This window comes from Serinus canaria, chromosome 3 (genome assembly GCF_022539315.1).
Source record: "Serinus canaria isolate serCan28SL12 chromosome 3, serCan2020, whole genome shotgun sequence".
Lineage (NCBI taxonomy): Eukaryota > Metazoa > Chordata > Aves > Passeriformes > Fringillidae > Serinus > Serinus canaria.
This window is the reverse complement of record NC_066316.1, coordinates 89,735,999-89,805,414: the sequence shown is the minus strand read 5'-3', so window position 1 is coordinate 89,805,414 and position 69,416 is coordinate 89,735,999. Positions and strand designations below refer to the sequence as shown.

At 41.3% G+C, this 69,416-nt stretch overlaps 1 protein-coding gene across 2 annotated transcripts; it reads right to left on the bottom strand.

Annotated features, from left to right (window-relative positions):
- Positions 1-8,911: 8,911 nt before the first annotated feature.
- Positions 8,912-44,957, bottom strand: GCLC (glutamate-cysteine ligase catalytic subunit). 2 transcript variants are annotated; one of them, XM_009094617.3, is made up of 16 exons: positions 44,662-44,957; positions 31,221-31,333; positions 30,251-30,433; positions 27,580-27,693; positions 26,788-26,846; positions 26,560-26,696; positions 21,005-21,079; positions 20,015-20,131; positions 18,926-19,064; positions 18,284-18,396; positions 17,526-17,618; positions 16,701-16,805; positions 14,541-14,622; positions 14,339-14,442; positions 14,125-14,245; positions 8,912-10,603 (listed from the first exon to the last, which is right to left on the bottom strand). In XM_009094617.3, the coding sequence occupies exons 1-16, from the start codon at positions 44,809-44,811 to the stop codon at positions 10,398-10,400; spliced, it is 1,911 nt and encodes a 636-aa protein (XP_009092865.1). In that variant the 5' UTR covers positions 44,812-44,957; the 3' UTR covers positions 8,912-10,397. The 2 variants fall into 2 exon arrangements, with proteins under 2 accessions (XP_009092865.1, XP_050828402.1); XM_050972445.1 differs by lacking the exons at positions 18,284-18,396; positions 18,926-19,064.
- Positions 44,958-69,416: the final 24,459 nt, after the last annotated feature.

The window sequence follows — 69,416 nt, the reverse complement described above, 5'->3', positions numbered from 1 at the left end:
ACTCTACTCTACTCTACTCTACTCTACTCTACTCTACTCTACTCTACTCTACTCTACTCGTGACTGCTTGAATTCCAATCCAGCTTCCAACGCCTGCCTGATAGGCTGAGGTCTGTCCTGTCTACTATGCCTCCTTCCCAATTAACGCTGAATTTTGTAAGAACTTAATTTAATCAGATCAGAAAGCTAATGTTCTCTCTCTGGCAGATGTGGACAATTAGGGAAAGAACACAAGGAGCAGCTGGTACAAAATGATCTTTCCTTGACTTATTTACCCTATTCCAGCATCCCATGGTTTTGGATTTCCTTGGCAATGGTAACCAAAACATTGAATATTAAGCCAGATAATAACAATAATAGCAATGACAATGACAATGATGCCATTATCTATGTACTAGCCACATCTTTTCCATTAATTTGGCTGATCATTTGGAAAACCCTTCTATATTTTCACCTCTTGCAGTGATCAGTTCCACAATTTACTTAGATGATTCAATCATGTTTATCCCCCAGACACCTATTTTTAGGAGAACAATTTCTAAATTATTTTGTCTGCATCATTATGAAAGACCTTCTATTTTTCTGAAAATTCCCCTTTGGCCTTGGCCATCTCTTGCTCTGTTTTATGTGTTTTGAGATTAGGCAGGGAGAACACTCACACCATGCAATGTGTATTACTCAGAGGTTTACAAATATGCACTCTTTTGTTCTCTGTGGTAGCAAAGTCCAGTAAAAAGACTGGAGAATTTCCATCCTTTCCTTTCTCTCCACCAGAGACTCTTTAAAAACTATGCTAAGGAATTGGTTTAGGTACTCTCTGTGGAGACTGTGAATATGCAAACCCTCAGAGGCAGCAGCATATCTCTGTTGGGTCTGACTGAGACAGAGTTCACTTATCCCTCACTGTGCTGTGCTTGGCATCAGTAGCTGGAAGGGTGTTGATAGCACAACAGTGTTTTGGCTACTGCTGAGCAGCACTGTCCCTGTAACTTTCCTTCCCCTCCACCAAGAGGCTTCACCTGGAACCTGTGGCACAGGACCTCAGGAGAAACCCGAGGCCAACCATTAGGGTTTTGGAGCCGGAGTTATTGAGGATCAGAGGCCCACTATATTCCAGCTGAAAGAGAAATGTTAGCAGCCTATAAGGGGGTTTGAGCTGCCTCAGAAGTTGTTGGGACAGAAGCTTGTCACTTCTTGGCACCTTGATTGCCCGTCCTACGCTGGATGTTTAAAGGAAACATCCCCCAACACATCACATAACCAGTGCTACATGGAGTAAGTGGGTAGCATTGATTACACAACAAGCTCAAATGGGAAAACCCTATTTCCCAGGAATCCTAGAAGAGTTTAGGACTGGCCAGAAGCCAGAGATTTTGGAGCATTGCCTGAGAAAGTGACTCATGCCCAAGAAGCACTGCCATATAACTTCCACTTTCTGAGAAGTGCCCTAACCACAAGGGTCTCATAATAACTTTGAAGCTAAGCCCTTCTTGAAAAACAGAAAGTGACCACTAATGCACTTGGTGGATAGCCTGTTTCTTTCATTCCAGACTGAGTCCCTCAGTCTGGAATGGGACTGGAGCATTGCTGGTTTGGTCAGTGACTGGACCTGCACAGGTCTCTTGGTGCTCCCCTCTGTTTGGAGAGGTGTGTGCTGAGTTTCCTGTGCCTGGGAAACTTGGGAGGTCAAAAGTGGGAGGAGTCTGGAGGTCAGACCCTTGTAGAGGACAATAAATGAGCAAGTGTCTGATGCCTCAATCCATCTTGGAAAAAAATGTCACCATAAATGGACTTTTATCACTCCCGATTTACACAAAACATGGCTGTTAGTCTGCAAAAACCTAAGTTCATCTTAGGATCAGTGGCACAATCAATGTGCCACTTACCAAAAGCTTCACCTGTTGTCCCATGGCTGGCAGCCATCAGCATAGTGAGCATTTGTCATGTTGGACCCACCTGCTTTCCAGCCTCACCCTCTTTTCGGCACCAAGTCTTAACGTTTTGACTGAAGCCATTCCTGTTTTACCTCAGTGATGCTTCACTCTTTTTTGATTTCTATCTGCTACACAGAAAGAAGTAGGAGGATGGAACCTCCAGCTTTTCTTGGGAAGAAGGAATTGCTCAGCTTTCTTAGCCTAGAAAAGGGCTGCCAGCTGCATGTCCAAAATTGGTTCCATGGGAGCCAGACACCGAGCAGTTCGTGCCTGCCTTGCTGTCTGCCAAAGCTAATGAGGTAAGAATATTAAAGCATTCCTTGGCAATCACTTGATGGAAGGAGAGGCTCAAACTTAGAGAAGATTTTTAATAGGTTTTTTTTTAAAGATAAAATTCTGCAAACACAAAAAGGCCTTCCATCCTAAATTACATGCCAGATTTATCTTGCCTGGACCATCAGGTTTTACAGACACTACTAAATTCTCCCTGCTATCTACATCTCTGACTTTTTCCTGTTCTGCCCACTCTTAGGTTGCCTCCTGACTATCACTTCACTTTACTAGGTGGGTTGTTTTCAGCTTCTCACCACTCCTGTATGTCCTGCTGGTCTCCATTTCAGCTGTCTATTCTCCTGTCTCTGAATAAATGCAGATTTTCCTTTGCCTGTCTCCTTGCAGACAATTTACAACTCGCTCTTTACACCAGACCTGTCTTCTCCTGCCCTGTCTTCTGAAATCTGAGCTTTCAGATAAACTGAACTTGGACAAACTGGAGCTCCTTAGCACCTCCCTCTTTTCCTTTTTTTTTTTTTTTTTTTTTTGGTTTTTTTTTGGTTTTTTTTTTTTTGTTAACCACAGACAAAAAAAAAGCCACACACAAGCTTGTAACTTGTGCACTCTGTTCTCAAGTCTAGGCTGCATAAGCCTTGCAGTCTTCCTTCATGATATTAACTAATGAGGCATTTTAAAAGGACTATTGTGTGGCTCATGCCCATGGCTTCCCAGGTTTTTTGTGTCTCTTCCACCGCCTGGGTAGTGGAAGCAGGCATAGTCTCCCATTTTGCATCCCATGGGTGTGGGGCTGCTGACATGGAGCTGCAGAGGGGCAGGCAGGTTAAATCAGGAGGCAGAGCTTACACAGAAGCAAAAGAAGCAGTCAGTCAGACAAGAGACTCAATCAGGGAGATGTGCTGTCTGGGGAGAGGAGGGGGCAGGAAGGGTGTGGTCCTGAAGGAGAAGGTAAGGCTGGCAGAGAGGGAATGATGAAGCTAGCCTTTTCCCCTGGAAAACATCACTTGCAGTTTCTCTTGACTAGGTTTAGCTTTGCTTCTTGGAGCAGGCAGAGTTCCTGGGAACACTTGGACAGAGAAGCTGGGATATGCTGGGTATTTATGATTCAGATTTTTTCCTTCCTATCCCCACAGAAAACATCAGGCAAGTTTCAAAACTGGGAACTTGGTGTTACGTCAGTGCTTCCTGCCCCATTGAAAGAGTTTTTGAAAGTAGCTGCTAAATCACCAGTTCCTGTTGTAGGGTCTGTCATAGCTACTGATCTCCAACTGGAGGTATGCCATGAAGACACAGCACTAGTGTTCAGTGATGTCTGAAGTGTCTATAACGCCCTCTTGGAGGCACATGCCACCTGTGGTGTCCCAGGTGGCACAGAGTATTTTTTCATGACAGGTATTGGAGAATCTCCAATCTGGCTGATTTTCAGCCAGTGGGCTCCACCAGTAAAAGTTGTTTACAAGGAAGTAGCTAAGACAAACCAAGTTTATACACGCTCTGTATTTGTTGATGATAAAAGATAGGAAATGGGTGGGCAAGGCTGTCACTATGTCAACTCTCTCAAACTCTTGGCACAGCCAAGGAAAAGTTGTAAAGACAGTGCAGTTTGATGATAAAATTTATCATAATGCTTTACACAGTAATTGCAATTAGAACATCACACTCACCACCTCACATCATCCTGTGGGCACTCCTAGACCCGAACTTGTGCCTTTGGTTGCCATCTGTCAGCTGTCAGGTGTTGTAGCATGGCATTGCAACAGTAAATGCACTTGGCACCAAAGTTTTGACACACTACAAAACTCTGTTGGCTGCATCAGGACAAAAGGAGATAACCCCTCTTTCAGGATGGAAGCAGAGATGGAAACAGTTAACCATTTGGTGATGTCCTGACAGCTGGTCAGGACAAACGATCCCCTCTGGACAGCGTGGTCCTGGAGGAAGTGTTCCTCTTCCCAGAGAGCAGCTTGCTGTGGAGTAATCTTGAGAACTAATACAGAGCTTTGTACAAACAAATGAGTACAGAAGGCACTCAGTGAGAAACACAACAGCCTGCTGGGATTTTCCCTGGATACTCTTGTTGCACAGTTGTAATCTAAATTTCCTTTCTGTTCTGTGAATTTTGATTCTCTGAGGCAGGATGAGAAATGTTTTGTCCTAGCACTGTGTTGGGGCACAGGGCAAGCATCACATTTTATCAGTGCAGCCCAATTGGCACACCTCCCACAGGTTCTTGTGGGGGAGGGATGCAGCTGTTTTCCGAGATGCATATGAAAAGCAGAGCTCCAGAAGGGAGTGCCCACAAGGCCAAACATGCCATGTTTCTGGAAGCCAAAGTCACAGCTGGAGGGACTGAAGTGGGTACCTGACTACCTTCTCCCTTCCTAACCGTGTCACCCCTTTGAGTCCCTGTGGCCTGAGTGGGAATGGCCACATACTGGTGACACCCCATGTGTGGGAAGTGGAAAGCCAGAATGAATTTCCAGGAATATGTGTGCACTCCCTTCTGGAGCTCTGCTTTTCACATGCATCTCTAAAAACGGCTGCATCCCTCTCCCACAAGAAGCTGTGGGATGTATGCCAATTGGGCTGCAAGTAAAGGGAAGGGAAATGTAAATGGAAGTAAATGGAAGTAAAGGGAAAAAGACAAAAATCTGAGATATGTTGAAGGGAAAAAGACAAAAATCTGAAATATGTTGTTTTATGCCATTCTCTAAGGAGTCCTGGGTAGATTTTTTTTAAAGAGTGAGTGAAGTTTGTTGTCTAGAAATGATTATTTTAAGAGCAAGAGCAAACTGCATTTAAAAAGGGAATTCACCTCTTCACCTCACACAGTTGTTCAGGATGTGTCATGTCCGGAAGCACTGGAATGTTACATGTTTTTATTTGGACCATGGCACTTTTGCTCCTAGCAATTGTGTGGCTAAACCAAACGTTGGAAAGGGACACGCAGGTCGGGATTGCTCTTTAAACACACACAAAGGTCTGCCCTGCTTATAGGGCATCTGCAAAGCACATCTGCCTGGAGGGCTCCCAGCTGGGGTGTCCCCAGGCAGCCCCACCACTGACTTCATCTGCCATTTGCCCATTCCAAAAGGGAATGCAGCAGGGATGGAGAGGAATAACCACTGGTCTGCTGTGCGACCCCACCAAGAAGAGTTCATGGGTTAACCTGTGAGAAGCAACTTGGGAATAAATCCACAGAGGTTTGGACCTGGAATTCCGCTGTGGCTCTGGCTCCTTTTCCCCTTTATTTGGCTGAGTACAGCTGCTTTCTCTCCCAGCTCACTGCAGTGCCTCTTACCTTAGGAGGACACCTAGGGCTGGCTCTTGCCTTAGCAATGAGCTTTGTTCAGCCTCATCACCGTGCCTTGAGCACACCCCAGCGAGGACCCTGCCTGGTGTCTGCTCTCGATGCCAAGGTTATTTTATTTTGCTGGCAGTGGTCACGCTGCCAAAGCCCAGGGATCACATCGGAGTTTATATTGCATTGCTCTGGTTCACCCTGCCAGAATGAGAAGTTACAGGCAGAAGTGGTTTGTGCTCAGTGGTCCAGTTTGTGTCTGAGACAGAGTACAACAGCCCCATCTCCTGCTCTCCACAGCCTGGGGGGTCTGGAGAGCTGGCTACCAGCTTGGCCTGTCTCCACTAACATCCCATGCCATCCTCTGTCCTACTGCTCTTTAGAATCAGATGCCTGTAGCTGATGCCAGTGGGATGAATAACACACAGAAACACTGCAGAGTGGGATGAAAGGTAGGAAATGTGAATGATGCCAAGTCTTGCTTCCCCTCAGCAGAGAGGTATTTTTTTTGCTGGAAGGCTTTCCTGTTTTTCATTAGGCAGCTGTGTGACGGTCTCTGGGCAAGGAGTCCCAGTCCCTTGCAGTGCCAAGAAAAACACTCCAAGTTCTTGGCCTCTGAATGCCCATGTGGTGAGTAAGCTGGCAAGGATTAGATGTCCAGCTCTGCCTGTGCATGCACAGATGGGAACAGATGGGAAGGAATATAGTCCAAGCTAGAAAATGGTTGAAGGGAAAGAAGAAACGTAACTGAAAAATGCCGGAGAACTTGAGGTCGTCTTGGCACAGATGCTTCCCCAGCACAAATCAAAGAGTAGAGAGAAAAATGGAACCTCTCAGGATGGTAATACGCTTCTCTCCTTCATTCTTTCCTCTTCCCTGCCCCCAGTCACCTCTTCTGAACATAACCTGCCAGAGTAACACACAGCAAGCAACTCCTCACTGCCACACAGACTGGCTGTAGTCAAGGCACTGACAGTAAGGCACTCTTTAAGATCTTTCATTAAAATCTTACCATTACTTTGTACCATCAGAAAACAATCTGCTTACTTTTGATCTAATTGCATTTAATAGGAGCTTGGACATTCTCCAGAGTAAGAACAATTGTTGTTACTTAAATATTTTATAAACTAGCATTTTTCTGGCCAGAACACAAACTCTTAGAAGTCAATGAAGAGGAGCCATCATGTACCAACACTTTTTTTGTGCACAATGTGGCTCTGGGTATTATTTTAACTTTCCTTCACTGGGAAGTAAAGGAAAATTTACTTTTTACTTTCTCACAGCATGATTTTAGTTTTCTCTTTGTGTCATGTCACAGGGGTGTAATTTTGGAGTAACTTTGCGATACATAACTAAATTCAATGGCTAAATTAACATTGTTTTCAAAGTCTGAGAGAAGAATTTACAGCCATTTCTTGCTTAACATAAGCCATAGTATTTTGCCCAGTTGTTCAATTCATAAACCAGCATTTACAGTTACACTTTTCTTCAGGAAAGACATTGCTTTGTTCAAAGGGAGACACAATGCTGTTACACAAGCTGCAGAAACTTGCATTTACTGCTCCCACTGCTGTACAGAGGAAATCCTCATACTTGAGAGGGAATGGGCAGAAAGTGTCGTAGTCTGCAAAGCCTTCCTGACTTTAACTGTCTAGGAGAACCTTACCAGGAGATTACCATTTCTAAGGGAATCTTATTCCAGGGAACACTGTATTTGGTTTGCATGGCCCCATTTTGGTATCAGGCAGGCTATAGCTTATGTGAGAAGCTGCTAGAAGCTTCCCCCATGTGCAACAGTCAATGACAGAGGGCTCCAAGATGGACCTGCTGCTGGCCCAGGCTGAGCCCATCATCAACAGTGGCGGTACTTCTGGAATAGTATTTTTAAGAAAAAGGGAAAAACCCGCACATCAGCACTCAGCTGGAGTGAGAATATGTGTGAGAAACAACTCTGCAGACACTAAGGTCAGAGAAGGAGGAGGGGAAGGTGGTGCTCCAGGTGACAGAGGTGAGATTCCCTGCAGACCATGGTGAGGCAGCTGTGTCCCTGCAGCCCATGAAGGTCTATGGTGACGCAGAGATCCACCTGCAGCTCCTAGAAGAACCCCCAGCAAAGCAGATGAATGCCCAAAGGAGGCTGTGATTTTGTGGGAAATCCACAATGGCATGGACTCCTGGCAGGACCTGTGGCCCGTGGAGGGAGGAACGCAGGCTGGAGCAGGCTTGCACTACTGTGAGAAAGGCAAGCTGCTTGCAGAGCTCTGTGCACACACAAAAGAAGACACTTTAAGGATGTAGGTTATGACAAAAGCATGGGTATAATAATCCAGAAACAAAGACACTTGAACATAAATAGTCTGATGCCAGAGAAAACTGGAATCGGATTTCATAGCATCCAGACCTCTAGGGATCACAATGGCATCTCCTAGCTGAAAACAGAGTGGAAGGCATGAAGTGTGTTTCTAGGGCTGAACTGAGGCCAACACAATGATCACTGAAAGTGCCATGACTGATGCACAGTTAGTCTTTGGGGAAGGAATCAATCACAATTCATCTCAGGTGCCTGATTCTTCTTCCTCTCCCTTTGCTCACATGATTGATGGAAAGGTCATTATTTCCATGAAAGACTTTTGGTTTTGCAGAACCAAAAGTCCTGTATGCATAGCCCAAAGAAGTTTCTCATGCTCTCTGCAAAAGGCCAGCCAGGGCTTGAGGCTTGGACTAGGGTTTGCTTCTCTACCTCAGTGGGCACAGATAGAACAGAGCCACCTCTACGTTGTATTCAAAGATAGTGGCAAAGTTTGCCCCCTGTCCCTGCAGCAACTCTGGTTTGTGCTGACAGCCTTCAGCACACTATAAAGAACAGGCTGGATCACATACCTGAACTCTTCATCTAGTGAATGCACAATGCTTAGACACTGCAACCATGCATGTCTCAAAAAACAGAAGCAGCTCTGTTTGATCTCACTCATCCCTTCTGGAAACACGCACACAAGAAATCAGGAGGGAAACTTCCAGCCACAACTTTTAAGGCATCATGACAAAATGTTCTCTATCTTACAGGACACAGTTGGCCAGAAGGGTGATTCAATGTCAACTTAAAGGGAATAAGGACATGTATTGAAGCAGTAACAGCAGAAAAGCATTCCAACTATTTTTAAGGGTTTTCCAAGCATAGTGGCTCATGCTGTGCAACCAGACAGATGCTACTATTTTAACAACAGCAAGGACTTCTTTGCTGTAGGAGTGTCAGACCATTTGTTTGAGTCCTGAGAAGCTCCACTGTGAACAAAGTAAGTCTGGGTGAGTTGTACCTGCCAGGTATGCAACTCCTGCTTTTTTCAATCTAGAAGTGTGGGTTCAAGTCATGCAAGTGACCAACACATACTGCAAATTTTATTTTTATTTCCTTGTTACAGAAACTAAATTAGCATATGCCTACATCTTAATTAAAACAAATTCACCACTGCAGAGAAAGAGTATTCTTTTTATTCTCTAAAGCACACCTGTGAACACAGAATGAAGTGTAATTCAGTACATAAAAGCTTCTCGGTGCACCTTTCACTGCAGTTTCTCCATTAGTTCTTTTAAAAAAATCATTAGATCTTAGGGATTTTAATATGCTTCCATAAGCTTTGAATCTTCTACCCCTAATGCAATTCACTTTTAGAAATCAGTTAAGAAGCTAAATCAAAAAGGCCCCTTAAGTTTGCTTTATTTACAGATGAAATGGCTGAATTGAAATAGATTACAGTCACTCCCAGCACCAGCTTCCAATTCAAAGGATTAGTGCATTCCAAAATTTCTCTTTAAAATGTTTTCTAGAGGGATTAAATTTTCCATAACTACAGCTATGTAGGTAATCCCAGCCACCTACATAAATTACCTTATAGAAAATAAACATGCTGACAAAAATATTTATAAGTAACAAAATGACAAAATGAGAAACTCAACCTTCAGCAAGAATGGACAGAAGTTTTTGTGCTGCAGTCACTGTTGACTATGGGTACAGCAGCAGGGTGGGAGAAGAGCAGTCAAGCAGGCTGAAGTCCAGAGCAGGTGTCTCTGGTTCCTTTGTGAGGAGAGCTGTATGTCTAGCTCTCATTTCCTCCTCCCTTTTGACACATCTCCCATTACTACTTTTTTGTGAAATCATCAGATTTTCTGAACTGAGACAGCATGCAGCTTATTTCAGAGGGAAAGAAAATAACTGCATCTGCAGGCAAGCTGACTTGCATTATCTGAATAAAGCCAGATCTGTTCCTCTGAGTTTTAGAGTTTACAAGTGGATGAAGGTCTTGTGGCAACTGAGAAACTACTGTAAGATTAACAGCTCGGATGCACATATATTTGTCTGTTCTTACATACTTTCAAAACCCAGTGGAAGGAAGAAGTATCTGTGATTCAGGTAGATCCAGAAGCATTTTTTTTTCTTACACAATAAGGTAAATTACTTAGCACATTCCAGGTTAAAAAAAATTAAAGTAAACATTCAGTAACTGGAATGCATATAATATATAAGTACCATTACATTTACAAAGCTGTTCATGACAATTTTTCTTTCTATATTAAGCATAAAAAAGTTACAAGCTAATTCACAATGACCTTAGTTACAATGTTATTAAAATACATTGATGTTAATCATAAAAATATTTTACTATTTACATGTATATTGTATAAACCTTAACAATAAGAATATGCCTATTTTAGGATGCCTTAAATGAATATTTAGGCAGATTGGCCCATTTTATAGTGCAGTATCCCTGTTTTGGTCTTCACACCATGAAACTGTACCAGATTCACAGTATCTTTGCTAGTGCTTTGCTAAAAGGCTTAATCTTTTTATTATTTAAGAAGCATTCATTCATTCATTACAAAGAGTCAGTTTTATTTCCACTTTGTTTCTTATTAAATCCTACCCCAAGTAGTTCAGGACACTCTGCTTGGCCTTGAGCGATTTGGTTGCATCTCCACATAAGGCTGTAATTCATTTCATCAGTTATCACACTGTCTTGCTTGTAGTCCGGATGCTGTGCGATGAACTCCCTCATCCATCGAGCAACGGTCATTAATTCTCCTGTGGGCAAGAAGAAATTAAATTTCACAGTTTATACATCTAATTTAGCAGTGGAACACCTACAGTTCTGTGCACTATATACACAATTAATGAGTAGCCCCACGTTTTCACGAGAAACACATTCCTATACTTTTTGGTTTTCAAATATGGCTGAACTGCAGCCACAATTAAGCTGACTTTTCCCTGATGGTCTAAAAGCCACTCATCTGGTGCAATTTTCCAACTTTCAGATGTTCCAATGACACAATGCAGAGAGAAGTAGCAACTAGAACAGGTGCTACCAACAGATTGTACAGCAAAAGGTATTAAACACTTCATTTAACAAAGAATCTGGCTGAGATGAATCAGACACCTCTGCACTACCACATTTATATAAAATAAGTTTGTAGTTGATCCATCCAACTGAGCTGCTAGTTTTGAACAGTCAACCTGGGCTTATTATTCTTCCTCTGGCAGCTACTCTAGCAAAAAATAGGCTGGTTCCCAATTATAGCAACTTCTGGTTTGTACACAGCCCCTCTGCTTCACTCCACAGTTCTTGGGGTGGTCAGCAGGTACCTAAGGGTCCCCAGCACCTCTGTAAAAGGTCATTGAATGACACACACCACTTGCAGGAGACTGGTATCCCTATGAAGCTGCAGCTGAGGGCTGGCTGGCCACCAGCATCCAGGCTGCTGAATCTTGTTCCTGAATACAGCACATGCAAGCAAACCTTAACTGCTGCAAGTTTAAGGTAATTCTGACTGTTAAGACATTAAGATGGGCTGATGGGATGCTCAAAGAGCCTAGAAAAACTTTCATTTTCCAGACCAGAACATCAGCTTCACTGTGAGAGTGGAAAGAGTCAAGGCCTTCCACTACAGAAGTCTTTGGTTTAAGAATATTATAAAAAAGCAAGAGGAATCAAGTTAGAGAAAGCATGAAGGAACACACAAATAAAAAGAATCCAACACTATTAAAAAATATCCTAGCAGTGGTTTTGAATGGATGTACATGAAGACAAATCAGAAAAATTGCAGAAAGTACCGGAAAGAAAAGCAGAATGAGAAAGGTTACTAGAAATCAATATGTGCTTCAAAAAACAGAAGTAATGTCTTAAAGGAATGAGGCCAGAGTTTACACTTCTACCCAAGAGGGCAGGAAAAAAATTACCCAAGAGGCTTTATTTGTTGAAGGCACTAAAAACTCAAGATGAAAACTTTCTGACACCATCGAGAAGCAGGGAGCCTGCAAGAAAGTCAGTGGAGGCAGGAGCTGAGCAGAGTGCAGCTCAGGAAGAGACACGTTTGGAGCGCAAGCCGCGCAGGCCCGGTGCTGCAGCAGCGGGCAGTGTCCAGCACGGCAACACAGACACCTAGTGGCCAGGCAGCCCAGTGCTCCCCATCCTGGCCCTGCTGTACCCTGCACACCTTCACTGGGAGCACAGCCTGCAGCCCTCAGAAGCACTTATGGGAGTATGGCACCACTGACTGCCAAAAGGTGAGAGACACTTTCCAGGCAAGGAGGGGCAAAGGGAATTGTAAGTTCAGGAGCAACAATATACTGGAGAGGTCCACACAATTATTAATGCTGATGACAAATAAGTAGATAAACATGATCCTACAACAAAGGAACTAGAAGGTATTTCATGGAATAACTGTGAAGAGCATTTAAACATGAAAAACTAGAGAATTAATTTTTTCAAAAAACATATAATAGAACGGTGTAATTTCTTATTATATGACTTTAGGGGGAACAAAAGTGTAACTGCTTCAAGAAAGGTAAGGCAAAGATCATGGAAATCACATCTGTGAAGGCTCTGTGTCACTGCAGGCAGCCAGGAGAGCACACCAGGACAAGGACCACTTGATACTGCAGTACTGCTTGCATTAATAACTGGTGGTGGTCAGCAGCTGCTGGCTGCCTAGCACATCTATAGTCTCACTGAGTGGTGGCAGTCACACACCAGCTATACAGAGATCAGGAGGGTAGTACCTTGCTGTGCTGCAGGAGAGGAGGTGACTGAACCTCAGATGAATTATGCCAGGGCAAGGTTACAGCCACAGCAGCTAAAGTGTCGGTTGGCTTAATTCATGAGTGCTGCATTCACCATTTGAGAAATCTGAAAAATGGCCACTCTTTGTGGGTATGACTCACACTAAACAGGCTGTGGATAAGGAACATTTGATTTAAGATCAAGAGTAAACTGGAATAATCCAAAGCTCACAGCTGAGAAACATTGTGGCACAATAATACAATACCTAATGCTTTTTTATTCTGTGAATTCTAGTTCTTAAGAAGCTTCATTTAAAAGTCATTTCAGTTTGTAAGACCTGAACTATAAACCCTACACTCTTATCTACCTCACTCTCACAGCTTTTAGGTCTGTGTAAATACAGGAGCTGATTTTTGCTATCTGGTGCAAAGTTGCAGTCATTGGAAAGTTTTTCTTTGGTGGGGAACACCTGCAGTCGTCACTAGGCCTTAGGAAATGCCTGTTACAGTTCTGGATTCCTTGTTTTCTTAGGACCATTTCTCTGAAGGAAAAAGCCCCCAAACAACAGACAAGGGAATGTTTAAAAACATGTTACCATTCTGAAGAACTGCTAAAGCAGTGAATTACCAGATAAGACAAAATCCTGATTTCCACCTCAGTTTTGGAAAGGTCTTTACCTAGAAGCTTCTAGCAATTTCCAGAAATTAAAAAGGAATGCAGCACTTTAGTTTAAAACTTGGGATTGGGGGAAGAGGGGTAAGAAGAACAAAACGTTCTTGACTTATGAGGCTAAAATTAACCATCTAGCTAAATTTCCATCAATGCAGTTATACAGGGGATTTACACAGAAAAAGTTAAAAAGTTGGCGCCGACTGAGCTAAGCACACAGTTCTGAATTAAGTTTAGCCTGCATCTTTTACTCATTATACTGCATCATTTTAAGAAGAAACGTAAAACAGTGATTATAAACTGGTCTTGAAAACATTGCAACATGGGAAAGACTGTGAAAGAGCCTGCTCTGCTCTGCCTTGAAGGAGTTCTGCTACTTATAGGAGGTCTTTCTTATCAGTGAGCTAAAGTCTAGGTCCAATGGTCTAGCAGACTTGAGTTTACACTTATGAATGCTTTGGAGTCACACCAGTAATATCAGGCAAGCTATCAGATTCAGCCTCAAATACTCTTACAACACTCAAGTGACAGGGCAAAGTGGACTAGTGTATGTTTAAACTACTACAAAGTGGACAGACAATATAGTGGCAAAAGCAGCAGTAAATGGTGTTGAAAAGTAAAATCAAGGACTGGTTATATACTACCCTCTGAACCATGATTGTTACTCCATCAGTTACTCTGAATTTAAGTTCTAAAATGGATCACTAATCATGAAAGATTAAAAATAGATAGGACAAGATTTAGGCCAGAGAACACACTCCAGTCCTTTGCTCTAACGATTCAAAAGCTAATGAGACATCCACTGGTCCCATCAGTCTTATCCAACTGAAAGTAGAAATATGCCAAGAAAGTCAATGTCCAAAAATATCAAACATACCAGAGGCTCTCTTTTTTATTAGCTTCAGATAGTTTAGGATAGTGCATCTCGTATCCACATCCACCTCCATGTTTTCAAGATAGGAATTCAAAATTGGGATCAAACCAGGAAAGATTCCTTCCTGTGCAAGAGAAAAGAATCAGCAGAAAACACACTCAGTCTGGTTTCTGGGAGGGTAGAACAGAAATGTGTTCCAGGTAGAAGAGGCTACTACCTTCCCATTGATAATTGTGTCAATGCTCATTAAGGTGTACTCTTCTGCATCGCCGCATGTCCCATTCTGTGCAGAGCTACATCCATCCAAAACAGCATTTCCACCTTCGCGTGTGACAAAGGGAAAGGGAAAAAAATGGTTAAAGGGCAAGGCATGTGCTGAACATCCACAACAATGTTAGTCAGATTACTTGATGTGATACCTTTGCATATATCTTTTCTGAAGTAAAACATTCCCTGTCGTACAGCATCTCTTTTCTGGGCCACCTTCATATTTTCATCCACCTGGCAAAAAAAATATTGCAGGGATCTGTGACATTTTAGAAAAGTAAAATTCTACCAAACCGTCACATTTGTGTTCCATAAGTTGAAATATCTACTATATTTCTTACTATTTCATCACACAAGGTCAAGCTGTGAAGCTAAGTTTTATTTCATTCTTCAGTGTCCACGACAATAGATGACATTTTATGAAACTGGGTCTCCAGCAGAATAGGTAATGGTATCATGTTAGAACATATTACGCTAATTTCACTTTGGATGACAACACAGTAACAGTTACAATTAACAGGTTATATCCCTTCTGGCAGACTTCTTTGCATATTTAGATGCAATTTAAATATGTATGGCAGAATAAAATTTCAATTTCCCTAGCCCTAATTTGCTGCTTTTATTAACAAAATCATCACTATCTTTAGAAGAATAATCACTGTATTAAACAAATGTTCAAAAACAGCATTCAAGTAAGTTTGTGTGGGAATTGTATCTACTCCATCCCAAACATGTTAGATATTTAAACTTAGATTGCTAGCAAAAAGAGTTCTAAATTTCAGGCTTCTCAAAAGCCCCCAAACTGCAACGTTTGCTCTGCAAATGACATAAGCATTGCTCTGTCTTTCTGGATGGAAGATTTTGTCCAAGTTCTTTGGCTGGTGTGTTTTCAGGGAATTAATTAACATCATACAGCTTTTGGACATTAGCTTTACCATATTCTCCTCAGAAAAAGAGATATATTTTGCTGAATTCTTTGTCTGATATTTAACTAAAGGCTATGCAAAATCTTCACTTTCTTCTTACCTTCCAAACCTTTGTTTTCAATTCACATTATATTATGAAACCTATTTACACAACAGGTTGTTTTGAGAGTTTGAAAGAACTCCAGTCCCAGCTGACAGCGTTCAAACACATTCAATCAGACAGCCAAGATTAGTGTGAGATTAGCCCCATAACCCCCTATTATTTTACTTGAAAGAGGCAGGCTTACCAATGGTTGTGCAATTCTCTGTTGCATTACCTGCCAAATTGCTTGGCAAGCTCAAGCAATTTTAAGCCCCCTAGTCCTGCAATTCTGTTCAGGTTCTTTCAGCACCTGATCTCTTATTCACTCTTAACTGGTAGTTCAAATTTTTGTGCTTTTGAGATACTCTAAAAACAATGTAATTATGTAATCTAACTGCTAAATTGCTGCATTATTCATAGAGTCTGAACTCCCTGACATCTCTTTTTAGAAGTCATACCAAATCATACCATGTATATATGGTATGATTACTGTAAATTTATTACTTCAATATTTTTCTCCATTTTAATTAAAAAAACTCTATGAAAAGCCACAGGATACTATGGCTATGCTGGATTTCCCAGCATAGTGTCAAAAACCTTCTGCCCTACAAAATCTTTTTTGAAGCTACCTATAACATCACAGGAATATCCATCTAAATACATTTTTTCTTCAAGTGCCTCAGAAAAAGGACATACAAGGACAGTTTCACACAAAACAGTTCAGCAACTGTGAGGGCAGGATTAAGGAAAAAGTACATTTTGCATGGCTTGTCTGTCTAAAGCCACAGTTGTGACCAGAATCAGCAGTGTTTGTCTCAAATACTGCGTAGCACTAAGCATGCTGAACTCCTCCTTTCCCTCCCCAGGAGATACAAACAAAACACAGAATAAGAGCATGAGACACAGGCAACATTCATCTTAATGTAAGTCTAAAGTTTTTATTTTGAGTTTTGGGAAAGGGTATGTTTTCCCCATGCAAAATGGGGAAAACATACCCTTTCCCAGCCTCAAAACAGCCTTGTGACAATGGTATTTCTCAACATTTCTGCAGCAGTTCAATGCTAGGCATCACAGAAATTCCTACAGCATTTGTCTATGTTTAATTCCATGAGATAGCAGTAAAATATTTGTTTAATATTGTAGAGTTTAAATTAATTCAAAGTACTGGTAAAGATGAAAACTGACTGGAAGATAAAAATGACTGTTCTCTAAGCAGACAAATATTATTTCCTAGCTTGCAGGGGATAAAAATCAGACTTGATGCATTACATTTAGCTCTAACAGATCTGATCTTTAACACCTACCTTGGACAAAGGAATGAGAAAATCCAGTTTATATGACAGAATGACTCTCGTTAGCAATACCACAAACACAACATAAGCAGAGTTTTCAAAGTCTGTTAACTGGACCTAGACATGAAAGGAGGAGAGATTCAATTACTTTGGTGGGAACACACTCATGCAAGGCCAGTCTGGAGCAGTTTGACTCAGATGTTCATGCTGGCACTTGTGCTCACACACGCTGTACTGGCTGAGGGCTGATCCACACGCACGGTAACCAGCACTGACTTCCAGCGCACAAAGCACGCACAGGCTGCAACAAACTCAACCCTGCAATTCCATGCAAAGCACACTTGTGTTTCAAAAGACTAATAACCTGCAACTTCAGGATCTCTAATTACAGAAGTATAGTAGCATTTAAATTTCCACTCTAAAAGGATTAAATTCAGAGAACTTAGAAACAGACAACTACAGAATAAAAGCACTTTTTGAAAAAAACAAAACTGTGACAGTGAAATTGTTCAGTACCAGGAAATGTACTAGAGAAATACAGTCTCTAGAAGCTAAATGGGGCTTTGTTTGCTGCTGCTTTAATACAAGCCTAATTCCTTTCCCCATCACCCCAAATCCATTAGCATGCGTTGATGTACTGCAGTGGATTCTCCTGTCAGTTACATTCCCACAGGCCATGTCTGATTAAATACTGCTGTCCACTTCACTTGCATCCAGCAAATCAAAGGGGAGAAAACACAGCACAAGTAATAGGAGTTTGATACTGGATGGCAGAACGCCTGGTACTTTTCCACTTAAAAGGAAATGTGCTCTTGTACATACTGATGTCTTCCTTACCTCCATAGGTCTGAATTCCACTCTCCATCCAATATCTGAATTTGGAGGTGGTGGCTTAAACCTCATTGTCTGCCAGTTTGTAGACTGAATATTCTGCAAAGCACATAAAATAATCTGTCACAATCAAGATGCACATCATTCTATAACATAATTGAAGAAAAATAAGCAGACAACTAGAGTCCTAGTGTTTTCCATGGAACAGTGTGGCAGGTTAGAGAAGTGGTTCCAAAGTAAGTGCTGTAATTTCCTAAAGCCCACAGTACAACTACCCAACCTAGGAGCAAATATGCTGTACTTTCTCATGCTGTTTTGGTTGAGTATTATGCACAAGACACTAAGGGACTGGCATGCAACTGACTTTATTTTTTCATGAGGGGCTGACACATCCTGAACTAAAAAGGCCTAATATTACCACAGCTATTGCCTCATAAAGCTGTAAAAGAAAGATTTCTACATAAAGGAAATACAAACCAGGTTTCAGAAAGTCTTAAAAATTGACAGTTCCCCTTAACATTTATATACATAGCTATAATTTAGGCTCTTCATATTTTATTTAAAGTACAAGCCATCACCTTCTAAATAAAAGATAAAATGAATAAATGAATGTGCTTATAACTGCAAAGTCATACTAAAAAACTACCTGAAGTGAAAAATTAATGAAAAAATTCTTAGCTAATACAGCCATCCTCCAATTCAGTATTATGAAGATAAGCAATTATATATATTTATTTATTAAATTCCTCTAAATTAGACGTAACCTCAAAATGGTCGGATTCATTTGCATCATCTAGATGTATTTTCTCCTCAAACAAAGTCAATGGGTCTCGAATGAACAAGTGTGCAATATGCTGTGCCAAAAGGTGGTCAATACCTACAAAATGAAAATTCAAACAAACAATTCATACATATCAAAACAGGCTCTAGGAATTTTTTTTTTTTTACAAGACTGAAAACATCTAACACTGCAGTGCTACCTCAGCCCACCACATCCTGTTAAAGTGATGACTTCAGGAAGGAAGGAAATGATTAAAAAGAGCAAAAACCCCCAAATCAAACAGGTTCTTGTTTGGAAATGGCAGCTGAGTATTGGTGTGGCTGCCATTCTTCCTGTTTTCTGATGCATTCTGTGTCATGTTTCCTACAGCAGTTTGGCTCTCTCCATAAAAATAAACCATTAATTCCAGCTTGAGTAACTCAGTTTGATGCATTAGGGACAGTTTCTATTACAAATGAATCATTTTTAAAAAAACTTTCAAGACCACTCTGCACAGATACTTCCTGAGTAGGAATCACTCTGAGGGCTGCACAACGTTTGTAAAAAACAACAACAAAAACCATAAAATATCCCCACACACTGCAAACATAATTCTTAACCTGCTCATAATGAAGCAAACACTTACCTTCCTTTATTAGGTGCTCGTAGATATCTTTGTCTATTGTCAAATCAATGTCATTGTATTTCTCACCACATTCAGATAGATAACTGTCTATGGAATCATATCTGGATTTACTGATTCTATAATGGTTGTTCTTCAGTGGCTATATAATTTAAGAATACAATATTTTAACAGCTTGTTAACAATGTTACCTAAGTTTTGCTCACTAATGACACTTATGTTGAGAATTATTATCCTATTTAAAAAACCCTACAACCTCAATTAAAATTATTAAAAGCACGAGTCTTAAAGAGGCTCAATATAAAGTAATTCTGGAATTAGGACTATTTTGTTTGCAGACATATCGATCTGAGCAAAAAATCAGTCATCACACATTTACTAGAATTCTCTAGATGTAGAAATGTTTTCCTGATGTAATATGCCATTACCCCAAGCACCTGGAAAACATTAAACACATACCAACTCTTTCATTATGTGCACACTGTTAGAGATGCCCTTAAAATAGGTAGTTCAAGAAATATTTCAAGTACATTTAAAAATTATTAATTTTATGTAATTTTGTAAGTGCCTTGAATAGAAATTCCTGCTTAGAGAAACTCTTCAAGTTCTGATATATGGCTCTCTTGATTTAGTTCTGATTTATACTACTCAGCAGCACCCACTATTTAATCTGGTGCAATTTTTGCCTTTTGGGCTCAAGCATAAATTAGAAAGTTTCATCACTGTGGCCCTTTTCACCCAGCTGTGGAAGACTGGGATTCCATACCTAATTAAAAATATGTATTTGTTAACACAAATTGACCAATCAAGGCGAGTGTTTACACCATCTCTCCTGTTATTTACCACAAACACTTAACACAAACTGACCAACTAAGGCGAGTGTTTACACCATCTTTCCTGTATTTACCATGAAGACTTAACACAAACTGACCAACTAAGGCGAGTGTTTACACCATCTTTCCTGTATTTACCACAAAGACCATCACATTTCCTCATTAGGGTTTCTAATGAGCACAAGGAGCATTTGATACTAAAGGAGATTGAACTTTTTTGCCTGAAAACCCCAGACATGTACGAGGTACCATGACTTACCTCCAGCCCTCGCTCCTCGCGCGTTCGATCATCCACAGAGGCAGAGATCACTCCCCAGCGACAGTCAATGTCAGACACGTAGCCTCTGTAGAATGGAGACGCAGCACTCAACGCCATCTAAAATGGAACAGCTGACATCAAAACAAAGGACAGGCCAAGGAACCAAAAGCAAAATACAACCCCACTGGAAAGGGATCCAGAAGGAGATGAAGTACATATATTTCAGTTTAACATCCAGCCAAAGCCCAAATAACCAGAAATATCTCAACTGCTACCTCCAAAAAACGCCTGGGTCAAGGGTTAGCATTCCTGAAGTGGCTTCTGACACTCTCCAAATGTCTCACCTCTACAGATCAGCATTTAAGGAATGCAAAAATGACACTGGCAGAAGTACTTCTGAGACAAATCAGCAAGTATTCTGCTTGCTCACTTCCAAAGTTCATCTGGCAATCATTTTATTTTGTTTATTTTTGTTTGGCCAAGCACCTTAGTAACACAGCTGGAACATATCCCACTTCGGGCAGGATCTACTCATTATTAAGACCAGACAGATACTTTAGTTTTGTAACTCCTGTTATGAACAGTTGTTTATGACAACATGCTTATGAAAGGACAGATTTAAACAACTTAAGCTGAAATCCTCTGTAGCATCAGACAGTTTTCAACACCAGTTGAAAAATTAAAAATTCTTTTAAGGAGCAAGCTTGCCTTGCTTTCATGAAATCTGCCCAAATGTATTTCTAAAACTATTCCACAAGAGTCTCACGCATGTGGAAATCAGAGCAGAGGGGAAGAAATAGACACAAGGGCCAAGAAGGAACAGATATTACCTGTTTTGTGGTGTCATTAACACGACTCATGTGGCAACCTAGAAAGAGTCTTCTCCCAGAGTACACAATTTGGGAGCTTACAACTTGGGTATTATTTTTTTAATATATAGTGGTTTCTGCTGCTAAGGAAGAGTTCATCTGCCAGATGTCCATTACTTACCACAATGGGACAAATCGTAGCTAGCTGATCATAGAGATACCTTGCTTCAGAAATGCTGCAAGCCTGGAATGTTACCTGTTGGAAGATGTACAGTTGCGATCAAATTTCTATCATCAAACAACAAGCACAGTCTTCCTAGATTTAAAATCAAGTATATAATAAAATTATTCATATACTAAACATTTGAGGGTTTTTGTTTGGCTTTGTGTGGGTTTTCCACTAAGTCTTGGGCACATTTCTGTCTCACCTATCAGTAGCATTTATATTACAATCTTCTTTCCCTCCCATTTCTATGTTCATTAAGAGATTGCAGACCATAATGCACCTATGGTGAGGCTGAATATACAAACACCAGAATCAAAGAAAACTGAGTTAACATCTAGAATATACATGGGTGAGTAATGCACCTTCAGGAAGTAAGCCAGGAACCTATTTACTTAGAACAACAGTCAGACTCTATTGTAGATTTAATATTGGTTTTACGTGACGCTAATCCTGTTTTAAAGAACATTTCAAGATGCCAAGAAAGTCCGGCTTTTTCTGTATTAGAGGCTAGAACCAAGAAAAAAAAAAAAGACAAGAAATATTATTTGCAGAAGGCATTAATGCTCTGGAAGCCCTATCATAGATAGGCCACTGGAATAGGTAACTCCTTTGTAATATTTTTGTGAAATTTACTCAGAGCAGCTTCAAACAGAAGACACATTTCTAGTAGCAGACCTTACCCTTACACTTTATGAATTTAAAAAATGCAGCAAATGATCAGTCTCAAAACTCCCTTTGTCTTAGCAGTTTATGTACTCATAGATCAGAAGAAAACTTAAATGGGAATGTACGCCTGTACCACTATCATAACATTATACAAGACGTTTCAGCTCTAAACCAACACCTCTGCTTGCTGTCCTGAAGAATTCCAGTTGTACACAGGCTTTCCTCTTGCAAGGACAGTAATTACAATGACCCACAAAACACAAATTTTCTTCCCAGCTTGCCACTAAACCAAAATGCACCTCAAGTAAGACTAAGACTAAAAAATAACCCAACCAACAAATCCCTCCAAAACTCCTGAATTCACTGGTGCCTCAGTGATGGGTTTTTTGGGGAGTGTTGATGATGGTAGTATAGGGGAAATATGGCATTTTTTTGTGTGTTTGTCTTTTTAAATCTTCATCCAATATTCATTAAAACATTCCAAATTAAAAAAACAGCTGCGCTGTGGAGAAAATATTCCTTCTGTGTCTATCCTCCAACTGGCTTGTTTTGTTTTTTCAGAAAAAAACCAAGCAGACAAACAAAACCCCAGGTGGTTAAAAGAAAAGATTAGTAATTATCTTGCAGAAGAGCAGCTAAGTATTGTTGCTCATCATTAATTCTGGACATTCAGCACTAGGGAGCCATCCTTGAAGTGGGGGTGGGTTGACAGGACACTTACACTCTTTCCCCAGACAATGATAATTGCCTCCCCTTTCCTTTTATGTTTATTCCAAACCACATTAAATCTAAGATTCAAAATGGTTTTGAGGCAAATGTCCCTTTAGGGAGTAAAAGGGTATGGCTGTCTTCTCCAGAAGGGCTACATGCTCTGCCAGTGCAGGCCATCCCAGCCCAAGCTCATCAGGACATGGTTTTTACCTCTGGAAATGCATCAAACCAAGTTGCAGCTTGCTGTGCAGTACAAAAAAAAAAAAACCAAACAAAAAAACAAAAACCAAACCAACAAGACCACCCCCCAAACATGAAAGGAAGTATATATACTACAAACTACCTTACAAAAATAGGTGGGCAATACATATTTTCTTCTAGTCAGTAATCAGGAATTATCAGTTAATACAGAAGCAGCTGCCAGCCTTTTCATTTTCTCCCTTTGATAATAATAGGACTACCAAATTTGAATTTGGCCACTTATTACCAGAATGTAATAATAAAATGTAACAGTATGCAATAGTAAAATAATGTTTTTAAAGCTCATACAATGACTGAATAAGGCTGGATTTCTTTTTCTGCTCTTAAATAAGAGAGATGGATACAAAACCATGGCAAACTAACACCTTGAAAAACCACACAGTATTATATACACTTTACTATCTCATCAGATTCAACCTAATTTGCTCTAGCGACAAGAAACCATATGTAGCACCGGTCAAGAACTTTTATTTATACAGCTTTTGCAGTTTCTCAAAGGGAGTGCTTTTTATGAGGTTTTCTGTCCTTGCTATGTAACAAGAACAGCCTAGAGAATTTCCTTTAATCCTATAGAGAGTTAACACTAGCCTCTTCCTAGCCTGCTCCCAAGACTGTGGTGGCAACAGGCACAATTTATCTAGAGTCAAACACACCATGATTACCTTAAGGTGTTAGTGCCCAGCATGAGAGAAACATTTAAAGCAAACAGAAAAGGAAAACGATTAAAGCACTCTTAATATTTAGCACCTGGATTTAAGGGGAAGATACAGTAAGACAGGAATATCTCAGGCAAATTACTAAAAACCACAGAAAGTAAGCATGTTCAAATGAGAGAAAACAGAATCAAAAACATCTTTGAGCACAGTCAGAGAACATGGATTTGGCAGATTTGTGGTACAAGCAATGAGAATACTCCTCCTTAGCAGATAAGCAGAAAGCTACCTATTTTTAAAAATATTCCCACAACCTCTTGCCATTCCTTGCTTTTGCTGTTCTAAGGGTGCAGAAGAAGGAAAACACCCAAATGAGTAACTGAAAAACTTCTCCCGTTCCTACAAGACAGCTCAGTTTCCATCTCCACAGTGTTCTTTGGTCATGCCTAAAAGATGACCAGAGTGGCAGATGACCTTTCACACTTGAAAAGTGCTGAAGTTTCAGGAGCAGGTCAAATGCTTGATCAAATGAGGCTTGACCAGTTCAAGAAACTCTCTCAGCAAGTCATCCAATTATGGCTGAATATTAGCAGAAAAAAAAACTATAAAGCAAATGAATAAACCTGGTGTATTGGACTGACCCTGGCTGGATGCCAGATATTTACCAAAGCCATTTAAACACTCCCCTCTTTTGCTGGACAGGGAAGAAAAATCTTAACAGAAGGCTTAATGCCTGAGAGAGAAGACAGAATCAATTAGATTGGAAAAGACCTCTGAGATCACTGAGTCCAGCCTATGACTGAACACCACCTGGCCAACTAGACCATGGCACTGAGTGCACATCAGTATTTCCTTAAACACCTCCAGGTACAGTGACTCCACCACCTCCCTGGGCAGCCCATTCCAATATCTAATTACCCTTTCTGTGAAGAATTTCTTCCTGATGTCCAACCTGAACTTCCCCTGGTACAGCTTGAGGCCATTTCCTCTTGTCCTGGCGCTGATTGCCTGAGAGGAGAGGCCAACCCCAACCTGGCTACAGTCTCCTTTCAGGCAGCTGTAGACAGTGATAAGGTCTCCCCTGAGCCTCCTCCTCTCCAGGCTAAACACCCCCAGCTCCCTCAGCTGCTCCTCACAGCACTTGTGCTCCAGACCCTTCACCAGCTCCACTGCCCTTCCCTGGACTGGCTCCAGCCCCTCAGTGCCTTTCTCACAGTGAGGGACCCAGAACTGGACCCAGCACTGGAGCTGTGGCCTCAGCAGTGCTGAGTGCAGGGGGACCATCCCTGCCTGCTCCTGCTGGCCACACTATTGCTGGTACAGGCCAGGATGCCACTGGCCTTCCTGGGCACACACTGGCTCATGTTCAGCTGGATGTCAACCAGCACCCCCACGTCCTCTTCCATCAGGAAGTTTTCCAGCCTCTCTGTCCATAGCTTGCAGTGCTGCATGGGCTTGTGGTGGCCAAAGTGCAGGACCCAGCACTTTGTCTTACTGATCCACCTACAACTGGCCTTGGCTGATTGATCCAGCCTGTCCAGGTTCCTCTGCAGAGCCTTCCTACCCGTCAGCAGACCAACAATGACCCAACTTGGGGTGGTGGAGATCCCTCACCAGTTACTGTCACAGGAAAAACAGGCCTAACTTGGGGAAATTAACTGAATTTATAACAAGTCAAATCAGCGTAAACAATCAGAAATATAAACTAAATCTTAAAATTCACTTCACTTCCAAATTCTCTACTTTCTCCCGTCCCAGCAGTGCAAGAGAATGAGGAATGAGGGCTGTGGTCAGTTCACCACACATGGTCTCTGCTGCTCCTTCCCCCTCAGGGGGAGGACTCCTCACACTCTTGCTTCAGTGTGGGGTCCTTTCCCTGGGACAGTCCTCCAATGAACATGTTCACTGCTCCAACATGAGTCTTTGTCCTGACATCAGCTGGGATAATTACTTTTGTTCCTAGTGGCTGGGTACAGTTCTGTGTTTTAGATTCAGTATGGGAATAATGTTGATAACACAGTGATGTTTTAGTTCTTGCTGAGCAGGGCTTATTCCAAATTAAGGACTTATCAGTTTCCCATGCTCTGCCAGTGAGCAGCTGCACAAGAAGCCAAGAGGGAGCACAGCTGGGACCTGCACTGACCAAAGGGATATCTCATACCATATGGCATCATGCTCAATACATAAACTGGGGGAGTTAGCTGGGAGGGGCTAATTGCTGCTTGGGGACAGGCTGAGCATTTGTCAGCAGGTTGTGAGCAACTGTTCTGCTGAGCATCACTTTCTTCTCAAGTTTTATTTCCCCCCCCGCCTCTTACTTGCATTACCACTGTTATTATTTTTTATTTTATTTCAATTATTAAGCTGTTTTTATCTCAACCCACAAGTCTCTTTTTTCCAATTTGCCCCTTCATCCCAGCATACGTGTGTACGGAGGGAGCAATGGCATGGTACTTATTTGCTGTCTGGGTTTAAACCACAACAACCCCTCTCATGGGCTACACTTAATTAACTGCTCCAGAATGGGTCCCTTCCACAGGGTTCAATCTTTAGGAACTGATTGCTCCAGCACAGGTACTCCATGGGGTGACAGGTCCTGCCTCCTTCATGCATCCACCTGTTTTGGTGTGGGGTCCTCCAGGGGCTGCAGGTGGATCTCTGCTCCAACACCAACCTCCTGCCTTACCATGATCTTCACTGCAGGCTCCAGGGGAATCTCAGCTCTGCCACCTTGTACATCTCCTCCCCCTGCTTCTTCACTGACCTTAGTGCCTGCAGACCTGTTCCTCTTACTCTTACATTACACCTGCAGTGTCATTGCACAGTTTTTTTCCTCCTTCTTGCTGTAAGTACCTCAGAGGTCCTACTGCTGTCACTGGTGGGCTCAACCTTGGCCAACGGTGGGTCTTGTCTTGGAGCCAGCTGGCATTGGCTCTGTTGGATATGGGAGAAGCTTCCTTCTCATGGGAGAAGCACCTTCTCACAACAGCCAACCCTGCAGCTCCTCTGCTAGCAAAACCTTGCTACAAAACCCCAACATATTTAGATTTTAAGACTAGAATACTAGACATACCACTTGTTCTTTTATCTCCCTTTTTGCCACATTGATGTACAAAGCATCAGTTGAAGAAAGTGAAAGTAGACATAAGACAAGTCTTAAAAAGGGAAGTGTTGAGAGAAGACAATGTGTAGCAACATCTTGAAAGCAATGCACTTTACCTGGAGGCAGCAGTTTCCCATTCCAAAACCCATAGCATCCATATATATGTAGTCTGGCTTAGATGCATTTGCTGCTTCTCCATCATCATTAGGAAATGTTTCAATGAAAGGTGATGGTGTGTTCTTATCTTTAAATACTGTGTGGAAAATACAGGCACTCAGTAACTCAGAGCATGAGACTAAACAATTACTTTGAAAAAGAACAAAGATAAGGCTGAATGTACTCACTTGGTACATTTATCACAACCTTCTCTCCTCTTCGGTGTCGAATGTTTCTCGTCAGTGTGCTACAACAAAAGAAAAAGTTTTTTGAATGATATGAAATTTTCTCTTTATGCAAATATTTTTGCAGCTACTTTCTAAACAATTTTTAGCATTTCAGAATGTCAACTTTCTATTTATTTTGAGCACTCTCCCTCAGGATGCTTCTTTTCCCTATTTCTAAGATTGTAAAAGATACAACACTGAATCTGTCTTCAGTAAAGTCATTCTTAATTTGATGGACTTCATAGTACTATACTAACAAAACAGTAGAAGGCTACAGACCTGAAGAGTACAACGCCAAGTTAAAAGGTATGCTTAGTTTTAAAACAAAATGCTTTTCATTGGCCAAAGTCTCACTTTACAGTGAGAAGTACACTTCAGAACACCTAGGGCAAGCTACTGGCTTCAGAGATGTCAGTGTGACATACCTAAGGGAGAGCTGGATTAACCATGATGGAAGCATTTAGGCACAAGACTTCAAACTGGAAACAATTTTGCAGTAGCAAAATCAACACTTTTTGCCCCCTAAACAGTGTGAACTATTATATAAAAGTTCCTTTTACAATTAATTTTCTTAAGACACTTTGAAAAGAAAATACATGTCATCACAACCTCTTCTGTCCAAGTCCTTCTGATATCTGCAGCAACCATCTACAGTGCTCTCTATTCCAGTAATGTAAAGAATTTGCAGACATGTCTATAATATTTAGGTAGAGACAAAATATTTGACTTCTCAAATTTTCCAAATATTCTTACCTAAATCTAGGATGTTTATTGATGGCTTCATCTGGAAAAAAGAGTGATTTTGAAGCTCCTCCTTCTACTGGTGTTGGCATATAATCCGGCAGTGTAAACCCAGGACAGCCTAACCTATGTAACACAACAGTGAGATCCAAACTGTAATGAAAGCAGACTGGGATTTTAGAACAGTCAGATGATCAGAGATTAGGATTCTTGTAGACAGCCAGCCAACAACCACCTTCCACAATAGTTCCACAGCCTTTGTTTTAAAGAAACTTGACTAGTCTATCATTAGACAGCAAAAAAAGGACATTTTCAGTGGCTGAAGCAGGAAACTTCAGTACTATGTGGAGTACACACACATTTTAATGTGTTAGTGCTTGTTTTTAATACTGACATGCAACTGCATTCCATGCTTCAAAGTTTACCTTGAGGATACAGGTTGACTGCCAAATAAAGTTATCCAGCCCTACTCTTAACCATCTACCCCTTTTAAAAGATATGCTTAACCAACTGTAAAAATTAGAGGTAGTTTCAAGTGGTACACATATCTTAAGTCTTACAGCACTTCTAGAACTCTGAAAACCCCTATGAGAAGAAAGTCATAAACAAAGAAAAATTGCAGCTATTAGGTGTAAAATGCTGAGAGATATGCAAGCTAATCAGAATACACCCCTCCCCTTTGGGAAAATCCATTTTAAGTTTCAGAGTCACCTGAAACAAGAATAAGCTCTCAGTACAGCTGAGATGAAGGAACATTTGACAAGGTTGAGGTAAAGTAGCAGATTAGTTTCTCCATGCTGCACAGTAAAAGGGGCAAAGATTGTGTTGAAAGGCTCTAGTATTTGGATAGTTAAAAAAAGTTAGCTGATAAAATTACAAACTACTCAAAATATCAGGAAACACATTTCTGAGAATATTATTTGTGTTTAATATTGTTTCTTCCTGGTTTCAGTTAGTTGTCCTACAACTTGTAAAGCCAGCTTCATCACCTACATAAGTGCTACATAGTAAACTGCATCCCTCCAGTCCTCAAGAAAGAAAACAACTCTCTGGCCCAGCAGTGAAGGCTCACAAATTTAGCAACTACGGACACTTATTTAGTATCTAAGCTGTAATTGTTTTATATTTAAGCATTTTCAAATAATTCACTTTTAACTGAATTATTTTGATTTGAATAAGCTTACTTCTTTACCTTACTTCTGTCAGCACTCTAACAAGTCTTCTTGTCTTTTCAAATGCATGGATTTTAATATACACATGTGTACATGCCCAGATGTACACAGGCATACGTACATGTTATTGCAGAGACGATGTGGCAAAAAACTACAACCCCATGAAACCTCAGAAATATCTGTTAGCAAGACTCTGGTCAAACCAACAAGAACATAAATGGGAAGACAGCAAAAGGCAGAAAAAATGAACTAAATTAGGCTAGCCTAGGGAGAGCAATCTCTGAGGGATGAAAGTATGTTTGGAATGACCCATAAGTCATAAACAAACTGCATTTTATTACTTACTGGCTTTCACTAAAGTCCAATGCACTAGCACTACAGTGATATAAAAAGTTTTTATCCGTATCTACAAAGGGATTAACAACTCCTCTCCCTTTATACCCCGCAAGACTGGGTCCGAAACAATTGTATGTAAAACTTATTAAATGACATAACGTACCTGTAAGGTTGCAGGGGAAGAAAACACAGTTCTCTAATACATTGACAACTACTTAACCACTGGACTTTAAATAAACCCTTATTACATCTAGTATAACTCAAATGAAGTAAATTTTGTCAAAGAGCATGCTTAAAACAGCATTGATGGGGCATTATGCAAATATTTTGGCACCACTGCTGCAAAGGCATATTTTGTATTGTTCCCCCTCTCAGCAAGAATTTTGGGCCATTGCATTCTGTATTACACAAGAAACTAGCCAGTAAGGCCAGCTGCTTCTCTCCTACTGCAGAGCAACTTTTATACCATTATAAGCATATCTTCATTCACTTCACTGACCAGGCTAGTTAGAATGAATGTAATAAATCTCTGCCTAGAATTATATTTCAAAGGAATGTCACAAAATACAGTTTCTCCTACATAATGAAGTTCATTCTAAATTTAATTTCTTCAAGAACTCCTTTACAAAGGATGAAATCTATTCTTTGTAAGGGTATTAATAACCCAGGAGAGATGCTCTCCTTTCTAGATTCAGTAAGTAGAGTATTGTATAATACTAAGTCCAGGAGCCCTAAACTACCAGAAGCTTGCATGTAGTGTAATGAAAAAGTAGCATTAAAAATAAATCACGTTGGCCATGTTTTGCGAAACTGCTACACGTAAACAACACAGTTTGCAAAATAGGCAAAGAAAAACCTTTTCTATATAATTTTCTGTATCAACTCAAGGTGGTAGACTACTCTTTACTTAAACACTTTATGTTGCAAATATTCAGCATTCTCTCCTAATACAAAATCATCACAGGTTAGAAGCAACCTAAAAATGTGAAAGATGCTTATTTGCTTGTCTCATTGCAATAAAAACTTTAGGAAACGTGACTGGAACATAAAAGCCAAAGTACTTTAATCAAATAATATTTTTCTCTATTCATAGCATAGTTTAGCTATATGCAATAAGGAGAAAAAGTGTTAAGGAGAACAGGAAACATGACATTACACTTCAACAACCATCTCACCTTGGAAATGATGTCACTGTGCAAACAGCCTCATTTTCTTTGAGTACAGAAGCAGCCTCCTGCCGTCTTTTCCTCATGTTGTCTTGCACAGTGTTGAATTCAGACATCGTTCCCCCATATGGCTGTCCAGGCGTTCCTTCAATCATGTAACTTCCATATTCTGGTCTCCAGAGTGTTGGGTGACTATAATCAAAGAAGAGCCACTGATGAATTATTTGTGAGAATTTCAGAAATTAATACCACTTGCAAGAAAAATCTCCTAGTATTTGACAGAGGAACACAATGCAGCTTCCAAGGCACCTCACCATAAGGAAGTGGTGAAAAGAAATCAAGGTGCAGTTTGGCAGTAATAGTGCTGCTCTGCAGTACAATAAGCAGGATTTGCCTACACCAAATTGCAGTCACCCTTAGCATCTGTCTCAAGCTTTGTTTCTTGGGGTTTTAACCAGAACCAGAAAATACAGATCACTGCTGCTTTTCCACAGGAGAGGATAGGGAAAATTTTCCCTGCCATTCTTACATCTACACTTTTAGTTCTTCCAGAAATGGGAGAGTGGTCCTACAGACAACAGGCTTCCACTATACAGCCCTCACTTGCTCCTGTAGTCAAGAGATACAGGAGCAAGAACACATGCACATGTACTTTATGGGACATGGATTACTGCATACACACAGACACAAAATCAGAGCAAGACAAAACGAGCACCCAAACTGCAACTTCTGTGGGCTCACCATTACATGCTCCTTTATCTCAAAACATAACAATTTAAAAGCAAAAAATGCATGGACAGCCTCCAAGTATGCTCAGAATCTTTCACTTCCTGAACCCCAGATTTATCTGAATATATCAGCATCTGTGGTTTACAGTTTTACCAATAGCGAACTTGAATGTGAAGCCAGGTTAACAAAATTTTGCACAGCATCATAACAGGAAGATAAAAAAAAAAAGAAACTGGAAACAGTTACTCACTTGGGGTTAACCTTCTCCCCCTTGTCTTGCAGTGTTTGAAGAACTTCTTCACCACAGAGTAACAAACGCACTTTCTTATTTTCATGGTCAAATTTTACCAACATATATTCCACCTTGCAAATAATAAAAACAAAACAAACAATTAAAAGGAAAGGTTTATTTCAGGCACAAACACACTGGCATACAATTTTAAGCATCAAGTGAAAAAAAAAAAGATACGTCACACTGAACTTTATAAAGGTTCAAAACCATTACTAACTACAAATGCAGTAAGCAATACTGGCAAAGATGGCTGCAGGCTTATTTAATATTGAATAAAGACTTGAAATTCCTTGAAATTTGTTTCCCTTCATTTCTAACTGGAGACACTTCACCAAAAACATCCTGAATTTGTACTTGCCTCCGCATTATTTCTAGACAGAAATAAATTCTAGAATTATTTCAGAATATTCAGAACTATTTCCAGAAGGAATTAAAACTCCATGCAAGCTATATGACACCCACAAACATTTAACTGTCATCCCATCAGTTACAGTCTCTGCTGCTGACAAAAAAACCCCCCAAACAAACAAAAAAACCTGAAGTTATTCTACAAGACATCCATTTATACCCATCACTTGTTGGAGCTATTAAAGACTAGCACTGTGTCTCATCTGCACCACAGAAAGCCCACAGCTGTTGGTGACAGCATTAGTCCTGTCATTATGACACTCCAGCTCCTGGCACAGCATTGTGGTTTTCACTCCCACTTGATTCAGCTTTGCTGCCACATTTTCTTCTCCTCCTACCCAGCTGCGTACCTTGCCCCCAGAGCTGTACCTGCTCCAAGCTGCAAACCACACTAGATCCAATAAACCACTCATGACAGCACTGCTGCATCCCAGCACTAGAGAATATGTTCCCATAACAGACATTATCTGAAAGCAGCCAGACCTGGAACACCCCCATCTCAAACTTCTGATCTCCACGCACACTTGCTGTCAAAGCTCCCGTAAAGACTTTTAGAATGCTACTCAGCTCAGCAGCCTAACAGCTGCTTGCACCTTTGAGCTCTTCAATACTTATGGATATGCTCTATTGGCTAGTACCTCTGGGTAAGAGGATGCTTAGCAAGGTTCTGGGAAGTGTAAAAGACAAACCAGCCCCTAGCTGTGATGTGTTGCCTACCATGTAGCAACAGAAGTCAACATATGGAAATGCATTACCAGGGTACTGGCAATGCTTTCAGGGCTTTCAAACCTTAGCTGGACCAGTGGTGACAGGCAGTGCCTTTTGTTGAAGATCTCGAACCACTGCCTCCAAGACTTACAAAAATCATCTAATTCAAACATCAACTTAGAGTTAAAAATTCAGATTTGCAATTTCACAGCTAGAACTGTCAGAGGTGCAGTCATTTTCCAACGCTGTCTAGAGCCACGTCCCTCTGTATTTAACAAAAGTGACAGCTCCAGTCCCAGGAGCTCAGATTCATGTAAGATGCTCATGTTAAAGTTGCAGCAACCAACTCATGGCAATTTCTATTTTGTACAGAAGTCCAATGAAAATAGAAGAGCGGCTTGCCAAAAGACAGGGAACTTGTGCCATGTTTTACAGCACACTGTAAGCAGATTTGTGGTCTTCATGTTATTTGGTTGGAAGAGTTATTGCTTACTACTGTGACAAAAAATATAATCCTTGGCTGGGATTTGTGATTAATCACAAGCAGTATTATCCAAGAGTGTTTGTAATTCTACAGAATCTGATCAGAGGCAAAATCTAGAGGGACTCATCCAGCAATTATACACATTTGCTCTATGTTTCCCAAGATCAAATTTTAATCTCCTAGAGGTAAAAAAATAATGATTTCTGGTTTCTGTGCAGATCGCACTTTCTTGCATGGTATATTTTGTCAATTGAGTGTATTATGCCACAATAATTTACTTGAAATAACTACAGACTAAAGTCAACCAGAACACAGTTGAGCACTGATTTAATTATTGCCCAGCACCAGTCTCTCCACTGTCACTTGACCTTGAATACTGGAAAGAAATAGGGACTTCCAGTTTCCTACCATATTCAGCATCATCTCCTCCTTTGTAAAAGTATCATTCTCACTAGGAGCTGGCCTGATCTAGAGGGGGTACGCAAGACGACAGGTCTGAGTCATTCAGATGGACACAGAATGAGCATCAAGTCTGCCACATCCCTGGCCTCCCCCCACATTGCTTGTGGGAGTGAGTAGCAGAAGGGAGAGCACAGGAACTGCAGCTGCTGTCAAGAGACCCAAAGTTGAACATTTGTCCACCTTTACATGAGTATGCTACTGTAATTAGCCTCCTGTCCAAGAAATCCCTCTCCAAATGAAGCTGTAATGAGCTGGTGGGAAGAACACTTGTGTTTCTCTATAAACCAAATAGCAAGTTATAAAAAAACCCAAAAAGTCAAAAATGTAAAGAAACACTAAGTCAAGAAGGCAAACTCCAAAAAATCAAAGTGTTTCATATTTCAAGTACAGTAGTGCATATATGCATCTAGCTGTAGAAACAACTATTACTTTTGCCTCCAGAAACATTGACTAAATCTTCAAAGCTGTCTTAACACACAGATGATCTACCATAAGAATGTAATTTAGGCTCATCAAAAGATTTAGCCTACAGCTACAAAGAAATAAACAAATTCAGAGTTCACACATTTTTTACATTCAACTTCAGGACATCATTCACAGACTTCTCACATGTTTTTTAGCCACAATGAAGTTCAGAGAAACGCAGCCAAGCTGAGAGAATCAGCACACCTGGCAGAGACTCCAGTCCAAAGGCCAAATACGAGGGGCTTCACCCAACATCCATAATCCATTATTTTGCTGAGCTCTTAAGAGTTCACTTTTCTCTACAATTTTAACTAGGCTCCTTAGCAAGACTCAAAATACGCATCAGATCAAACTACAGATGCAGATGGCTGACCAGCAGCCTTGCTTAGAGGACGCTGCACCCTGTCATGGCCACTTTGGACCCAAGTTTCCAGTCAGTGCTCTCATCATGCAGCAAACCCTACACACCTCTGTCTTCTGGCTGGCACATGCTGCAAGGCTGCTGAGGAGAAGATGTGGCATCCCAGCTCCTCCCTGCAGGCAGGCAGACAATGCTCTGCGCAACCTCAGCGGATGAATCTCTGACCACCCCTCCAGCTACAGTTGCTATAAAAGTGAAGAAAAAACCTGAGGTGATGCACAGCCCTACTGAACTGACAAGAGCTACACTGGTTTAAACAAGCAAAGATTTTTATGTGGCCTGTCGTTCATTCACTATACCAAATAAACCGTGCTGGAGGCCAGTGAAGTAACATGGTTTATCCCAATCTTCTCTGCCAGGCTCACAGAAGTTCTGTGGTACCTTACCAGGCAAAGGAACAACAGTATAGCCAGCAAGGTTGCAAGGTTGAAAGCTGAAAGTCCAACCCCCGACCCTGCTCTGACACAGAGGAAGTCTAAACCAAATTATTGTCCACAGTTAAATGCATAAAAAAGCAAATTCAATCTTAGTTAAAGCAAATAGAGTATCAGAACTACTTATGAGCCAATACAAGGAAAAACTGTTCTTTAGAAACTTCCTTCCCCTTAATTATTGGCTTGCAATGTTACTGCATCTAAAGAGAACTCCCACACCAGCTCTGCTCCACTTCACTGCTGAATCTTCTCAAGAAACACTATGCTCCATTAGCTTGCCAGCATCCAGAATACTGCTACTTCACTCACTACGACTTTTTCTCACAGTTTCAAAATTTCAGATTTTGAAAATTCTTTGATATCGCCTCTGTAGATACAAGAGAGACCTTGAAGCCTTTCAACTGCAGAGAACCACAACCACTCTCCATTCATTAAGTCAAACAATTGTGCTGGACTTGTCTGGAGGCAAAATGAAAGACTACAGCTCTCTGGAAATGGGTAAGCGTGTCTGAAATTGTTTGAATGCCTGAGCTGTTTGACCATAATTACACATATTATTTCTGCAAAAGCAATGCTTCTTAAAAGTGAAGGTGTATAAAAAACAGCAGTAAAACACATAGGTGGTAATTCTAAGGAACAAGGAGGAACCAAGGTGTCACCTGTGTCACAGCATTGTCCCAAATACGGGTTTGCTGCCCTGTGTGCACAGCCAATGTACACACCAAGACAAGGTACCTCTTATTTAATCACAGAATCTTCAACATTAGAAGAGACCTTAAGGATCAGCAAGTCCAATTGTCAACCCAACACTGCCACTGTAGGCCCTAAATCACCAAACCATACCACCAAGCAAGAACTAGATGCCTCTTTATCTCCAGGGATGGTGACTTCATCACCTCCCTGCGTAACCTATCCCAATGCCTGACCACTCTAATGGTGAATTTTTTTTTTCTAATGTCTAAGCTGAAGCACCCACGTTTCAACTTAAGTCTGAATATTTCTTTATTTCTTTCTAATTTGTGCAAAGCAAGGAGGTAGGTGATAACCCACAGAAGGTTGCTAGCTCCCCCATCATCAAAGCTTTATACCATTTATACATTTTAGCAAAGAAATCACAGTTCACTGACTACCGGTTACATAGTTCTCTAATTAATTCTACCTTCTGTTGGTTAAATTATTCTCTTCCTTCTCATACTAATTAGTCTGTATGCTCAGTACTTCTCTTGAGTTGGTGGGTTTCTTAAGTCAGTGGACACGGAGGTGAGAATCTCTCCCTGTTGGAATTACCGTCTACCCAGTTTGAACTGATCTCCGCACAGTTGCTGAGTTGGCTTTGCTAGTTTATTACTTATCTTGGGAGTTTTGCCAAATGTCCTTGTGGCCTGTAAAATCTCTGTCCTTTGTGCCCACTATCAGTACTACATCCTTCTCCCCAAGCTTTGCTAGCCTCTCTCCCTAGACCTAAGACCACTGAAGCGTGTTAAGCCCTAAACCTTAACACAGCAATTCTTCCGATAAGTAATTTATCTTTCTAATGCAGGGATAGCAACATATCATGGTCCAAATACTTGCCTTGGCAGTGCTCTGCTTCCCAATATAAAAACCTGCCCTTGCACACTCAATTTAACACCATCATGCCAACTACACAGGGAACAAAACCTATCTACTAGAGGGGAGCAAAGCCTCTGCTGTAGTGTTAAATGTTAAAATACTTTTAACTTTCAAAGTATGTGCCAGGAGGTACTTCTGCCTATGAAAACACTGCTAAGCACAGAGTCTGGACCTCAGCAGGCTCAGAAGTAAGGTGCCAAGATTATATAATAGAATAAAATAGTTAAGAAGAATGATTTGAAGAGAAGCTTTTTTAAAAAGAAAAGCAATGAAAAAAGCATTACTTCATGCTTTCTGTGTGTGAAAAACAGTACCTGCATTAGCCTTGCACCACACTCCTGACCATCCATCTCAGATGTGGATGTCCCATCCCTGGAAGTAATCAAGGCCAGTTTGGATGGAGCTTTAAGCAACCTGGTGTAATGGAAGATGTCCTTGCCGAGGGCATAGGGTCTGCCAAAATGATCTCCAAAGGTCCCTTACAACACAAACCAATCTGTAATTCTAAATAAACCTGATCATAGGTGACTCACAGACCACTCTGCTTCTCAAGGATAATCTTAATGACAGCTTCTTTCTCCCTCCACTGGGCAGCTATTGCCACACATACCTGGAACAATTGTTAGCAGTCTCCTCATATGAACCTTCCTTCAGGCCTGGAGCTTTAAGGGAAATTGAAAATTTTTCCTGAACAACCAATGAAGTCTCATGGGTATTGTTTACTGTTAACAAAAGCCACTGCCAACATTTAAGTACTTTCGTGCAGTTTGCCTCATATATGCCTATGCCTATTGCCTCACATATGCAGAAGAAAATACCCTTTTCACTAGTTATTAAGCTCACTTACAGAAAAAAAAAGTAGTTCTTCCTTATCTTTATATCTTTATTCATCACTAATGCATCATTAAAATACCCTTATCATTAAATGACAGTCTAAAGTCTAAAGGAGAACAAAGCTTTAGTAACCTGACTGTTCATTAAAGAACCTCTGTCACAAGTTTCCAGTGGTGGATGGAAAAAACAGATTATTTTCTATAGGTACAAATAATTCTGATGGATGTAGAACATAATACCCAAGGTGGGTTTTTTGATGTACTTATCTTCTCACCACTGATGTGATAAAGCATGAAGCCACAGAAATAAACAGCTGGTAATGTACCCATAATGAAAGCTTTACTATCTTACAATAAGTCCAATGCCGTCAGGAGCAAATTTCAGAGGAAAACAAGTTTGGAAGTACCACAGAGGCTGGTTACCCTGTTTCTAGCCAGCAAGCCCCACAATGCACACTGGCATGAGGCAAGCATTTCTACACTCATGAGATTACCATGGATGTTCTCTGCCACAGAAGTAATTTCAAAAATCTGCAACAGGAGAACCTAGATTAAAATGTTAATTCTCAAAATGCTTAATTTTGATCAAGCAGATTGGAAGCGGCAATCCAATTTAAAAAGCACCCGCTTTTTTTTTTTTGCCAACTCTAAACAAAACCAATTCACAGAAAGCATGTCCCAGAAACAAAACACCACTCATGTTTTACAGTACATTGACAATAATGCAAAAGTTATGAACTGCTATGCCCCATTGTACATTATCATAGACAAAACAAAGAGGATGCAGAGGCTTTCAATCTCAGTCAACACAGCCAGCCACAGCTAAGCACTCTTGCATGTTTCCCCCCCACGTGACAACATCAGGCCTGCAGATTTTTTTGTGCATGACACAATGTGACTAGAGAACCTTCTGCACACACCACAAACCAGGAAGTGGGTTATTGAAAATTAAAATTGAGAAGTTATAACCTTTTGCATGATTCTAAAGAAATAAGATGTGGTGCATTTCAGAAAGAAGTGTCATCTTTGACTTCTGTACTATTCAACACCGGAGGCTAATATTATTAAAAAGACTAGGATCATGTTAACATTAGCTTTCTGCAGCAAAGATGACGTTATTTATTCACCTGTAAAACAAAATGCTACAAGTTTCTAATTCACCTTTTCCGTCAGAAAGAAAAATAAAAAACCTGAACAACCCAACATGCAACATCAACAATAAAATCTTTCTTGTACTAATCCTTCCGACTCACCCTTTCTCATACTGTTAACTAAAATAAGGCATCTGCACAGCAAGAAGAGGTCCCAAGGGAAAATAGGAATTATAACAAAAAATGTCCCCTGATAAAACCACAGCAATCCACTTGATAGCCACAGAAGGAAACACACTGTGAACAGAGTATTTTGTTATCAGAAATATACAAAGAGTAGGTAATTTAAACTCCTCTTATTAAATGTTGAGATTGGGAAGGAGGAAATCAATGTTTACTATGGGGGCAGGTCAATATTTACGACCAACAGCAGCTTGTTTTGGGAAAAACATTACTAAAAAAACTCCTAAAAAACAGCCCTAAAAACCCCCAACCAACCAAGACCCCAAACCTTCCAAACTGGTTTCCACTGATTTCAAATTTAGATTTTCAAAGAGCATGTCAGTATAAATTACAATGAGCCTTGCACTGTCACATACACAGGGCATCTGGGAGTACAGCTCTCCGGTAGGTCACTGGTTCTGCACTACAACCTTACATAAAACACATATACATCTTGTCACCCAGCCACTGGAAAAGCCAAGCAGAGGGAGATGAAGCAAAATTATCAGCCATCATGGGGTTAGCACGCTGTGCATGTTTTGAGAGCTAGAGGGTTTAGTTTAGGTTTTCCCTGACAGGGAAAACCTAAACTAAACCCTCTGCCAGGATTAAAACCAAGCAGAAAAAGTAGTTTCATGGCAGTCAGTCAAAGTATCCAGGCAAGGAATAAACATGAAGACTCTTCAAGGGCACCTATCTTGCTCAACTCAAGATTTGAAGAGTTACATTTCTATGCATTAGTGTATTCCTTTCAGAGGTTGCATACATACAGCTCATGGCTGTCAAGCAGCATAAGCTGATGGACTAAACTCATACCTTCAGACCCAGCCCCATAAAACACCACTATTTGAAACAGCAGGTATCCATGCAAGAGATATAAAGGAAGCACTAAGTCTATCTGTAAATAAATCATTCCACTGTCCCTTTATTTAGCCAAATAAAGCTCTGAGAGAAAGGGTAAATAAAAAGACACGTGACAAATAATGAAAACATTCAACAGTGCTGCTTCCCCCCGAGCTGCCAGTGGGCAAGCACATTGATTAAGACAGCTCCATTGAGATGCATCTGCACATGTCACATTTTGCAGAGGCCATCATTAGAAAGCTCTGCATTAAAAATCAAAAATGCATTCTGTTTGGGGAATTTCACTGGGGCACGGGGAGACTAAAAGCATTTGTCTTAAAATGACAAGAATGCAAAAAAAGACTTCAGGCTGAACCCAAACTTTGCATCTGAACCCAAATTCATTTCCTTAATATGCAGCAATAATTTTACCAGTCTGAAGTTCCACAGACTGTAATGTAACATCTCCAATCATACCATTTACAGGTTGCTACTCCCCTCCAAACGTCCAAAAACATAACAGGCTAGAAAGTGTAACAAGACACTAATGCAATAGCTAGTTCCCTGGAAAGAATCACTCAAGAGGAAATACAGCTCTTTTCACAGCCTAGCCTTTCATTAAGAAAAAGGAGAAAGCTTTCAAGAGAGCCATGCATCTTCTAATCAGAAGCAACACCTTTGGGACATTCTGGTAAGAAACCTCTGGCCTCTCGTAGCTCCTGAGAAGGGCTGCTTTGCTTCTTGCATGAGGAAGTGCTGATTAGCACATGTTCATTTTAGTTCTCATTTAACTTATTTACAAGATATAATTCAAAAACTAAAAGATAAGGAGAGGAATTAACTGAGTGTAAAGAATAAAGATCAAAAGAAACTTAAAAAGGACTAAGAAAGAGGTAAAAGGATGGAAAGAAAACAAAGAACCAAAACCAAACTAGAATTAAATCAGTAAAGCTTTCACTTGCAAGCAGTGCAGTGGTACATTTTTCATGCTGCCTCATAAACTGCATTATAAAATCTTTATTTAAAGGCCTCAAAATTTCACTTCAAGTTTCCATTAAGAAAACAACTTTTAAAAAGCTGGAGATGCTTATTGCGTGCTAGGCACCTACACTGATGGGAACAAGACTCATACACAATGCAAGTGTCATTATGTCCAATTTCACTAAACAAGGCTGAGCAAGTCAGATGCCTACTTCATTCACATGTACTTTAAAATAAATCTGTCATGTTTTGCCCATGCTTGCTTTCTAAATCCCTTCCTTCTGAGATCTCCTTCTGGCACACCTTTCTCAAAATGTTCTTATGCTGAAACAGCTCTTCATCAGTCTTTACAGACTGTGGAAGACAAGTATTACAGGCACATAGGAAGACACATGTATATGTAGTGTGGTGTGAAATGCTGTGACTCTACACTTGTGTGCACACTCAGCACAAAACAGCAGCAGTGAGCCCTGCCAAGGGCCAGCCATTCCACTTGCCTGATCCGAGTGTCCACATTAAGCTCCAAAGGGAAATTTAAGCAACATCCGTCAGTTAGAGGAATGCAATCAGCAGACAAGAGGTGCTGAACAGCACAGGCGACTAATAATACACTGGCACAGAAGGGGGCTTTTTGGGATAAAAGCTGGGAAGCAATAGAATGGGCTAGCATCTGCCAAGCTGCACAAACTAATTGTTTCAGATAGTATCTGCTAACTGTATTGGAGTTCTGAAGCAGTACTGAAAAGGTTTTTGATTCTGCTGCACAAAAATAAAAAAAAATAAACAACGATCACAACTCTGCAACCCTAAGGTCAAGCATACATTATTGGATGGAAGAGGAAGATGAGAACACAAGGAGATTGTACTTGTTAGCATGACAGGGTCTCACCAGCAGATGTAATTGTTGCCCAAACTTTGTTAGCATTAAGGCAATGATAGTAAGGCGGGGTTTGCTGAGGGATAATGAGACAGTTCACTGTTTTGTACTCTCCACAGTCAGGAGAAGTCAAGCATAAACAGGGAGGTCAACTGTCAGTTTTGAATGAGGTAGAAGGATGATTAAGAGGCAGGAGGATGATTAAGAGGCAGAAGACCTTTACCTGCAAATGCAAATTTAAGGAGACCTTTAGAAAGCTCTTTTTAGAGAAAGTCTTACTCTGTTACATATTTGGTAGGCTTTTGTTTTTTACCATTGCAAAGGCTTCATGGTTGTGGAAAATGGAGTAAAAAAGAACTTACCCCAAAACAGACAACAGCTCTTAGTTCTATTAACACTGCAAGCAATAAAAGAGCTGACTTTTCCAAAGGTAGCAGAACCAGTGTTTTGACCTTTACAGCTCTATACTCAGGAGAGAATGGGAGCACTAGGGAACGCTACCCTGCAATGTAAGCTGTGATGCTGTCTCACTCTCTTCAAAACAGATGCCACCATCATGCTCTGTTAGCACTTAGCCTTAACACTTCTGTCTGACACTCAAGAAACAGTACATGATAATTCCCCACAGTTTCATTCCCTTGGCACCCCAGTGAATGGTGTCCATATGAGGTTACAAGAACCCCAAGGGACCCCCACAGCTCTGTAATGAGTCTTACAACACACACTGAGAAGTGGGAGTCCTACTGAAAACAAAACCAAACCAAAGCCAAGCTACACTCATGAGCAAACACAGTATTTCCTTTTCACAATGGCATCACCTAGATGGGGAACAACCTTTCAGGTATTCACACATACACCCTGAAAGACAAACTCAGTATGTGCTACAGAAGTTGAGTTTTCTCATAAACATTCCTTAAAAAAATTTACAAGATACATTTTTACATTACTAAACACGGTCAAAGAAACACAAAAGTAATTTTGCTTATTCTGATTTTATCTCTACCACTACATGAGGGCTGTCATTTTCATTCTTGATTTCTATCTTCAAGAAGTTTTTAAAACAATTAAACACCCTCAGGCTATGACTTTATACATAAAGGTCAAAGTGCAAACAAGACTTTTTATTAAAACTGTCCAATTAGTCAGTTGATTCATCTAAGCTGCATATAAAAGTGGCGCCACTTTCTATTAACTAGGTACCTGAAAAAAAATGGAAAACAAATGTACTGCCCTCCATATTAGTCTATCTACAGCACAGCTCAAGCAAGCTAGGACCAAGGTATGGTTTTGTGTTTGCACGAGAGCAGACTGGCTACAAGTATTTGGTCCATTAACACACTCCTAAATGCTATGTTACATTAAAAAAAAATATAACTGCATAACACAGCAGAATAAAGTTGCCACACCTGAGTTTATTAGCATTTGCTAAAATGAAGAGGTGAACGGTGAACCAGGTTACCCAACCTTCATGGAATGTCCACAGACATTTCTAATACAGCTCTCAGCTCCTTATCAAAATTATGTCTGCAATGATACTGCTCTTAAAATCCTGCCTCTTGCCATACTAAGGCATGGTAGAAGAGAACTGTGAATCTCCTTTGACATTACGCTCCACTATTTACTGAGCATAAACACTTTGTTCAGTGGGGTCCCCAGGCCAAAGGAAGAATGAGGCTCCCAGGGTCCAGTCTCACCATACATCTAAGGTTACCAAGTGATTAGCTGCGGGTGCTGCAAGGGCCGGTTGTACCCAACCCTTTCCTCCAAACACTCCTGGTACTTTCCTCACATTAAGCAGAGCTTGTTGGGCCTACCTATGAAAGAGCTGAAGCTCTGCTGAGAAAACCAACCACCCTAAAAAACTGAATGGAAGAAGAGTTTTCTCCGGGGTCAAATTTTTGAACTCAGCTGGCCAGTAACAACACAAGGCAGGCAGCAGAAATAGGAGCCTGGAATACAGGGAGGGAAGCTGAACCAGCTTGCTAATAGATCAGCCTTAGCTATCTTGTGAAATCTCACTCTGAGAAAGCAAGGACAACTAAAATCTAACACCCATTGAAAAATGAGTACCATCTCTTAAAGATTAATGAGAAAACCCTCAAGCTAAGTTTCAGAGCAACAGGAAGACTGTCTATATTTCTGGACCCAAGACTGTGAGGCTCTTTTGTCAGCGTAACTTTGGATATGTGGGAACATGTCCAAAGTTACGCTGACAAAAGAGCCTCACAGACATGTGGGAACACAAACGTCAGACAAGGATAGATATAAGTATATTTAAACTTCCTGAGTCCACACCACTCTAGCTGCAAAACTTTGTGGTGTAGACTAGACATACTTTCATTAAACAGATTTTAGAAGCCAAGCCTCCACTCACTCATGGAAGCAGCTTCTGTGCACTGACGCTTGCCTTGCTGTTATGTGAATTATAAAAGGGGTTCGTTCAAAGAACTGACTTTAAGACAGAAGTTCTCTCAGTGACCACGCTGAACAGCATTTTCCTCTGGCAAAGAGCATCTGTGAACAGCTGCTATTACCTGAATGAAGTTTTCTCACAAATGCCTTTGCTGTTCAGAAAGCAAACTGTACATGAGACAGAGGTGCAATGGCCAAGTCCCCACATTGCTTGTATCCTACTCTGCTCTTCCAACTTCCCTGCAGTTGCATCTAGAACACCTTCAAGTGACCAATGCTGGACTTCACCAACACCACAGTCAAGGACAGCTTCTAGTACAGCATGTGTGAAGCTGCTCGCTGTCTCCTGGGGAACTGATGAATAAGAGGAGGCAGCCTTTGCTCCCTGCAGAGTGCCGTCAGGCTGTGGTACAGATGAGAGCAGGTTTACAAGGCAACACACCCAAAACCTGTGACTGAAGTTACGGTCCTCGGGCACAAAGCACCTGTAACAAAGTTCAAGTCGTGACCCGAGCGATCATCTTAAACCTCGTTCAGAAAGCAGGCTGACGCGTACCAAACGCCCAGGAAACTCCAGGATAAAGCAGGGCTCGGCAGGTCCGTTTCACGCAGGGATACAGGAGGAACGCGCTGCGCGGTGACAGGGCTGCCACTGCAGAGCCATCCGCCCCCCCCGCTCCCGCTTCCCTCACTTTCCTCCTAAAAACTGAGTCTGAGTCCGAGCAGGCACTGCCTTGGACAGGAGGCATAGACATGCTTTACTCAGACTCATCGAGAGAGCATAAACAAACTCCGGAGAAGGAGCGAGTGCTGCCGAGTATCACCGTCCCGGGAATACAGATCCCGAGGGGCTGCCCGGGCAACCGAGTGGTGCCAGGCGGAAACACCGAAACTTGTTCTAGCGTTTCAGAACCGCGGGTAACAGCGGGGCAGCCGTGCTGCGCAACGAACTGCGGCGAGCTCGTGTGTGTGCGCGAGGTAAACAAAGCCCCACCGGGCAGCCCGCAACGTCCCCTCCCGCCGAGCGGCCGCGGCCGAGCGGCCGGGCCCGCTCCGGGCAGCACGGCCCGACCTGCGCCGCACCGGAACGGCACCTGCGCCCGCGACAGGGGGCGGCGGAGGCCGCGTTCGCAGGGGTCTCACCCACCTCGTCGCCCCACTTGAGCACGTCCTTGTGGCGGTCGCGCAGGGCGCGGTAGATGTGGAGGAACTGGAGGATGCCGTGCCGTCGCACGTGCTCCGCGTACCGCCGCGTCTCCTCCCAGCTCAGCGGCGAGCCCTGCGACAGCAGCCCCATGCCGGCTGGAAGGGAGAGAGGGAGGGAGGCCGAGGAAGGGAGCGGAGCAGAGCGGAGCGAGTGCGCCCGTGCGCCGTGCGCTCAGTGCCGCGGGTGCGCTCGGCGCCGCGGCGGCGGGACCGAGCCCGGCGCCGCACGTGACGGCGGCCGCGCGTCAGGGCCGTGACTCAGCACTTTCCGCCGGCAGGCGCCGCCCCCGCCGTGCCGAGCGCGGGGCTGAGCGCGGCCTGGCGGCCCGGGCCGCTCTTGGCGTGGAGCCGCCGGGCAAGGAGCGAGGGAGCGGGTCCGGGGAGGCTCACCCGGTCGCCGGCAGCAACCGTGAGCGGCCCTGCTCCGAACGCCCGGCCCTCGCCCCGGACACAGGGGAGGAGGCGCCGCTCGCCTGCGCCAGGCGACATGGCGGCGGGAGGGTGTCCCCCGTCAGGACGGGGCACGTCTGGCCGGGCTGGTGGTCCTGGGGGAAAGGAACCCTTGTGGGCATGAGAGTGCCAAAATAAAGGTCGTGATTGAAATGCCCCAAAGCGCGGACAGTGTGCGAACACTCCTGTGTATTTTACAGATCAGAGCTCTGGGGGAAAACGGATGATCGGAGTGGGTGAAGTCCAGAGGGGTCGCCCCTAATTCCCCATGGATTCTCCTCGGCGTCTCTCCGGCTGCGGCACCTACATGTTGTGCTGTCAAGCAGTAAGCAGAGCTCGTGAAGATGTTGAAAATGAGTTTATTACTTGGGGGTTGTTCTGGAGGGAATTGCAAGAGCATTGTGTCAGGAAAGAGGATGCGGGGGCGTGTCAAAGCGTGTATTTTAAAGTCCATAAAAAGTAGAAGGAAGGCCTATTAGTGTTAAGTCTTAACTAAATGAAGAGGCCAAAGGCTGAACGTTAACATGAAGGGAAAGTTTCTCACTGCTGAGAAGCAGAAATTCATAACTCCTGGACCCTCATTGTTAAATTCACAAAGCTTGTCATGGGCCGCAGGGCTGGTATACAATAAACCAATGCTTTGAGAATTAGTGAGGTATTTAAATTGTAATATAGCCCACTAATGGATGACCTGTATTATTAGATATTTCATTGACTGAATAACTATACTTACAAGAACTGTTTGTCTTATTCTAGGATATGAGGTGCCTAAAGGATAGAATAAGCTCCCAAGATAATAGAATAGCAAAACTGAAACACATTAGTGGAAGATACCAAATACTAAAGTAAAATGACTCGAAAGTATTTTAATGGCATAAGTTTCTACACAAAAGGCAGTGTTTACAGAATAAGGAGTAATAGTTAAAATTACAAACAATTTATAATGAGCTGTTTCTTAGGAGCTCATGATTTGAAAAAAAAAGCAACTCATGGTTTTGGCAGAAATTGTACAGGCTGGCCTGATTGAAAGCAGTTCTGTTGTTGGTACTGTAGTAGATCTAGAGAAGGCTGGTTGACTTAGTTTGGTGGACAAAAAAAACCAATCTTCTAGCTAAAAAATCCCATAATATTTTTATTTTTGAAACATCAAGAAGCCAAGTCTCATGCTTGGCAGTGGTAGTCTGATGAGGCATATCCCTCATGTGAAAGTCAAATTGTACTTTATTTCAGAACTAAGGGGACAAAGCCTTGCGTGTTTGAGGGTAATTGCACCAAAATATCAAGATACCATATTTGTGCCATCATGCTGCCATCCAGCCTCAGCTTTTCCACAGCTTTGAGTTAGAGCTGAAGCACCTCAGGAGTCCTGGCAGTGACAAGGAGCACCTGATGGCCAGCAGCTCTGCCAGCCCCTTTCTAGCTCTTGGGACAGTGAGCCTGGGTCTGGAGCAAACCTTGTTGTATCAAATCAAAGTTAACATTGTCATCTTACAATCTGAGCCAAGGTTGTCTGTATTGTTTAGGGTCCATGCTCTCAGTTCACTTGGCTGACAGCAAGAGCCCTGTGTTACTGAGAAACTTTTCTGGAAGAATTGGGTATTTGGTATAATCCCAGCTGCTTTGAGTGTGCTGATGTAGAAGGCACTGTAAATATTTCCAGCGACATACAAAAAATTTTGAAATTAAGATCAATTTTATTATATTGCAGGCTGCTATTACACAGTCTGTACTTCTCAGCTGACCACTAATGCTACTCTTTGACCTGCAATTCAAGAGCACATTTTCAGTGTCCTGTCTTTCTCAGTATTTAAACTCAGCTCATTTTTGTGTTCTTTTAGTGTCAATATCTGCTCTATTTCCAATCGTGTGTGCTTAGTCTCGTCAGCTATCGAGCTAATACATTGTTTGTAACAGAAAATCAAGGTATTTTCCTTTTGCACTGGTAAAACTAATAAAGATGTAAACTCTCACACTGTAATCTCTAGTGTGACAAGTCAGCTCTGTTTATGAAGTGTTCCCCACCTTCAGCTGAAGCCTTTCCCCCTCCAGTTCTAATTTATGTGTTCTAGCACTGTGGGGTGATCCATAGTGGAGGACTAAGCCATTCTAAAGTTGACAGCATCACATGCAGAAATGTTCATTTGCACATCACCTAAAATATGACTTCAAGACAAACCACCATTGTATAATATCTGCCCACATGCTTAATGTTGTATAATTATTTCCAGTACCCTGAGTATCATGTATAATTACTTCAAGTACACTTAAGATGAAGAAAAGCTTCTCTGAACATACAGGCAGTACTTTGGGTTATGTTACTGGTTTACTCTGTACCCATATCCCCAGCCCCAAGGCTTAACTACTTTTTCTGAATGGTTCAAAGGAAATAGTTGAGGGGAAAGGCTGATGTACCAGTAATTTAGTAGGTTGATTGGAGGAGAATATGTGACTTGCAACTTGCACAGCAAGGAGCTGTTTGACACGTTCCTGTCATTCTCCACAGAGGATAACTCACTTTTTGTTTTGTATAGCTGCAAAGCTATTCAAATCAACTGCCACTAAATCTAAATAGAGTGGCTTGGCTCTTTGAGAATATACTTGCTGGGAGAGATGAAAGATATGTAGACTCATAGGTGAGGCCACTCCTACAGAATCCTTTCTTTTACTGGCTGTCATTAAAAGTAATAAGTAACAAGGAGACATCTTGTGATGAGGCTGTTATTAGAAGGAAGAAAGAGAGATTTGTTTTACTTCATGAATCATCTGCAAAAACTTTTTAAAGCAGCTTTGTTCAAGGTAATTTTTGAGCTGGCAGTGCTGTATATTGGGTTATTCTCTGAGTAAAATGAAAAGTCTTTAAATGAAACAATTGTCTTCCAAAGTTTTCAAATGGTATGTTTGGTAGAAAAAATAATTTTTTTAACCAAATATTTTTATGCTTCCAGATCTATAATTTATGATATGCACTTGTGTCCAGTACAATTGACTCAGGTGAGCAGCAGATGCAATAACTGCTTCCTTTTGAGTGAGGAGGGTGAGGAGGCCTCCAGACATTTCCTGAGGCACTGGAGAGACCTGTGCTCAGTCAATTATTTCTTGATGCAGAAAGTCTTGTTGACTAGCAGCTTGGATTAAATGATCTGTCTGGGGAGAGAAGGAAGTCAGGACACTGAAAAGATTCAAGTGAAGGATCTTCTGATGTATCTTCCAGTAAAGTCTTCCTGCTCTGCATTGAAGAATATGACTAATGGGGACTTATTCTGGTCCAACTAATAATGCTTATTCCTCTCCAAGCCAACTTCTCAAGTAGTGTATGAGAGACGCTCGTGTGGCTTGTCAGTATTGCTTAAAAATTTCTTTTTCTTGCTGTTGCCTGATGTAGAAATGACTGTAGTAGCATTAAGTGAGTCTAAGTGGTGTATTTCTAGGATGTTTTCTAGTGAATTTTTATTGACAACCATTGGTTTTGAGGGTTGGAGTTTTTTACTTCAGTAAGGATGAATTGTGCATTTCATTCTATAAAGTCTCATGCATTTACGTAAAAAGTTAATATAATCACATTGTTTCCCCACTTTGGTCTTTATTAGCATGTCCTTTTTGCAAGGAACTTGAACTTCTCATTTCTGAGTAGCCCACATATTCTTTTGTGTGGACAGGGCATGATTATGGTGCCTTGACTGACTTGGGCATACCTAATCATGCCATGAATGCTGCTGGCAGTAATAGCAGTTGTAGTGTGTGAATTACTCTGCATGCACATTGCTGAGCTGCTCCCTCTCAGAGTGGTCTAGCATGGTGACTGATGCCCATTGCATCCTGTTCACCTTTTTGTCCTGCCACTACCAGGTTCTTTGGAAGTGCACTCTCCTACCAATTCAGCTGTCACTGTGTCCAAATCTGTCCAAAAGAGGCTCTTTGATGACATGCACAAGATTAAAAGTATTGCAAAGAAAGCAAGAACTTCCAAATTGCTTTCTAGTTTATCTTCTTTCCAGCATCTTCTACGATGGAAACCCTTTATTATAGGATTATCTTTATGTTCTTTTCCATAGGCTGACCTATGGGGTTTTTTTCTTAGTAGATACCTGTGTAATATAAAATAAAAGAAGGCCAGGTGCTTGATAGCAAAGCTGAAGGCTACTTCTCATCCTCTCTGCATGTCGAGTTGTTGCAGCACTTTAATGCATCACTTCATTCACTGTGAGTATCAGAAACAGTGAAATTCTTCTTTAGACATATGAAAAACAGTGGCTGAGTGCAAAGTCCTTCCAAAGACTCTGTTGATAATTAAGCTTTACAAAAGCCTGAATTGAGAGTGTGCATCTTAACAAAGCAACTGAGCTCCTTGGTTACTTGAATTCCCACCACAGGCAGGAGCGTAGGAGTGTGCACTTTTTTTGCACACCTGTATCCTCTTGAAGGACAACACACCTGAAAGTCCTAATTCCATCATCATCTCCTGAAAAGAATCCACAAACCCACAAATATTAGTTAAATGTGGGTTGGAGCATTCAAAAGTTATTTGAAAAGCAGAATAAATAAATAATATTTTCTCTTTAGCAACCATCTCATCTTTCTTGCCACACTCAAGCTGTAGCATATTTTTTACATAAAGTTTAGCAGCTAAGAATAAAGTACTGATCCTTAGGGAAAAATATAGTAGAATTCCTAAGATGCATTAGTAGCAGCTTTTATATCTTTTTTAATATCAGTTTTCAGTCTCCAGTTTTTTTACAGGCTGGGAAATAAAAGCAGAGCCAGTGAGCTGCACTGCCAGGTAAGAGTTGGAACCCAAACCATGCTTCCCATTACCAAACTCCCCAAGGCTCCATTGTTCTAATATTTGAGGGTCATAGAAAATAACTGCCTGGTTTCTCTCCTATGCCTGTAAATGATTATAGGCCTCACATTTCTATCCCCTCCTAATTCTGCCAGTAACAGCAATACAGCCTCCATGTGGTAACCCAGTTGTTCACATCCATAACTTCTTTAATCTTTGTCCAAATTCCCATTTCTGCCAAGAATGCATTAGGCAGCAAGATAAGACTCAGGGAAATGTAACCCTTGCCCCCGATAACCTGTCATGAACTGTAATATTTTATCACAAGAACTGTACTTTGCACAGTTGTGTAAAAGAGCAATCATCTCCCTGCCAAACCTGCAGCTCTCCCACGCTCCAAGCACTGACACCAGCATTCCCAGGTTTTGCCTGTTGGATTACTGCTGCCAGCTGGTTCTTTCCAAAGCCATGTCTGTTGGGTAGCAGCACTAAGGCAGCATTGTTGGGTTTGTGCCCTGCATGGATCCATGCTTGGTACGAAGAGGCAGGGGAGGCTGTAAGGTTCCCTCAGTGCAGGCTGTCGGGGGCATACAGCAGCAGAGCAAGAAGGAAGAACAGCAGATACAGCTGAAAGATTCCATGCTTAAAATAATTCAGTCTAACACTGGGTATAACCTGCCTTTTAGTGTACATATGTGGGCAGGTTTTGGTCATATGGATCACCCCCTGAGAAACCTTTGTTCTTCTCAAATTTCTCATGACTACAGTGTGCTTTAATCTTCTTTTTCATAAGAGCTATGTAATTCTGTGGCACTCCACCAAGGAAAAGGCTTTAACTATATAATGAAAGAGTTGTTCGAAATCCCTAGTAGAAACCTGTGTATTACTGCATGTAACAGAAGATTGAATTTATTAATAAGCCTAAACATGTTCCAGGCATCTCACGTGAAAAATGCTGTTAGCTAGCTCAGCAAATACTAGTGAGGCTGAACTGCCAATTTGCAAATAAACTGGCTATATCAAGAAATACGACATTGGCCTTCCATTTAATAGTTGAGGTATTTTAATAATTTTACATTCCATTTTATCTTTCTTTGGCAGTTTGTATTTCTGCATAGACCTTCAGGTAATGAGAAATTGGTGGAATATAAGCTGAATAGGTCTGCTTTTTCCCTGTGAGAAACTGAGTTATGTGAGGGAACAGCTCCCGGCTGCTGTCTCCCTGCTGCTTCCACACGGTACATAAACACCACTATTGGAAGTAGCTGTATATCGTGGGCTGCAGGGTCTTTGGTGGTCTCACCACACTTGTTTCTCAGCCTTTGTTGCTGAAAGATGCAGTCCTAAATGACCCAGGAGGTTGTTGAGAGGTAAGGGATAGTGTCTAAGAGACAAAGATGCTACAACTAAACAGGCATGTGCAGCTCTCAAGGTCTGACTAAGTGCTTTGGAAACACCAGTAGATGCTACTCGACATTTTAGTCTTGTAAACATATTGAAAAGGTAGCTTTCTCTTGGAGTTCTTTTTGTTTGCCTTATAATATTATTGCTCAATCCTTTGAGCCAGGCTATATAATTACTGTCAGGTTGCAGATGGCTATTAGGAGAAGCCTGCAAGACACATAACAAGGAATTAAAATCTCTGCAGCAAAGCTGCAGAGGTAAAGTTACACGTTTGGGCTTGAGATTTTCTAACAACTCATTTCCACTTAAAGAGGTTCTGTGCCCCACTCCCTGTCCTCCTTCTGCCCTGACCTACCTCCCGTTACATGCACTGGCTTGTGTTTTCTGACCCTGCGCCAAGCCAATTCTAATTACTGGAATTGGGAAGAATATTAAACTGGAAAAAAGGTGAATAATTGGAGCATGTGGAGTTGACTCAAAGCATGAATGTACTGATGAATACAGAGCTAATGCAAAGAATGTGACTGGATCTGGCTCTAGGGAAAAGAAGAGGAGGAAAACTAAACAAGAGTTTTATAGCAATGGAAATGTGGTTAATGCTCTACTCCTGAATAACAAATGGCCAAATTCTGTTCATGCACAGTCCAGCATCATCCTTGATATATATGTTAGCCTTGTCATTATGGTTTTGCCTTTCCCAGCGTGGGTCTCAGTGGATAAAGCTGGGACTGCAGTGTGGCAGATCAGTGAGACCCCGCAACAAGGCTTTGCCCTGATGGAGGGTGGTCAATAGTAGTGGATATTTTGTAAGCTTGCCCCTCAGCTTTCTCCAGGTGATAATGTATCTTGCCAGCTCCATGGGACGAAGGTAGGCTTTCTTTCTCTTTTTTTTTCATCATTTTTTAGCTGTTTTTTTCCCCCTACCATGAATTCTGGAAACAGTCAGCTTTCCATCTTCCTCTCAAAAATCTGTAGAAAAGCAAGACAGCAAATAAGTAAATGGCAATGAAACGTACTACCCATGAAAGATTTGGCATAAATCAGTTGGAGGAATTATGCCAAATTATTTGGCATAATTCAGTTGGAGGAAAAGGAGGAAAGTTCATGGTTGGCAGCAACTAGTAATCACTCCAGCATTTCACAGTTTTTTCCAGATTAACTGAAGACATTTTCTGTTTTTGTTGAAGTGAAAGACAATATTTCCATTGGCTGCAGTTGGGGCAGTTTTAATCTCTTAAGTTTTGAACCATCCTGCTTTTCAATCTAAAATAATGAAGTACAATATTCTTTCAAAACTGGGTCAGTTATCTGAGGTGTGGATTCATCATTCATTTTGATACTTATCTGATTATATCCTCATTCTTCTACTGAAGTTAGTTTAAAAGAAAAGGCACCTCCCAAGCTATCCTCCCTTGAAATGTCACCTGAGGCTTTCTTGTTCATTATTTAAACTCTGTGGGAAGTACAGCTTCAGCCCTATTATAAACAAAAGACAGCAAGAACCTGTCTTCCTCACGCAACATGTCTTGGGGTGAACATAGCAGTGACTCACTGTTGCCTCTGGCACCCTGCTTTGGCTGGGCAGGTGCAGTGGCAGGAACGTGGGAGCATCAGTTGCATGGCAATTCATGCACAAGGGCAATTAATTCCAAAACATGGGCAGCTGTGCGTGCTGGGGAACAGGGCAGTTGCCTGGACATAAACTGCAGAGGGTGGCCAGGATATCCACCCAGAGCTGAAGACACAACACAGGACTTACTGGACCTCCATGCCCTCTGCCTTGTGGCTGGAGGCTGGGTGCAGTATGCCAAGCACTCAAGAGGGCATCTACATGTGAAAACCTGCATCTTTCTTGAAAGAAACACACCCTAAAGCTGGTGTGTTAAGTCATGGGTGAAAGAGCTAACCCACACAGAGAAGGTACTTGCTGGTTTTCCTGAACCTATTCTCCTGTGAAACCTTTAAATGGATTATGGTTTCCACTTCTTTTTTAACAAATGGGCTATTTGTGCTGTTTTCTTCCTTTGGTATAGCATATTGGACCTCTTGGCAGCCTGAAAGTCAAGGTTCCCATGTTGCAGTTGCCACTGCCTTACAGGCAGCTCTCAGCCCCATGCTTCTGGTTGCACAAATGCATCCCTCATGTTTTGTCTCCTGGAAAACTGGAGGAATGGTCCACCTTCCAGTGGACAGATTAACCAAAACTCAAGGAAAATTCTGTCCTTCAGGTGGACAGATTTCCTTTGAAGAAAGGAGTTCTTTTCTTCTTTGTCTGTGCATGTAGGCATTGGATACAGTGGTTTGTCCTGGCATAGATCAGAGGGAATTTCAAGCTTTCAGCTTTGTATTTCCCTATGATACCTTCAGGTATTCTTTGTAGTCTGTACTGTGCAAACACATCCAACAGTCAGCTAGTCTGTTCGAGGACATTGGTGTTACTGTGCCCAGTGAGAGTAGAAAAAATGTGTATTTTCTGGGGTTGAGCTGAAATATGCTACTCTCTGAAATGTCAGCTTTTAGGGTTGAGTGGAGAACTTTCAATTAGGGTAAAGGTACTGCCACAGTAAGTGCAGCTGAACATGGCTGTTTCACACAGTCTGGGGACACAAGACATGAAAACTAGGTTTTCACAGCTTGCTCAGTCTGCATTTTTTAGTTAACCATCTTGGATTACTGAGTCATAGAACTCAGCTGCAGTTGACTTGAACTTTGAGAATAACGACATAAAATATTACATTTTTAATTTCCCATTCAGAGCTGTACTGGGAGTCACTTCAGTAAACAAAGAGGGTGTAGAAGATGAGTGCTAATAAAAATCCTGCCTAGAATCTCATTAAAAACTCTCACCTGTTCTTGTGTACTGAATGAAGTAGGGATCTCTTGAAAGAAGCACGATACAGTTGTCTAATTAAAAAAGTGTATCATCATATGTACACAACAGGATGTGACATTAAAGGCAAGCTTAATTCTGGCATTTCATGATATTAAAGGTATTGACTTTTCAATAACAATTTTCTTTCAGTGCAGGGCCATTTTATGCTTGGGTGGTGTGCATGAATAACCTCATAGTTTCACAAAATTGGGAAGGTGAAAATGCAGGCCTCCTATGAATACACCACCCCTCCCATGTATAGCTTGCTTTCTGAGCACAGAGGCATTTCTGAGGGGTGTCTCAAAGGAAAGGCTTGGCTGTGGTGTATGGGGGCCTCTGGCCATGGTTGTATACATGGTTGAATACACCACTCATTTATGTCATTTAACTCAGCAAGTTAGGATGCTTTTGATTCATAACATGTCTTCTGCCCTTTGAACTGCACTCAGAGACAGGCTGCTCCTCCCAGGGAGTCTGTGCTAAAAGGATGCTAAGATGTCTGTATTCTCATTGCCTTTGACACATTACATGCTGATAAATGAAACTTGCTTATTCCCAACTCCAGAAGAACTCGAGGTGAACTGAGCACAGAACTTTCTGGTATTTGCTTTTCATAATTTCTCTGTGATAAGTGTGTATCTTGTGCTGATCCATTGGCTGTGTGTGCTGATCCTTGCCTTGGAGCCTTCACAAGAGCATAAGGCTGGCCCAGCAGAGCAGCTGCAGCATTACTGTGTGGGGATGGCACATCTGTCAGTCCCTGCTTGGTTCATAAACCTCCACAGGCTGGAGGAGCAGGGCCCCCTCAGCACTTCCAACCCATATTTTTTGTGTCCTTGGAATCTGAGGAGTTTCTCATATTGTGCAACCCTCACCTTTCCAAGTGGCAAATTCTTCATCAAATTCATAGTTACCAAAGAGCTTCCCAAGGGACCAGTTGTAGTCCTGTCAGCCTAGGAAACAGCATGTTTCCCACCTGGTCATGTTCTCAACAGTGACTGAACTCCTCCATAAAGAAGGTGTATTTTATGTCTTTTCTTGTTCTCAGTAATGACAACTATTTTTGTCAACATTTTCTAATGATGGGCACTCTTAGTGGTACCAAGAGTGAAAATTTTCAGCTGTATGGAAGTCTTGCAAAGTCAAAAGAAGAACTTCAGGGGAGAACCACTGGACACTTTTTCCTGTAAACACTGATGCTGGATTTGTATATGGTACCAATCAGAAAACACTAAATTATAAATTTCTGTCTTGATTTCATCATTCCTTAAGAAATAGAACATGATTTTGACAACTGTAAAATAAAGACAGTAGCTGCTATTCAGTTGCATATTGTACTTGTGAAGGAAGCAAGTTTCTGCATCTCAGATTTCTGCATTTGTTAAGCTGTCCCACTTGCACACCAACTTCTTCAAGACCTACAGAGCTGCTCGGTAGCAGAATGCAAAACAGAATTAAACCTGAGAGAGGAATCAGAAGATAGAAACTGTCCTAGTTGATGGGCAAATATTTGATTTTCTGCACTAAGGACATGGTTTATTTTAAATATTCTCATCCTTTTGAAATACTAAGAGATCTAAAAGTAGATACTGCAACTTTGAGACGGAACATTGCTATTTTTGGGGATGGTACCAAAAGTAAATGTAATTGCAAAAAATAAACAGAAAGATTTAGTTGCTTTTCAGCAAACATTGACCAAATAAAGGAGCTCCCCTGGATCAAGCTGTAAGTTAATTAGTGACCCATCACTAGGGTCTTTGCTTCTGAAAGTTTAACACCACTATTTTATAACAAACCCAAAAGATGCTGAATTTTAGAAAATACTGACCACATTCCCTTGTCCCTCTGTCAACCTGAACAATTCCATCTGAACTAAAAAAATGTTTAGCTGTTCTCATCTCCCCTAAAATCTCTGCTCTCTGCTTAGATCTTAGGCTGCTTGGAGTTTAAAACAATTAAAATTGTTCATGTGTTTTTGTATTGTTGTTTGGCCATACTATGGTTATATATAATCAATATGGAGTGTTTTCTGTGGTAAGTTACATCAATATGTGGCAGCAGTGCTGTGAAAATCAGGTTTCCAATTCCTTGGTATTCAGGAATTTCTGACCCAATATGATGCTATTTGAAGTCATCTAAAAATATCAAATATTCTGTAAGAAAATAAATCATTTTTATCAATTCATATTGGTTTTCTGTTGATGTGTCACCAAATGAAGCCAGAAAGATAAGGAATTCTTTTTTTTCAGAGAAAATGAATCCATTTCTTATCTTTGGAAAAATTTGCCTGGTCTCTATCCTTGAGTGATGGCATGTTATTTCTCTGAGCTAATAAAAAGACCAGTGACTCAGCATCTATAACTTACAATTCAATCTCAGGTGAAAAGTTTGAACAGCATGCCAATATTTCATCCTAATGTTAATGTATTATCTTCAGGAGAGACCAAGGGGAGCCTTCTGGAATGCAAAGTGAATGCATTTAGCTATAATTATTTTTAAGTCCTCTGCTTGTTTTCCAGGTGGCACCTGTTATTCCTAAATTACTTTAATTCCTCATTTGAATTGACAGATCAAATTTGCCATCAACTCTGCCACTTCCCAAACTGGTAGGAAACATACTAAAACAGAAAAAAGAATAATTACAGCAAGAAGTATTTTCTGTCTGGTGAGTTGGTTTATTTTCATCTTCTGCACTGTCAATTATTTCCAAAATGTTCCAGTGGAAAATGCAGATGTTAACAGAATTATGGGACTCTATAGAGCACAGCTTGCACAGTTTCAGGAGAAAAAGTAGTTTCAGGAATTAAACTCAGGTGACTTTTTTTAAAATTGCACTTCAAAGTTGTGGGGAGAAGGGGGTGCACAGAGATAGGAGGCAACCTCAAAGTACTTGTGGGGAGGTCACTGGGCAGCAGCAATGTTTTCCATGAGTTCACCAGCACAGGGCCAGGAGCCCTCTTGGAGCAAGAGCACCTTGTCTGGGTCTCTATTGCCTGTGTCACTGAGCAGCATCATGTGTCATGGTCTGATACAGCTCAAAACTACCAGTTCTTTTTTGCAGAGCGAAGAACAAGAGTTTGTCAAGTTGCTTAGTCACTACTAAATGGAAACATAATTAAAATAATAACACAAAAAGCTCTATACTGAGGGTTGCCATGAGGGTTGCCATGAGGCTCCCATGCAATGCAGGCAGCTGATTGCTTTGTTCAGCTTTTCACAAACCTGGTGACTTGTCTGAAGTGAACGCTTTCAGAACCTCCTCTCCTGGCACTTCCAGTTTGCATTCCAGTTCTAAGAACAGCTGCTCTTTGAGGGCTGTATGACTTGGGTGGCCCCGTTGCAGAAGAAGCTATGCCCTCCACATTCTTGGAGAGAAGGTTGAAAAGGATTGCTGTGCTAGGACTGAGAAGTTGGTTCAGTAATGGGAATTGTATTTTTAAGCTAACATTTGCCAGAATTGATGCTAAAAGATACAGAGGTACCTCCCTCCTGCTCATTCCTGCCCTCTCCCTTGAGTTTGCACAAGGCTGGTCTGAAGAGCAGAGGAATTAATCCAGTTGAAGTCTCAGCCAATGGAAACAAAACCACAGCTGTAATCTGGCTTGGGGTTGTGACATGGTTTTCCATCCAGCCACATGGACATGTGTGCCACATGACAGGAGACAGAGCTCGAGGGAAGGGAGAGAACTGTCTCTCAGGGAACCAGAGAGGAGGATGCAGGGTGGTCTCTGGGAGCTTGTGCTTCCTCACAGGGTGAGGTTATGTGCGATGGCTGAGTCTGGGGGTGGCTCTTAACCTGGGGACAGTGACACCAACCTCCAGCAGAGCCCTGTGAGCATTTGTGAAATTTTTCTGATCCTTACTTCCCTGTGCTGGGATGGTGCACCAATGAGCAGCAAGCCCCATGCCACAGCATGCCACAAGCAGGATGGAAGTGCTGGAGCAGCATGAGCAGGAGCCCTCAGACAGTATTTCCCAGGCAGCCACAAAAATTGCAGAGATGGGCATGTGGCAACCTAGAATGACTATGCAGAATGGTGTGTCGGATATGCTGGGACGTGCCCCAAGCCCAGCTGTCCTAGAATTTCACCCACAAGGTAAGTCATGAGCATTTATTGTACAACTGTGTGTTCAGGATGGCTTTTCACAATGAAGTTGCATAAAATTGACTTTGTGTGTTGAGAAACCAAGTCAGAGTTGTGGAGCACCTCTGCATCTACACACTAGCCCATAGTAGGGATTTTTCAGGCTAGCTCCCTGGTTGGGCTGTCCTAAAAAGAAGGCATTGCAAGAAAAAGTTTAAAGGTCCTTGACTAGTAAATTGTTGTTTTTTCTGTTTTGCAATACAGGACAACTAAATATTCTGATTTTGTTGAAATCAATGTATCTCTTTCATCTTCTTTCTTTCATCACTTTAGTTCTTTATCTCCAACTAGAAAAATATACATTAATTCCTGGAAAAGCTTACAAAAACCAGAAAGGTAAGTGAACTAATTTCATCTTTTTGGAAGAGGGCAACTTGTTGGTACTTGCTGTCAATGTGCATTGATTTTATCTGTGGGAAGATGGTGGTGACACCAGCATTGAGGTGCCTTGCTCTAACAACTCACACATATACAGGGGCTGTTGAGCAGATGGAGAGAGCTCAAAAAAGTGATAGAAAATGTAGCATCTTCCTCTGTGAAAATATGCACAAATATATTTTTGTTTTCTCACTCTTCCCATTGGGAAGATTTTTTGATTTTTCAGCCTAGATGAAGGAAGACTCAACAATCACAGTGTCCATCCATCTGTCCCACTCTAAAAGCTTTGAAACCAACCATGACTCTTTAACATCATGAAGTGACACAGAGCTCAAAAGAACTACAGTAGGATTCATTTCACCTAAGTTTAGACCTGAGTAGTACCAATGTCCTCATCTGAGATAATCCCTTTGGTTGCCTTTACAGTTAGTGGAGACCAGCTGGCATGTTTAACCATGATTCAAATGGCCTGATTTAGATGTCTATTTTGGGATAGGATGAATCATGGACTAAGAGTGCTTTTCTCTCTTTTCTGCTTTGTTTGGATGACCATCTGAAATGAAGAATAGTGGGATTTTCTACACGACTTCTGAAGACTGTCTCTATATAAGAAAGGAAATTTAATGAGGCAAAGCTGAAGTGTGTGCTCACCAGCAGTGGTTGTGCCACTCACCGTGGGTATCAGGCTGCGAGACACAACATGTCCCTTGTCAGGGCTTCAACTAGATGGTATTTAGAGGTTATGAGAAGAAATATGCTGAAGAAGTACAGCTTCTTAAAGGGCTTTAGGAGAGGTTATTGTGTTGGGCGGGTAAGAAAAGAAAACATGAGTTCAAAATAAACCAGGCTTCACCAGGTTTGCTGTTTGCGGAATTAAATGATTATTCCCAGGAACTCACCACAACTCTGTGTGCTTTGGCTGCTCAGATAAAACAACTTCTAAAATAACCCTTTCAGTATTTAGAGGTCAAGCCCTACCTCTGATCAGCTTATGATGCAATTTAGTAATTTTCCATTTCCAAACTGATCATTTTCAAACACATGCTTTTGAAGCTTTTTCCAAGAAGCACTTTCTCTTCTCTGAAAAAGTCATTGTAAACACCTCATAGCCACCTAATTATTGTCTCTGAAAGTCCTCATGCCTGCTAAACTCTTGATCATGCTTGCTATACTGAAACTGCTGCCTCAGATTGATTGTTTCTGTTTCCTATAACTTTCTACCTCATGGCTCCCAGTCCAAGTGCTTCTGTTCAGACCTTTTCTTTGTTGAGCACAATGAAAGTCCTAGTCAACACATCTGCCTGTGTCTATAAAATTTATGGTAATGCAAGCAAATAAATGTGAACGTATTACTGTACTAGTTCTGTCCTGAATGTGTGAATGTTAGTGGTGTTCCTTCTACACTGAAGGGTCTGAAAGTTCTTACAACAATGTCTCTAAAACATGATGAGACCTGCAAAGTTGCCTGGTTAAGCTGGACACTCAGCTGTTTGTTGAAGGAGATTGAGAAGCAGGATTGAGCTATACCTGCAGAAGGGGCAGCCATGGACAAAAACAAAAGGAGGAAACAAAACTGAAGAATGTGCCACATCATTTGCTGATCCCTGTGATACCGTTGAATGAAAAGAGTCACCTTAATAACCTTGATAGCAATTTGTGCTTTGTCACCATGACTCAGACTTTTGTAAGGCAGGGTGTCATTCAAGGCTGGCCTCAGTGAAAAGGCAGGTGCTCCCACAAGCATATTCTTGTCTTAGGATCATTTGTTAATGCATATTTATTTAGTCATTTACTTTCTGTGAACAATTCCATTCATGTTCACTTTTTCATTATCAGCAAAAACTCGTTACTCTGTTTTTCAGAAGGCACAAATGAGACAGCAAGTGAGCTAGTTGATTGCTTAAAGCCATGGAGTAGGTCAGTGAGTCATCAGCAGATCAGTTTGAATGTCAGGCAGGTTTTTTTTTTTTTGTTTCATTCCAGCAAAAACAAAAGAATGCAGGCTGGGAGAAAAATTCAAAACAAATGAACTGCAACAATCACTCCCAAGCTGATCTTGACCAGAATTTGGTCCAGAATCCAATGCTACATGACGATCAGTGAATGCCAGATCCTCATCTCAACCTCAAAAGCTTTGTTCTTCATAAAACTGGCAAGGTTGCTGTCTGTTGTCCATGATACCTCTGTTTGGATATCCTCATCTTCCTCATGGGACAGTGGAAGGAAGCATGGCCCATGTGACATCCTTGTTGCCATCCTCTTGCAGAGGGACCAGAGACCTTCTGGTCATGATATAAATGAACAACTCATCCCTCAGCACTTTCCAGTCTGACTGCTTCCATACATGTCCTTGGTTATTAATACTGACCATTCCTTTGAACTCATTTTACTGTTTTTTTCTGATGTTCTTGAACACATTAATTCCCATGTCACCCATAACTTCCCATAAATACAACTTTTGTCCCCATATGCTGAAGGAGGGTCCTAAGGCTGCCTTCCAGGGATTTTCTGACAAAACACAAGTAAGCTAGAGTTAGGAAAATTTGAATTCAATCTCTAGAGTTACCTGTGTGCACATGTATTTGTTCTGCACCAGCCTGTTAAGGCTTGAGAATGTGAACTGTTGATGGACATATTTCAGGTGAGTGAAACAAAGCATGACAGGTTCTAAAATTAAAAGACCCAACACCCTCAAAATGAAACTTCTAGCCAACAAAATTTTCAAGGGCAGAGAAAATATCAAGATGGAAGCTCTTAAATTAACATGCCTACATGTAGGTAAAGATATCAACATGCTTGCTGTCTATATTTTGACTGTGGAGATCAATGGATCAGTGGAAACCAGTGGTTTGATTCATTTGCCTAAATGTTAGTGCCTTTGGACAAATTTAAGAAGTCTGAGATATGCCTGACAATTAAAACATAAGGGAAACCCATATCTTTTTGGGATGGCTGGGTGCCAGACAGGAAACCCACCCAGCACACAGGCAGTGCTGGACATTTATGTGTGAATCTTGTCTTGAGCCAATACCGTCAGTAAAGCCTAAGGAGCAACTTGAGTTATCCTACAGCAGGATTTGTGGGTGACCAAATAAATCACTTTATGTGCTTGCATTGGCTGACAGTGTACCTTTGACTGTACTGCCTGTAACTGAAGGTTTAATATCTTGTGCAGTTATAGATGTCTAAATTTATGCTTCCTGACCTCGGGTTGTCCTCAGTGTTTCAAAGGACCAGTGGCAGATTTTAAAGCATTCAGCTTACACAGCAGCTAATACCTGCAACTGCTCAGCTTCATGACTTGCATGACTGATCTGGCCTTTTTAGTGGTCTGCCCTTCCAAAGAGATATGATCCTATGGGAATTCTTTGAACACTTCTCATATGAACAGATCCCGCTCCTGGGTAGTGACCCAAACTGACATATCCTCCTGCTCTACTTTTGCTGTATGAAGCAGTCTCTTTGCTGTGATTCCCTGCAACAATTTCCATCCAGGAGACAGGTGTAGCTTTTGTTTCAAAAGGATTTTGTGAGAAGAATTCAAGCTGTTGGTAACATCTTAGGGTGTTATTACTCACATAACACCTTAAGAGAGCTCTGCATTGAGTTTTAATACATGATTTATGATCTTTGATTTTTTCAGCTTTGTTAAGATTCCTTTGCAGTCTCAGTGCTGTGCAGTTCACCTGGCCTGCCACATCTGTTCCTTCTTCACAAGAGCTGATCTGTTACTTCTGAGATTGTGGCCAAGGTGTCCTTTTGCCAGAACTTGTTTGACACCAGCAATGAAGCAAAGGGACCCTGAAATGTCACTGAGACCATTTTGGTGGCTTCAGTGCATTTGCTGCTGTTCCACTGAGTGTGATCTAATGGAAAGCAAAGTATTCTTATTATAGCAAACTGTAATTCACTGGCTGAACTCTCAAGTGTATGCAGTGACCAGCATAACAGCTTTAGAGCAGCAGCTGGGCCAGGAATCTGTTGGCTGCACCATTCTCCCAGCAACATAGGAAATAACTGTTTTTCCCATCTGTTAAATGTCAGTAATTTAAAAAATGTGTTCATACTGCACTGGGATGAAAGCAAAATATGTTCTTGCAAGAACTTGTCCAGCATTTAGCAGACTGGCTTGGGAAGCTGAAAAAAAATATATTCCCTACCCTACAAGGGTGGTAAATATTAAGTCATGTATTCAAACTGGAACAGCTCTGACAGAGGAGACTGAAGAACTTTCAGATAGGTTCATGGTGAGATCATGTATCTGTGACATGCAAACCAAGTCCCTGGTGTGAGCCAAAACCATGAAAGATGGATGTCCTCCCCAGTCAAGATTATGTCCTTTTCCCTGTGAAAGCAGGCATGATACTCTCTTGCAGTGACCACAAATTCATTCTGAATCCAATAAACATTTCCCCGATGCTAATGTTGTCAAACCTTATGCCCCGTTGTGCACTTTGATTTTAGCAAATGGGAATTTTTTCACCTCATCCTTGTTGAATTGCACTCTGCTTTTTTAGGATCACGGCACCAGCCTGCTGGGATCGTCCAGAGATAGGAATCTTTACTCCCAGGATGTTTACGGACAATAGATGAACACGAGAGAAGGGCCAGTGGGCAGACCACTACTAAAATACACATTTTTACATGACGCAGTAACTCTTGACTCGAATGTTCTTCCCCTCTTTCTCCCGCGTCCCCGGAGCCGCCAGCAGTGCTGGCTGAAGTAAGCACTTGCTGGCTTTCCCTCTGCCTTTCCCCGGTCCTGCAGCCACCTTCCCCGTGGGACACCCTTGTCCCCGCGGCCGCAGCACGGCCGCCTGCCCGGGCTGGCAGGGACGCGTCCGCTCCGGCTCTGCCGCAGAGCTCGGCCCCGGCTGTCCCCGCAGGGAACCCGCGGGGAGCCCGGCGCCATCCCCGGCCTCTGGTGCCCTCCAGTGTCTCCTTCCTGGAACAATTCAGGAGAGATCCCCTGGAGAGAGATGGTCCTTCGGGATGCGTGAGCATCAGCTGCCAAACTGAGGATTGAAACTAAATTAACTGGGTAAGCCTTGTGCCCTTGACTAAAGGCAAGAAATAGAAGCGCCCAGTTGACGTTAAGCCAGGCTGAGAAAGACAAGCTTGGTTACCTGAGTTACAATTTGGAGAGTGGCTTTATCAAAGATATTCCCTGCATAACCATTTGCACCGTAGTAAAAACGCGTCATTACCCAACACAGAAGGAGAAATCGTGATTTGTTCTGTGGCTGCTTTCACTGAAAAGAACACAAGTTGCAGACTGAAAGATCTTTAATCTGAATTTATTATCTTCCTTTAGAGAAGTAACTTCAAGAAATTTACTGTTTGACTCAGGATAATCCCATACACAAATAACACAAAACAAAAGCAGTCTCTTTGATTTGGCCGTTTCTAATTAAATTCAGCAGAATTCTGACCCAACTCAGCTATTCCCACATCACTACAGAATCAGAGGGCCACAGGATGGGTCAGGTTGAAAGGGCCCACAGAGGGTCATCTGGTCCAGCCTCCTGCCTAAGCAGGGTCATCCTAGACTACCTGGCACATGATTGTGTCCAGATGATTTTTGAGTGAGGGAAACTCAAGAATGCAGTGGCTTTTTCTGGGCAACATGTTCCAGTACGCAGTCACCTGCACAGTAAAGTTCTTCCTCATATTCAGGTGGGATTTCTTGTGCTACTTAGGAATTTTACTTATAAAATACATGGTGTTCTTCAAATGAAAAAAGAATACAGTGCCATAGGATTGAGTAGCATTTATCTTAAAAGTATTCCATGAAAACAAGCAGCATACCAATTTATAGCCCTCTACATACTGGGTTTAAGTTGCTATAATGGACAATATAAATCTATGCAAGACCTAGTGCTAAATTATGGATAATTTACAGAAAACCAGCTTTTGCTAACTAAATATTTCACTCATATTATTTAATATTTTTGAAGGGAAAATATGACATAATAAGCTCTAAAATATAAGTACAATGCAGAAAAATAAGTTTTCTCAAGGCCTTAAGTAACAAGGCAAATAGAAGAAATAAAGGATCCAGATAGTTTCTACTTTAATCCATGTTTACTTTAGCAATGCTGGCAAATAATGCATTTGTCAAGACTTGCTTAAAATATTTTGCTTTTATATCATAGTCTAATTTAGTCTAATTCCAGCAGTTTTTATGATACAGACTCATGGCTTGACTCTTCAAAACCATCCTTGAATTTTGAGCCAAAATAATCCCTTTTGTTTCCTCAAAATCCTCATCACTATCCAAGGCAGCCAGGACTAGTGGACATATCAGCATACACACAGGTCAGCCATTCACTCTGGACTGCAGTGTGGAGAGCAGAGGGGCAAATAAGTCCCTTTCTCCAGGCTTGACTTAGTAGCCACAGCTGGACACCCAGTGCCATTTGAAATGCTCTGCAGCACCTGGGGCATCTGCACAAGGGATTTTTAGACAACTGGGTCCTGACTTGATGTGCAGGTAAGCACACCCACAGGCATGCAGTGGCTTTCCAGGCACCCTAAGGAGCCCAACCAGCAGGCTCACCTAGCAGCCTTGGCTCTCCCAGCTGTAAGCAACCTGATTAGAAGAGGAAAATTGCTGTACAGAAAAATTTGTTGGTTGAAAATCATGAGCGAGAAAGGTCTGGCAGCCTGGGATTGTGAGGCTGAGGAGAAAAGTATCTAGAAACAGCCAAGGATCTAGAAACCAGAGACATCCCAAGGTACCAGGAATAAGTGCAAACCCAAGAGACTGTAATGACAATTTACTGTCTGAGAAAATGGGAAAAAAATAGAGATATTAAATTGATGTAAAAAAATCAGAAAACAGAATAATCTATTGCCTGTTATAGGTGAAAAATGGAAATTACCATCATGTATTAGATTCTCAAAGCAGAATCTCCTACACACACTTAATGTCTCTCTGTTATAAAACAGACTAAAGTTGTCTCCCTCTGAGAACTCCCCAGCTGAATCCCACATGAACTGTCCATTCTCACGGACTCAGTGGGAATGCTGGCTGACTCCACACTCTGTATCAGGAATCTGTTTTGAAGGGAAACTCTGTCTGTTGAGTTACTGCTTGGGTCTTTCTTCCACTCTTTTGGGGATGGTTGGGTGTCCCCTCCAGGATCAGTTTGTTGCTCCCTTTTGGGCTGGTTTGGCTTCTTCTTAAGTCTGGCTAATTTGCTGAATATAAATATTATATATATTAAGCATATTTGCTGTTATATTATTGTTGATAATTTTGTTTCAGTGGCAAGCTCCAGTAATTGTAGTAGTACACACCTCCTTGGCTGTTGCTGTCATTGGCTGTGCTACCATGTTGTTTGATGCTAGTTTGATTGACACCATACTATTGACTGATATTATTGATTGCTGATAATAATTGTAATAGCTTGACATTCATATTCATTCATACTCATTCATACTCATTCATATTCACTCTATTAATCTTCATATTGGCTATAATAACTATTGGTATACTTGCTAGCAGTGATCTTTGTGGTCATCAGTAACAAAGTAGAAAATTTTAGAGGATAAAGCCTCTATGTCCTTTAGTATTATGGAATCTTAGGAATCCACAGTCATGACCTCTGCATAGCCACAGGCCAGGTAACCCTTCAGGTTGTGACCTAGAGAATCACACTTTGAACCAAGTCCTTGGTTTTACAACACAGAGAACAATTCTTGATATCTCAAACCCTCTCATCTGTGGCACAACTTAACTGCTCTTCAGAATCTGGACAATTTTTTTTTGCTTGAAATTTAGATGGTTTTATTTTTGGTACTGTTAGCCATACAATCCAAATGAAAATATATTCAGTTGCTAGTCAGACATCTGATTTATCATCACTTCTTGTTAGGCATTTTGATTACAACAAAAGACTGTGAAGTTAATTGTAAAAAAGCAAGTTGTTGTCTTTGTTATAAAATGGAAAAAATAAAAATGGCTCCAGTGTCACATTGTGCAGCTTATTGTGAAGGTGGTTTGATAGCCTGGGTGTAACAAACATTTCAGTTGGCTGATATGAAAGCAAGGATCAGCCCAAGGCTCAGAAAACAAAGCATATTTCAACTGCAACCAGGCGTTTGTCAGAAAGGCAGTCTCGCAGCTTCCAACTGATTTTACAATAATTTGTTTGTGCCATGTGTCAACAGTTTTATTTAATGCACACAGTGAAAAATACCAACATGCTGTTTTCCTCTTAATGACAACTTGCTGCACTACAAATTTTAGTTTTTAAGTAGTAACATTCTCACATTACACTCACAGATTTTTTTCTGTTGTATTATGTTCCCTTGTGTTATCACAGTCCATCTTCAAAGTGTACACTTAGAAAACCCTTCTGTAGAAGCAATCTAACAGTTATAAGCCAGGAAAATGCTTTATACAAATAAGTTATATTTTTAACTCTTCTTGTCAATAAAGGAACTGGTAAGACTGCAATTAGAGTAACAACATCTTCCTTTCACAGTGTATCTAAATGTGTGTGTTCCCATTCTTACCAACAGAAATTGCCTATTCCTCATAAGTTTATTAATTGCCTATATTGTTATTGAAAATTTTCATTGAGACAAGTATGTCTTTTGCATGGCAAAACTCATCTGGTATTGACCAAATCTCTCACACCAGCTGTGTAGAATTGCATGCATTTTCCTTTATTCTTCAGGGAACTTCTGGGAACAGAGCTCTGTGCAGGGTCACACTTGCAAACAAGCACCAGCCACTCATTTCTTGACAAGGTTGTGGGTTTGATCCCCATACAGGCCACTCACTCAAAAGTTGGACTCTGTGATCCTTATGGGTCCCTTCCAACTCAGAATATTCTGTGATGTTTCACCTTTTTTTATCCAGCAGGCATTTCAGAATGTTTTCTTTTCTTTATTGTGGCCACCAGCAATGAGGTTTTTATAGATTCACAGTTGAGCTTTTACACACTGTTCACATCTGTGCATCTTCTTTGGTGCTCTGACAGTCACTCAGTTATGGATAAGAAAAGGGAAGCTAAAAGAGACAAGAGATCTTTCTCTTTCAAGGAGAAGTCAAAGTATAAATCTGTGCATTACCATGTGCTTGTACTCATTACAATGAGTACTTATACAAAGCAAATCTTTGACAAAAGAGAGGATTCATTGTAAAAAGGTCAAGAACCTATAGTAGGACTACTGGGTCCAATTGCAGTCTCTGAGCAGGTGAATTCAGACTTTGAAAAAGATCTCCCAGCTTGGCTAAACAGTTAAAATAGACTGAAAATTCAGTTCAACTGAAGTTACAGACAATTGAAAATTGATCTTTGCTTTTCATCAGAAAGATGATGAAAATCTTAGTAATGGAACATAAACAAAGCTACTTATGTAAAGGTATTTGTTGAAGTAGGTGCTTCTTTCCAGCACATTTTTCTCAAACATCCTTGAGGACTGGGAACAAAATCTTAGTTTGCTTATGGCTCTAAGTGGCTCCCTTTTGGATTTTCCATGGACTAGAGCATCTCTCATCCTGTGTGTTGCACACAAAAACTTTTGGAGTATATACAGGATTTCATTGAGCAGTCATTCCGAGGAAATATTATCCTTACAGGGTAACTGAGTGTCAAAAAATGGCATGTGCTGGTATGGTAAGTGAATGGTGATGTTGAGGATCAGTCTAACACCCTCATGTTGGCTTTAATTAGACATTGATGTTTGCCTGCTCATGGATTTAGTTCTTTTATTTTTCCAAATATAAATCCTTGAGAGTAACTTCTTTAGCAGAGGTCCCACTGAATGCAAGAAGGTATGCATGCTCATACAACTATTTGTGTGACTGCTGGGCTTGCAACTAGAATTACCAAGCCCAGCTGCTAAGGAAAAACTGCTCCTAAACCCAATATGATTTAGTAAGAGTTAGAACTGTGAGATAAACTAATCTGGGTTTCAGGATAATATAATGTTCTTACTCAGTCGTTTCATTCATTGCATCCTTTTTTCCTGCAAGAACTGCCATTTAAAATTCTCAACACAAAGCACTTTTCAATACCTCACTGAGCTTGGTTGATGCTAATTTTGCCTGCTTCCCTCTTTGAAGGATTCAAGTTTACTGGACTCTTGTCTGATCCATAGATGACCTTGCAGGTTAACTTCAAGAAGAGATTAAATGATCGTGATCTCACCTTGATTAAGAACTAAACACAACATCTTCCTTTCAGACACAACTTTCCAACAGTAAGTTCCTCCCTCACAATCTCTAACACACTCTCCCATACAACTAAACAGTCAGGAAGAAACAAGAAAACAAGCCCTTGCAAACTGCTTGTATCACAGACTGAAGAAAGGTTCTTTTTCAGATCTGAATTTGAAGCACAGCTATTTGAAGTATAAAATGCATGGGCGTTTTATACAGAATTTTGAGGATAACAGCTTACATTAATTTGTTTCATTTGGGTTTTCTTTTCTTACTACTAATATAGCATTAAGGAAGATCCCTGTAGTGCTTTAACAGTCTGCATCTCATACAGTTGGAAGTCCTCTGCTCTACTTAATATTACCGCATAAGGTACTTCCTTGCACTTGAAAACTTCTTTTTGGTGTACGCACTATTTCAGGTTCAACTGAGATGTCATTATTAAACATGTAGAGATCGTACCAGACAATGAAAGAACACCATCCCATAA

Excerpts from the sequence above, each read along its gene's own strand:
- GCLC (XM_009094617.3), bottom strand. The coding sequence starts at position 44,811 with ATGGGGCTGCTGTCGCAGGGCTCGCCGCTGAGCTGGGAGGAGACGCGG. Across the intron at positions 27,694-30,250 it reads ACAGTGACATCATTTCCAAG|GTTAGGCTGTCCTGGGTTTA; the intron begins GTGAGATGGTTG and ends TGTGTTACATAG. Across the intron at positions 10,604-14,124 it reads AATAAAAAAGAGAGCCTCTG|GAGAATTAATGACCGTTGCT; the intron begins GTATGTTTGATA and ends TCTTGCCCACAG.